The 64,004-nt window shown below is 31.9% G+C and overlaps 6 protein-coding genes and 1 non-coding gene across 9 annotated transcripts in view; 5 read left to right on the plus strand and 2 right to left on the minus strand.

Moving 5' to 3' along the window:
* Positions 1–5,424: 5,424 nt before the first annotated feature.
* TRNAR-CCU lies at positions 5,425–5,497 on the plus strand. Its single transcript has one exon. It is a non-coding gene; the product is annotated as a tRNA-Arg (tRNA).
* A 1,139-nt stretch (positions 5,498–6,636) lies between these two features.
* Positions 6,637–16,665, plus strand: LOC114417149 (GTP-binding protein TypA/BipA homolog). The gene is made up of 19 exons (XM_028382254.1): positions 6,637–7,092; positions 7,200–7,274; positions 7,885–8,035; positions 8,536–8,604; positions 8,707–8,879; positions 9,289–9,426; positions 10,340–10,465; positions 10,931–11,029; positions 11,255–11,375; positions 11,485–11,548; positions 12,374–12,428; positions 12,510–12,634; positions 13,246–13,319; positions 13,840–13,889; positions 14,054–14,140; positions 14,821–14,871; positions 14,945–15,028; positions 15,896–15,946; positions 16,228–16,665. Exons 1-19 carry the CDS (start codon positions 6,751–6,753, stop codon positions 16,309–16,311), a joined length of 2,019 nt encoding a protein of 672 aa, XP_028238055.1. The 5' UTR covers positions 6,637–6,750; the 3' UTR covers positions 16,312–16,665.
* Positions 16,666–18,036: 1,371 nt separating this feature from the next.
* LOC114417150 (ras-related protein RABA1f-like) lies at positions 18,037–21,455 on the plus strand. Its single transcript, XM_028382255.1, has 2 exons — positions 18,037–18,556; positions 20,709–21,455. Exons 1-2 carry the CDS (start codon positions 18,336–18,338, stop codon positions 21,139–21,141), a joined length of 654 nt encoding a protein of 217 aa, XP_028238056.1. The 5' UTR covers positions 18,037–18,335; the 3' UTR covers positions 21,142–21,455.
* Positions 21,456–25,448: 3,993 nt separating this feature from the next.
* Positions 25,449–32,352, plus strand: LOC114417151 (acyl-coenzyme A oxidase 3, peroxisomal-like). Its single transcript, XM_028382256.1, has 13 exons — positions 25,449–26,035; positions 27,715–27,832; positions 27,938–28,045; positions 28,160–28,332; positions 28,423–28,522; positions 28,635–28,709; positions 28,828–28,958; positions 29,408–29,543; positions 29,622–29,741; positions 30,597–30,743; positions 30,825–30,929; positions 31,011–31,112; positions 31,784–32,352. Exons 1-13 carry the CDS (start codon positions 25,569–25,571, stop codon positions 32,027–32,029), a joined length of 2,028 nt encoding a protein of 675 aa, XP_028238057.1. The 5' UTR covers positions 25,449–25,568; the 3' UTR covers positions 32,030–32,352.
* Positions 32,353–33,117: 765 nt separating this feature from the next.
* LOC114417152 (TMV resistance protein N-like) lies at positions 33,118–38,889 on the minus strand. Of its 2 annotated transcripts, XR_003667717.1 has the most exons (6): positions 38,200–38,889; positions 36,577–37,666; positions 36,063–36,344; positions 35,136–35,939; positions 34,433–35,040; positions 33,118–33,789 (listed from the first exon to the last, which is right to left on the minus strand). XR_003667717.1 is itself a non-coding variant. In XM_028382257.1 (5 exons), the coding sequence occupies exons 1-5, from the start codon at positions 38,703–38,705 to the stop codon at positions 34,684–34,686; spliced, it is 3,039 nt and encodes a 1,012-aa protein (XP_028238058.1). In that variant the 5' UTR covers positions 38,706–38,889; the 3' UTR covers positions 34,280–34,683. The 2 variants fall into 2 exon arrangements, 1 of the variants encoding a protein (XP_028238058.1); XM_028382257.1 differs by lacking the exon at positions 33,118–33,789 and having other exon boundaries at positions 34,280–35,040.
* Positions 38,890–58,274: 19,385 nt separating this feature from the next.
* On the plus strand, positions 58,275–60,572 carry LOC114417153 (UDP-glycosyltransferase 79B30). Its single transcript, XM_028382258.1, has 2 exons — positions 58,275–58,979; positions 59,510–60,572. The coding sequence occupies exons 1-2, from the start codon at positions 58,477–58,479 to the stop codon at positions 60,384–60,386; spliced, it is 1,380 nt and encodes a 459-aa protein (XP_028238059.1). The 5' UTR covers positions 58,275–58,476; the 3' UTR covers positions 60,387–60,572.
* Positions 60,573–63,809: 3,237 nt separating this feature from the next.
* Positions 63,810–64,004, minus strand: part of LOC114417155 (transcription factor VOZ1-like) — a 4,729-nt gene continuing 4,534 nt past the window's right edge. For both annotated transcript variants that reach the window (XM_028382260.1, XM_028382259.1), the window contains exon 5: positions 63,810–64,004. This exon is cut by the window's right edge and continues 688 nt beyond it. The gene's annotated coding sequence lies outside the window, so the exon portion shown is untranslated.

Genomic DNA, 64,004 nt, shown 5'->3' on the forward strand with positions numbered 1-64,004 from the left:
TTTATTTGGTACCCTAAAAGGATATAAATTACATTCTTTAATGTCTTTCCCCAAAGCGACTTTGGTAGGAAAGAATTAAACTTCTTACCATATTTGTACAAGTCTAGTTTCATCATTATGGAACTTCGTTCATGCTAGGTTTGCCTAACACTACATGTTGTAAAACAATTTCACAATTATTGAAGAAAAACAAATGAGAGACTCCAACATTGTACCTTATGTCATATATATCATAATATTCCACACGGTTACATTTCACAACCTTAATTTTTTTTTCTTAGTTGAAGTTCAACTTCACCTTTGAAAGACTAAATGACTAGAGACCAAAACTTCTCATAATTTAAATAAAGAGGAATCATCTATGAACATAATAAAATAAATTTGTTCATTCCATGAATCCATAAGGCATAGAACACAAATATATGCATGTATTAGTTCTAAGAAATCCTTATTTCTTTCAGCACCTGAATTCCATTTTGTTTGTTTATTTTTCCTTTATATACTCAATATAGACTATAAGGTTCAAACAATATAAAAGATCCAAAATTTCCAATAACAGAAGTATCCAAATTCTCTATTAAGAGATATGACTTAAGCGCTTATGTTATAAAGTAATGAAATTCTCATTTAATTTTAAGTTTTGTACCACCCAAATTTTTTTGTAATATGAACACTCAAATATCATAAAAGAACTTATAACTTGTAACATTTGAATCACACGAGAGACTAACTTTATTATTTCTAATTTAACGAAAATAACTAAATTTATCCAAATTAGAAATAAAATTTGGTTTAATAAATAGTTCAATACATGTCTCAACCAAATTCAAATAAAATTGAGTCTTTTCAAGCAACATAAAAGTTCTCATAGCTTCAACTATAACTTTATATCATCGCTCACATAGAATAATCTTTCATTATCACTTGGCGGATAACTTTATAGGTAGCATCGTATAAACATGTTTTTGTGAGTAGTAGAACCAAAATCTACCTACTAACGTCATTCGGTACAAAACTAAATTAACTTTAAAATAAACAAAAAAAATGAGAAATTTACCATTTTTACACACTAAATAGTGTAAATGAGATCTTTTTTTTATATGCCTCATCCTACAAAAGTAAAAAGGAAATTCCTTATTTTGTTCTCTTGTTTTTTCTCTAGAAAAAAAAATTATGTAATATCTTCAACTCTCAATTGACTTCCCTCAAACTCTAAATTTTATATGTACAACTTTGAGATTTAAATAATATGAGTAATTTAAATCATAGTAGCAACAACAATAACAATTAAAGAAGAGAACAATAAACATACAATGCACAAATAATATTTATAATAAATTTCAAGACCCAAACAAGATACCTAACGCACCATTAATCCTCAATCTTTGGATTGAAAAAAACTAACTGCAAGTGATACTCTCAATGCATTGATCAAACATTGATGATAAGTCATGTCAAACAAAAGTTGTCTTTGGACACTCCATTGCTCACATAGAAAACTTATATGATGATTACTCCGGTCAAATAATGACTGTCTTTGAACATTTCATTATTCACATGGAAAATCATAGTATTTATAATTGCCACATGTTTACCATCGCAAGCATGTAATTATTCTGCCAAATTGTGTCTTCCTTCGAGCCGAGCATAATTCGCATGAATAATTCCATGCAACATCTATGTAAATTCAATCAAATCAATTTACACAATAGGTGTTACTTTGGTAACATGTTGTTTCAATCAATTTAACCAAAAAATACAAGACAATTTAATATAATAATGGGAGGTCTTAAAATTACACAACTTTCACATATAATTTAGTTATATAAAAATATATATAACAGAACATGCAAATATTTTGCAGAACAGACCCATCACAAGATACCTTGCACAACATTAATTCCTAGAAAAATTAATTTGTAATTGATACTCTTAACGTAATGATCAAATATTAACAATAAATTCTATCAAATAATAGTCTTTTTTTGGACGGACTAATATTCACATGAAAATACATTTATAATTGTCACACATTTATCATCACAGGTACAAAATATTATTTGGCCAAATTGCATTTTTCTTTGGGTTGAACACAATTCGCATAAATAATTTCATACAAAATTTATGCAATTTTAATTAAATCAATTTTCACAATAGGGATTATTTTTGCAATATATCGTGTCAATCAATTTAATTAAAAAAAATACTAGACATACAAATAAATGAGAAAGATTTGTTACTGCTAAATTTATACTCAATCATAATAGCAAAAAAATATAAAACATTAATTACGACAAGTAAATATGATATCCTTAAATTATATTTAATGTTATCATTGATTTATACTTAAAATACCCCAAGTAAATATTGCATTTGTAAATAAGGTTATCACAAAATTTATGAAAGGAATTAAAAAAATCATGTATAAATTCCTAAAAGAAATATTTAAAAGATTTTATATAAATAAAAAAAAGATTATTCATAAAAAAATATTTCTTTAGTACTATTTATGTTTGTGATGTTTGTGCTATACACCTTGGAAACCGGAGAAACTTCATTCTACCTTTAACTTTAATTTGCTCCCACGTTAGAAAACTAGAGTTATATAAATAAAATATATAATAATGTTTCTCCTTTAATTTATTAGCATTATAAGAAGCGTGAAACACAACTGTTATTCAAAAGGAAATGAAACAAACCAATACATGATTAGATGACGCTAAAAGCTAATCATTAGAAACAATGACCAAGAAAACAACAAAGCAACATATTTTTTTTTGACAAAACAGAAAACATTACATTAGATAAGAGTTTTAAGAATACCTGAATTTATAATGATTGATCAAACAAACGCAACGAAATCCGAATGTTATTTTGCAACCACCTAAGTCCAAGAAAAAAGGAAAGAAGAACACACTTTGTGTTTTCCTATGATTCAAGATGTTGAATTGCAATTTCAATGTTCAAGTTAAATTCCCATCCTGTAACATTCAAATCCTTCTTCCCAGGATTTTGTTTTTCATTTATTTTGTTTAATGAATACTTTATAGCATAAGTACTACAACCTATACTATATTGTTCTCCAATTTGTCTACTTGATGAAAGTAGATTCAACTCAAGATTATGATATGTGGATTATAAATAGTCACGACTTTGAGGATTCTCTATCAAGACTTAGAATATCAAATCACATAAGAAGGTTCAAATCATTCAGTTCTTGTGTTTTCATTGAACCTACCTAAATTGCAATGATAAGTTCTTAATGTCATAAATGTTGACCTAATCTAGTAGCTTGTTATTGGTACTTATGAGTGATTAAGCACAGATGCAAATTAAACAAGTCATGATGGAATTTGAATTCGAATTTAATAATGCCTGTAGAATTGTTGTCTCATTATTGTTTTGATTTACTTTATGTGATGAAAATGTGAATATAAAATGACCGTGTGATGCAAAGATTTGTGCAATTATTTAATATAAAATGATGATGGGTTGGTTAATCATAGTTTGAGCATCCTAAGTTTAGTTCACATTTTGGAGAACCACTATGAAAATATTAAGCATGTGACTTGGGAGTGTTTGTAACATTTATTTTGAATGAAATTGACTTCAGTTAAAATTATTTTTTTAAGTATATGATTTATGTTTTGATATTTTTATTTTAAAAGTAGGTGAATATTTAAACATAATATAAAATAGGCTTAAATATGTTTTTGATTTATGATATATATCCATTTTTTGTATTTCATCCCTAATAATTTTTTTCTTTGAATCGGGTCTCTAATATTTTTAAAGTTTTGTCTGAGGTTTTTGCCATTAGTCGAAATTGTTAACTGCTTATGTGACCGTTAACCGGATATGTTGGCATGTGACATGTGCTGCCACGTGTAATATTTGTGTGAGTGAGATTACATGTTGGTTTTTTTTATAAAAAAAAGGTAAAAACGACGTGTTTGGAACACAGTTGTGGACACCTCAACCCTAAATTCCTTCTCCCCACCCCTTGGCCTCTCCAACCTCTTTAGCACCACAACCGAAGCATCACTCAACTCCCCTTGAAACACATTCTCAAACCCTCCATGCCAAACCTTCTCCGAAAACCTGCATGTTGCCAACTAAAGCGACTTGCAAGAAAACACCTTTAAATTTAACATAGGCACAAACCCATCTTCCTCCTCCTCCTCCAACCCCTTTCTTCCACCACCCCTCTTCCTCACCATCACCACCACCCCCAAAACCACAACAACCCCACTCCAAGCCACCTTTGGAGAAACATCAAAGCTAGAAATATCCTTCATCAACAACCAAACCTAAATTTGAAGCATGGATGAATTTTCAAGGTGCAAACCGTGTCGCACACCATGGCGTAATTTGAGGAGTTTCGCGAGGCAGTGAAGGTACGTGCCACCGCAGGGCTCATTGAGAGCAACGACATCGAGGAGAACACGCGGTGCATCCCGACGGGAACGGGATCATGCAGTTTCATTGCTTGGGTTTCGCCAAGGACGGTGGGCCCTATGACGGTGGTGGTGGTGCATGGTCATTTCTGGAGAAGAAGGGGACGACAATTTGCACTTTCTCCGGTGTTCCACTCCCTAGCCTCCAATGAATACTTCCATGTTATTTCGCATCCCAAAACCCAAACCCCACTTTGATTCCATGTGGAGGATGCTGGTTTCTTCGATGAACTCGGAGGTGTACCAATGGTAGTGAGTGGGGAACACAGTGGGCTTGGATTTTGGGTTTTTTTGTGGAGATATGTTCAAATCGGTGTTTTTGTTTTCTCTATTTTGTGGCTTGATATTTTGTTGTTAAGATTTTGTTGGTTCATATCTATTCTTTCATCCAGCTTGTTTTCATTTAGTCCAACCATTGGGAAAAAAATGAAACACCATCGATGACATAGTGGTGGGATATGAGGAAGATGAAGGGTGACGGAGACAGATAGGAGAAAGAATAAAGGGGGCAAAATAGGAAAAGAAGGAAAAAGTGAGAAAAAGAGAGAGAAAAAAATATTGACTATCATTTTAAAAGATAAAAGATCTAACGATAGAGAAACACGAAAATAATACAACATCATTTCTTACTTTTTTTTTTTAAAAAAAAATCCTACACATAATCATACTCAAACAAAGATTACACGTGACACTACATGTCACATGTCTACCTGTCCAGTTAACGATCACATAAGCATATATTGGATTTCTACTAACAGTAGGGACCTCAGACAAAAAATTTTAAAATAAACATTGTATTCTTTTTTTTTTCTCTCGTTCTTTGTTTTTACTAAAGAAAAACCGTGAATTGCGTGGGTTTCCATGCTTAGGCTTGCCGGTCAATGATAGCAGTAGCAGAGACATTATATTTTGAGACATCACGAACTTATATATTATATAGAATATTTGTGACCCTTGGATAACAATAGCGCTTGTAGCTCAGTGGATAGAGCGTCTGTTTCCTAAGCAGAAGGTCGTAGGTTCGACCCCTACCTGGCGCGATTTGTTTCAACACAAATTTACTCAATTTTGTTTTAACTTATTTTATTAGATAAATCTCACTAAGATAAAGAAATGATTATATTCATCTCTTAATGTTGTCATAGAGAAATAATAAATAAAAAATATCATATCTAAAAATAGGTAAAAAATAGAGTGAATTTTTAGATGTTTAGTTGAAGATAAATAAAAAAATAAATAAAGATGAGACATCTTGAGTAGTTAGGTAAATATTGAGGTCAATAAATATGTATTATAATGAATGATATATATATATATATTGATTGAAAATAAGAAACACACGAATTATGAGTTCATATAATAATATAAGATGTAAGTAAAATGTTAATTGCTAACCCAATCAATCATATAAAATTATTTATAGATAGAATATTGTATTTCATAAATACCAAATAGACTCATTTTGTTGGTTTCTCTTATTTCCATGCCTTCCCTTTTTGTTATCTCTTACTCACCAAACACAGCAGTAAGTAAGTCCGATGTCCAGAAAAACTAAAAGGCTAATAAAGACTCTCATTTTCTCACAAAAATGTTTTTTTTTATTAAATCAATTTTCTATTTTTTTATTTAGTTGATGCTGTAATTCTTCTTTTACATTGAGCCCGTTTGTTTAAAGTTAAAATAACAAACTTTTATAAAGTAAAAGATGTTTTTTATAAGATTTTTTTAGACAAATACATCATAAACATATATTATTATTTTTTCTAGCAGACATAAACTAAACCACTTATGTTTACTAAAAATAATTTTTAAAAAAATAAGATTAAACAAACAGGTCATTATAGATATTTTACAAAAAATTTAACTTCTAGAATTTGTAAATTATTTAAAATAGAAAATACTAATATTCTAAAGGCTTTAAATAACAAAATCAATGACAAAATTAAATTTATTTTATTTTAAAAACAAAGAAACACTATTAACTAAAAAACTGATAAATTAATTAAAATCAGACACACTATTTATTTAATTAAAATGATTAAAAAATAATCAAATGATCCATTTTATTCTACCGAATAACAAAAACCATCCATTTTTTTTATATAGAAACTGATATATATATATATATATATATATATATATATATATATATATATATATATAAATTAAAAATATTCATAAGCTTGTTGGTACTTTCTAAAACCCTCCAAGTTCATGTGTTGAAGTGGGAAGAAAGCTAAACCCTTTCCATGGTATTGCTGCGCCATCTGCATAGCTAGCTCAGAACCAAACCATGGTGGGTCCCATTATTCGTTCTCTCTGGTCCTCCACCAGAAAATCCTTCTCTTCTTCTTCTTCTTCTTCTTCTTTTTCTCCCTCTCCTCCGTTATCCCACTCGCGCTTCTTCTCACGCGCCTTCGCCGCCGCTCCCGCCACTGCCCCTGCCGCAGCAACCACCGCCTCCTCCCTCGACCCCAGCCGCCTCCGCAACCTGGCCGTGATCGCTCATGTCGACCACGGCAAGACCACCCTCATGGACCGCCTCCTCCGCCAGTGCGGCGCCGACCTCCCCCACGAGCGCGCCATGGACTCCATCTCGCTCGAGCGCGAGCGCGGCATCACCATCTCTTCCAAGGTCCCTGCCCTAATTTCAATTCTTTTCACCCTCTCCGCTTCGTTTTCAATCGAATCGGATCTTCTTTGAGAATCCGGAAGGCACTAATGAATGCTTCAATTTTTCAGGTCACGTCTGTTTCGTGGAAGGAGAATGAGCTGAACATGGTTGATACTCCCGGGCACGCCGATTTTGGTGGTGAGGTGAGGTTTTCATCGAAATTGTTCCAATTAGTCTGGAACTATTTTTTTTTATCAACAAATGGAAATAAATTGTTAATTTGTTAGTTTTTGTTAGCAGCAGGATTGAACGAGCGACCTTTCCCTCTTTCCTTTCTTTCTTAATCACCCAACCAACCTTATATCTCCAACCGACCTAATAAGAGAAGAAAATAAAGAAATGAGCTTTTCCAAAAGTTAAGCTAAAATTAGCTTATGCATATGTTAAAAATCATCTTATAGAGAAATTATATGAAAAAACTTTTACAGATTAGCTTATATAAACATATGCTAATTTTAGCTTATGAAGAAGCTCATTTCATTTTTTTTTCTTATTATCTTTTCCTGGAAGTGCTTCTTGAAAAAGTACGTTTGGAGAAGTTTATTTAAACAGGCCCGATAACATGTTTGATTGCAAAATTGGAAAGTTTTTCTTTTACTTGGAAAAAATGTTAAAAATTGCCTTTCGTTTTTTATTTGTTTTGTTAGTGTGGATTTTGAAGTAATTAAGTGATTATTAATTCATGGAAACTGTATACTAGTTGTAGTGTTTTCTGGCTGCTTTTATCATTTTTATGTTTGGGTTGATGAGTAGGTTGAGCGAGTTGTTGGTATGGTTGAGGGAGCGATTTTGGTTGTTGATGCTGGTGAAGGTCCACTTGCACAAACGAAATTTGTTCTTGCAAAGGCCTTGAAGTACGGGTTGCGGCCTATTCTTCTTTTAAACAAAGTAGACCGACCTGCAGGTAGTCATCGCATGATTCTCTGCCGTTACATGCAATAGAGTTGCCTTAATTGTACTTTTGGTCTCTTTACTACTATTATCATTTCTCGAATTTAGTCCCTCCATTTTCTTTTCGAATTTGATTTCCCAGCATTTTAATTTTGCAATTTTGATTCATCCATTAATTTGACATTCAATATTTAATGGAAATGAAGGTGTGGCAGTAGAGTGCTGACGTGGATGTGCTTATGTGAATGCGCATTAGGGTGATTGTTACTAGTTAGCATTTTAGTTAAATATTGGATGTCAAGTTAATGGATGAACAAACATCACACAATTAAATAATGGAAGATCAAATTCAGGAAAAAGAATGGGGGACTGAATTAGAGAAATGATGATAATAGGAAGACCAATGAAGCCAATAAAATTTATGTTGATGATTATGTATTTCTTATTTGCGTCTATTGATTGGGAACTTTTGTAGTTGTGAGTAATCCCTGTAATTTTTATTTCTTTATACAGTTAGTGAGGAGACATGTGATGAAGTTGAGAGCCTGGTGTTTGATTTATTTGCCAACCTTGGTGCTACAGGTACAGAAATTGAAATATCTGATAATTATATTTATGCTTGATGGTTTTGTAATGTAAACTCCATTATCTGAAATTTTATTATTATTTTATTTGTGTGAATAGAGGAGCAACTAGACTTTCCTGTTCTTTATGCTTCTGCTAAAGAGGGATGGGCGTCTACTACATTTACCAAGGATCCTCCTGCTGATGCCAGAAATATGTCACAGTTGCTTGATGCCGTTGTAAGACATGTTCCACCACCAAATGCAAACATTGATGCACCTTTCCAAATGCTGGTTGGTATTTAAAATTTCGATGAGTTTATTATTACGTGTCTCTTGTCTGGGAAGTTTCCTTTTGGGAAAGTTCTGTCATTGATGCAGTGTTTCTTTTCTTTTGTTCCCAATGCACTTTTCTCTTTGATGAAATGCAAATTTTATTGAGGATTCAGATGACTCAATTCTATTTACTATTGTGAACATTATAAATGGTCCCTGTTCATTACTTGGAAAATCTACTTCTGTATCCAAATAATACTAGCCACAATTAATTGTAGGAGCCCATGAGTTAAAAGCATAATAGCTCTAGGAAGCTCTAGTTTCATTTTCTCTCTTTTATGCTCTTTGAATTATTGGTTTTTCCTTGTACTTCTTTTGCATGTATACTTGGGATTAGTGAAATACCATGCTTAATAGTACTTTTCAGGTTTCAATGATGGAAAAAGATTTCTATCTTGGGCGAATTTTGACTGGACGCATATTCTCTGGGGTTGTTCGTGTTGGTGACAAGGTTCATGGATTACGTAATAAAGATTCTGGTGCTGAAAAAATTGAAGATGGAAAGGTTTGTGCTTTGTAGGTCTATGAGCTTTATTGCAGATGGATACACTGGTACTATGGTTGGTAAATGATAACAACTAAGACTGTTTGATTTGGCGTTCCGTCACGTTGAGCGCCAATCCAATGTGAGAGGAGGATTGGGCTCTACGTGCATTGGAAAGTGAGATTTTGCTAAACCAAACACACACTAAATGGTTTTGGTAATGTTCTTGGTATATATTTTAAAAGTTTATGTCTATGTTATCCATGATTAGAATATTTAACATAATGAACTTATGAATACAACAATATTTTAAGCATTAGTGAATAATTTTTTCATTTATTTTTACTAGGGCTTGTTTTATTGCCACTTGGTCATACTTAGTTCCTTATTACTGGTTTAGAGTAAAGTGTATATTAAGCAAGTAGCCTTTTTATGTATAATATTTCCATCCAAATATTATTAACATTGAATTGTACCAGAATAGCAGGAAAATCAACAGTAAATCCATCATTGATATCAGTGGTGGCGGATCTTGCCAATATATGTTGAGGGGGCCAAATATGTTAAATACATATACTTATTATTTATAGTATCATACATAAAAAAATTCATATACTCGTTAAAGGAAGAAAAAAAATTGGGGGGCCATGGATGCCCTCCACTCCAACCAAGCTCTGCCACTTATTTGATATCAACATTTACTGTTACAGTGTCTGTGAAAAGGCTAATATTTTCATGTCTAGATATCAATCATGTCCTTTATCAACTGTTTATGAAAGAGGATCTGTAAGTTTTAAACATGTAGAGCAGATGTATATGAACTGAAATGTTGAAGTGCTTAGTTTAGTTTGTTAATTAGCAATTGCCTTATGAGATTAAGATATTGTGACCTTCTACTTGCAGCTCCAATTTCATATGATTTTTCATTTTATAGGTGGTGAAACTGATGAAAAAGAAGGGTACAAACATGGTTCTAACTGATTGTGCTGGAGCTGGTGATATAATTTCAATTGCTGGCCTGTCAAGTCCAGCAATAGGCCATACAGTGGCAACTGTGGAGGTATTTAATTTGTCTTTACATTTATGTGGCTTAGATCCTTATTTTTATGGCCATTTAACTTATTGAAAATGGCCATTCGGTCATTTGATTTGGCCTTTACGTCCTTTTAAAATATTTTTAAGCCAATAAATAGATAAATATAAATTGGTTAGTATGTTTATAAAATTTATTTATACTTAATATTTATGAAAATTACTCTTAGATAACCTGACCTAATTGTACAAATTTAAAGTTTTAATTATGAATTTACTTTGATATGTAACTGGGCATTTACTGTGTTCAGATTGCCCTTTTTCTTAGAATATTTTTCCTGATAAATTATCCATTTGTTCACTGGTTGAGATGAATGATAAACTTTTGATATTTTATTAAATTTATATTCAATTTAATTTAAACTTAATGTCTTGTATTTTGAGAACATTTCTAGCATGTAATTGATGACTGGGGTATGTTTTTATGTCCCAGATTATGTCTGCTTTGCCCACAGTTGAATTGGACCCTCCTACAATTTCCATGACTTTTGGTGTAAACGACTCCCCACTGGCTGGCCGTGATGGCACTCATGTAAGTGGTGTTTGTTATATTTTACTTACTTTCTTTTCCCTCCTTCAGTTGCTTGTGTAAAAAACATTGGGTTGGGTATGCTTCTCAAATCCCACCTCAGAAGTCAGAACAACCCTTTTGTTGTTTTTGAAGGTTCATTCTCTAGTTTTTGCATAAACAGTTTTTTATGGTTTTACTTATTGGTTATTTTATAGAGTAGATAGGCTAATGCTAAACCTTTCGTAGTTGACTGGGGGGAGAATTGGTGACCGATTGATGGCTGAAGCTGAAACCAACCTTGCCATAAATGTGCTTCCAGGCTTATCAGAATCATTTGAAGTTCAGGGAAGAGGAGAGCTACAGCTGGGTTTGTTCTTGTTTCTTTGAAATTGCATGATCCTCACTGTTATTATATGCATATAAAAACTCCATGATTTTCCGTGCTTACACAGCTGATTATGGCATCATATTAACAGGTATTTTAATTGAGAATATGAGACGTGAAGGATTTGAGTTATCTGTCTCTCCACCTAAAGTAATGTGAGTTTTCAAGGACTGAATAAGGCTTTGAATATTTTGCCTCATTATCATTTTTTACACTATGTAGCTTTGCTTGCCTAGCATTATTGGTTATTTTATGGATGTGGCATGCTATTTAAATATTGAGTAAATGTTTTAGTGGAAGCTTGAATTTTCAAACTCCAAAGAAAACTTAAGCTATTTGGTGGAGGCTGTTATGTATCTCCAATATGCTTCCTCAAGCAAGAGCTCTTTGGGCTTGAATCATGATCAATACACATGTCCATTTACCGTATACTAAACTTAGTTTATTTGTAAAAAATAGAGACTACAAGAATTTAATATTTAAGTGCTTGGTCATAGAAGTCTAATATCACACTAGACTTCTTTGAAACCATAGAAGTCCTACAAAACACTAACCTAATACTCCTATTTACAAAACACTAAACTATGATAGGTCTTGTACAATTCTGCTACATAACAATGATAACATAACATATTAATAAGACTCCTGAAACTATATGATTCTAATAATAAATACTGAAGTTCATGAATAACATTCAATAAGCGTAGTGTCTCTGACCATAGGTTTTGAAGGCTTGTCTTTTGTTTTTGCATTCTGTACATTAATTCTGCATGAAACTTTCTTCTCGTCTAATTGTTCTTGTAAGGTCTACCCATTCTAGATGTTTGATCTGGCAAATTCTTTTATAATGTTTGGTGGTTCAGTGGTTCTGATTTTGAAATGATATATTATGCATTCTTTGAGTTTGAGCTCACTTACCTTTTTTCATTTTCTGTTTTATTTGTATACTGGTTTAATGAACATTTCTATGGATTTACTAGGTATAAAACTGAAAGCGGTCAGAAGCTTGAGCCTGTAGAAGAAGTTACAATTGAGGTAATAATTCCACTTGTCCTTCATAGTATGCTTGCTTGTCCAAGAGTTTGGACTTCTAACATCATAATGAATCTATTCCAGGTAAATGATGAGCATGTTGGCTTGATAATGGAGGCCTTGTCTCATAGACGAGCAGAGGTTACAGACATGGGTCCTGTTTCAGGAACTGTTGGTCGAACTAGATTGTGTTTGACTTGTCCATCAAGGTTAGCTTGATTATCTTTCTCTCTATATTGAATTTATCTTTGTTTTCCCTCCCAGCACTTAATTGGTACTAATTTTGATATTGTATTATCATAGGCAAAATATACATCTATTTAATGGGAATACTGTAGATGCATGGTTTTGAAGAAATCACATTCGTAGGTTTTTTGTTTCTTATTATCCTTTGCCCGTTTTGGAGGGTGATGTTAACCTCTTTCCATCCTAGTGGTAGTGGCTTTTTAAAATAACCTTGCTCCTAGACGATCAGGAAAGAGAAACAAGAGAATAATCTCTAAGTAAGTGCCTTTCAATTTATCAACATCAGTTTAACACTCAATTGCAATTTTTCTGTAGTTTTTATATCTCTCAAAAATAGCTTTTGGTAGCGTGATTGAATCCAGAAGGCATAACTCACTAATACATCATCCAAATTTCTGGTTGCTTCCATACTGTAGTTGGATCCCACAGAGCTAGAATTCTTTTCATGGATATTCATTAATATATCTTATATCATCATCCATGGAGATATAACTTTGGCATTATGGTTCTAGTGAAATCTGATCTTATGAAGGATGCAAGGAATTTAGTAACTTCATTAATGCTGTTTGTTCAGGGGCCTGGTCGGGTACAGGAGTGTGTTCAGCAGTGACACACGTGGAACTGGATTCATGCATCGTGCTTTCCATGGTATGCATTATCTGCTTAAAAATAATCTTTTTCTTCCAACTGGCATGTAATGATGCCAATTTTCAATTCGTTTGCTATATGTTCTGCAAATCATGTTGTTTAATTGCACTCATGAAGTTTTGCTTATTTTATGTTAGCTGAGATTTATGCTTGCTTATTTTTACCAACCTTCCACACTTTGTTTGAGCCTTTCCCTCTTGCTATTCTGCTTAGTTTAGTGTCAGATGTCTTTTTTAATTATTTTTTCTATAATTGCATTTTATTGTAATGTTGCAGCATATGAAAAATTTTGAGGCCATGCCAATTTTCAATTCGTTTGCTATATGTTCTGCAAATCATGTTGTTTAATTGCCCTCATGAAGTTTTGCTTATTTTATGTTAGCAGAGATTTATGCTTGCTTATTTTTACCAACCTTCCACACTTTGTTTGAGCCTTTCCCTCTTGATATTCTGCTTAGTTTAGTGTCAGATGTCTTTTTTAATTATTTTTTTATAATTGCATTTTATTGTAATGTTGCAGCATATGAAAAATTTCGAGGCCCGCTTGGCAATGTCAGGAAAGGAGTACTGGTATGTTTGACGGCTGTTGTCCTTACTTAAAAGTGCTTAAAAATAATTAAGTTACCCTAAGCTACTTCTCACATGATATACTTCTGTGCTTCAAATAATTAAGCTTGTTTTGAGTGCGGTTTTATTTCTTGTGGTTACCCAATGCTGTTTGCTTAATTGAACAGGTTTCAATGGGTTTTGGTACAATCACAGCTCATGCATTGATGAGCTTAGAAGCTCGAGGGACTCTTTTTGTAACTCCTGGAATGGAGGTTAGAACTTTGCATCTATTGTTTTTCATGTATTATATGTAATAAACTAATAATGACTTCCTTTTGGGTCTTGACTACTAATCTGAAGTTCTTATCTTTGTAAAGCAAATATTATATGCTGCTAATGTCTCCATTGCAATTTTCATTTTTTTAATGATCCTCATTCCCCTAAAAAAAGTCTCTGTTACCTCTTTGTTGCCTACTATGGGTTGATGATGAGTTCATTCTACACATTTATTCAAGATGAATTTTTGCCAGCAAGCATTGTGTCCACATGTTTTTCTTTCCCATACTTAGTTACAATTTATCTGAATGAGGAATTATATGATATTATGATATTTATTCACTACATTGCATTAATTGCTCGAGTCCATTTAGTTTGAAATGTTTTCTGTATTGCCTTTTTATCTAGAGAGTTTGGAACTCCTAAAGATAAATTTAGAAGAGGATTTTACCGCAAAAGAATTGTTTGCTATCAATCTAGCTATGATTTTTCTTCCCAAAAGCACGTTGGTATTTTATTCTCAAATTGTGGCTAAACATTTTGACCTTGGATTGAGGCTTAAATTTATTCCCAAAAAACACGTGGTATTTTTTTGCTAACAATGTGAATCTAGTTTTTTTTTTTTGCATATATAAGCTTATGCTGTCTATATACTTAACTGTTTTTTGGTTTCCAGGCGTATGATGGAATGATTGTTGGAGAACATTCACGCGATACAGATCTTGATGTAAGAAGTATTCTTAGTTTGAATGTAAGTGTTATATCAAAGGTGGTGACTCGCTGACAGATTGATATTTCAGGTCAATCCTGTAAGGGCTAAAGAACTTACAAATATCCGTGCTGCTACCAAAGATGATAATGTGAAGCTGACTCCCCCTCGCCTTGTACGTGTATTTCTGGCAAAATTATGCTTACATCTTGCTCGTTTTGGAATATGAGAATTCTTATAACTACATAACCAAGTAGAGTTCATGATTTTTATGCATTCATGCATATGATATTCAACAATGAGTTGTCATCATTTGATTAGACCTAGTTAGGAGTTCACATGCCCTAATATTTTTAAGATTAAATTACTCAATTGGTCCTAAAATATTTTGGAATTTTCAAGTAGGTCTCTAAACTAAAATAGTAGGTCCCTGAGATTAGTTTATGACGGCTTAACACCATTTGAAAATGACAATTTTTGGTGGTTTTAAAAATCCTACGGAATCAATGAAAAAATTACATGATCAAGGATCCAATTAAAAAAAAAGTTTAGGGACCTACTTGAAAATTCTGAAATTGTTCATGGACCAGCTGAGTAATATAACCCATTTTTAAATATCAGGTTTATTTCTGTATGACTATATTACAACTGCTTTCTCACTTCAAAATTCAATTAAATATTTTACTGACTGAACAACGAAAATATTTTCTTAATTTTCTTTATCACACCGTGTGGTTTTCAAATACGAAAACTAATGAAGCTTGGAATGATTTTGAAGTCTGATGTCAAATGGTGAAATAGCAAACCATCAATTTTCAATACACTCCGGCCTTTCGTTTCTTGGATTCCACCGTGAATTTATGGCAAAATCTCTCAAGGAAACCTAGCAAGTTGTATTTTTTAGACCTGGCATTACTGAGGCTGTATGAAATATTTAGTATGCAATTGAAAAATAGTTAGTGAGAAACCAGCAATTTTGTGATAGTTCTTGGGCTTAACATGTAACATGTTTTACTTACAATTGATGGTGGTTTGGTTGCAGATGACACTTGAAGAAGCTATAGGGTATGTAGCTTCCGATGAACTTATTGAGGTAAGTTTCCGCATGCAATTTATTATCGCTGTACAAATTTTTCCCTGATATCTTTTGATGAAAAGAGGTAGGGGTGCTTCATCCCATTCCCAAAACCCAATAATATTTATCTATATTTTCTTTTTTTGATTTTTTCAAGTTTTAACATATATATGCTGCATTGATAGTGCTTATAAGTTATAACTGACTTATATGGGTGATATTCGTTTGACCACAATAATATTTCTTGATTGTTCTCACTGTCATATATTTCTCTTACGTTTTCTTTTGTTCTCATGAAGGTTACACCAAAATCCATCCGTTTGAGGAAGAAATACCTTGATGTTAACAAGCGTAAAGCCATGAGTAAAAAGCCAAAGGAATGAAGAGGACAAAGCCAAAAGTAAAAGGCCAGAGGAATGAGGAGTTATCCTCGATTAAATTTTGTAAAATTAATTTAATCAGTGTATGGTATAGTCATTACAAGCAATTTTTTTCTTACCAGGTTCTGCCATAATTCAAGTAGCAGGAAGAAATATTCTTTGGTAGTGATACTGATAAGGCAACTCAATTTTGTATTTTCTAAGGGGCGATTAATAATTAATTAGCAATGGAACACGTTGCTCATTGTGATGTAATATCAAAAAACCGTTTGTTGAAAAGATTAAACTATAACTGCTCTGAAAGGGCATTGTATTTTCTCACGAGTTAATGGTTTACTTTGACATTTCCTTTTACCAGTCTTTGCGTTGTCTCCTCAAAAATAAAAAATTACTTGTCCTTGTTGTGGTCGGCTTTGACGCCATGGATTTTGATATCTGTCAAAATCACTTTTTTCCAAGTCTACAATGTCTCCTTAAAACAAAAGTGAATTTCTTTATTGGTTTGTGACTTTTTCTCGAGTTTTGCATGAGGGTCATATGCATCAATGCTTTGTGTGTTATGTGTTCATTGATCACATAAATGAACTTCCAATATTAATTATAGCAGTCAGGTTAGAAATTCAAAACCACGTTACTGCAAGCGTGAGTCCTTAAAGAAAGTTGTGAAATATTTATTGAAAACAAAGTAAATTATATGTGATATTTATTAAATATTCGTACAAGTTTATGATTTTAATAAACTTTAGTTGACAATGTGTTCACGAGTTGTTTCTTTATTTTTGAAACATTTTTTTAAGTAGTATAAATTACTTTATTTCAAATTTAGTTATAATAAAATCAATATTGCAAAACGGAAGTGACGTTGAGAAACCTAGACTCACAAGTTGTTTCGAGGTTCACATCATTGACTAGGATATTTTTGCAGTCTAGAGTAAACCATGAACAGTTGATTCGATTATGATGATATGATCAATTAGCATTGAACAATAGAATTTAAATTCCAAGCTAACTAGCCAACGACATGAGAAAGGTATAATGGTACGTACTATTTCATTTATATCACAAGGATACGATGGTTTTCTAGCTCCACGAAATATTCGCCTATTTTGGCTTGTAATAATGATATTTGGTAAGCAAAACTTAAATGTTTCAATGTTTCACAATTACACTTCTAACCTTTCTTAATTTTTTTTTTTTATCAATTACAGCATATGGTTGTAGAATTTTAATCTGGCTATATATAAAATAATAAAACTGAGCCATAAACACAAAACAAACTTGTTTTTAACAACTAATGTTTTGTTTGATTGAAGAAAGATTGTGAGTTTCTCCTAGTACAGTCTTTAATTCTTATTATAAAAAGAAATCATTGTTATGAAAGGAACATGGATAAGAAAAATCTCATTAATTAATAAGTCAATTTTTTTAAAAATATTTTCGCCTAAAATGAAGAAGAATAACTTTTTGTGAACAATTTTTGGATGAGTGTAACAAAGATAATACTTAGGGAAATGGATTAAGTTATTGACTACTTATTTAAGTCGATGTTTATTTAAATCAAAATTATTTAAATATTATATCAAAATAAGAATTAAAATTTACCATCAAAATAATTTAAATAGTTATATTAAATTATCAACCAGTTAAATCTACCCCCAAACAAAAAAAGAAGTTAATTTTGAAGGGTTTTCCCTTCATTTTCTCAATCCAAAAACACACAAGACGTATGGAGGAGGGTTAAAACGGTAAAAAGAAGCAAACCCATTTCATTTGCTTGTTGTGATTGTTTTCCTTTTTCATCTGAATCTGTGATATATCATTCGAGCTTTGAATGCTTCTCCCTCCATAACAACAACAACAACGCTCTCTTAATCTTTCTTTTTTCATTTCCAATGCTGCAACAACTTGCAAGGTTCATATGCAGCACTACGACAGACCCAATTGAATTCCCACAAAAGAATTAAAGAAAAAACGGTCAAGTTAGAATCTTTTGAACCTTTCGATCGCGTGGGAAGGAAGAGAGGAAGATGGGTGCGTACAGAGCGGACGATGATTACGACTACTTGTTCAAGGTGGTGTTGATCGGAGACTCGGGCGTTGGAAAATCGAACCTCTTGTCTCGATTCACGAAGAACGAATTCAGCTTGGAATCCAAATCCACCATTGGCGTCGAATTCGCCACCCGCAGCATCCACGTCGATGACAAGATCGTCAAGGCGCAAATTTGGGACACTGCTGGCCAAGAAAGGTTCTTTCTTTTTCTCTCTTCTTTCATTGTTTTTTTTATTTTTATAAAGTAGTTAGTTTTTATTAGTGGGAGATTTGAATCCGCCACGTCTTCTTTCCATTACCTTCTTCTTTTCATCTCAGACTCATCTTATTTTTCATCTCACACCAACTGGGTTGGGTGTAAGAGAAGGGAAAAAATATCTTTTACAACGTCATGAAACAAAAAAGTTGGAATCTTTGTTGGAAAATGTGTCCATATTTAGTATTTATCTAACCATGACTCAATCAGAAATTATCTACGTGGGACAAAACAAAAAAATCTCATTTCATCTCAGATTTCTATTTTGGTATCTGTTTTTTTTCGGATTTAAACGGGGGAAAGTAAATTATACTGATAAAGATAATTCTTCTTGACCTTAAACGCAGAAAAAGTGAAAGAAAAATAAAGAGAAATTGAGTTTTAGTAACAGTTTTTATTTTTTCTTCTTCAATTTAAATTTCATTTTTTTTCTTTTGGTTATTTTTTTTCCACCCTGGGAAAGAAAGGTGTATGTATGGTTGGTTGTTTGTTGATTTGGGAATGCATATTGTGGACCAATGTTTTGTGGGGTTTGATTATAGATTAATGTGTTTTTTTTTCTTTTTCTTTTTTTGGTGTGGGATTTTGATATGCTAATGATGAATGATAGAGGCAGTTTGATATCAATTGTTTTTTGTCGGTTGTGGGGTTCTTGCTTTTGATCTGGGTGACTAGGATATGGAACAATAGACAATGTTCTTTGTTTTTTTTTTTTTTTGGCTCTTTTATTAGAATGCAAACATGGGATTGTGCATTCGGGTTTTTTTTTTTTTGTAGGATGGAGAATGTGATTCACATTTTTCTCGGATGGGGTTGATAATTGTACGGTTAATGTTGCTATTTATGGCATTATGGATGCATGTTGCGCAATTGATAAAATTGATGAATCTCTAAAGTAATAAAATGGATCGAAGACTTTTGTTTTCCCTTTGTTGTGGCTTCGAAGTTTAGAGTATAAACGCTTTTGTGAAATAATTGATGAGTGTGACCAATGTCTATTGCTTCCAGATCCATTGATTTTTGCAAAATCTTCATTTCTTTCTTGGATCTGACTACTCTAAAGTGAGTAATTCACTATAGAAGGTAAAGTAAGTGATATTGGTTATTTAATAAGAAAATTAAAGGTTCATGTTACGTGTGCATGCATAACAAAACATGTTTGTGTTAGCATATTAACCGTTGATTTTCTCATTTTTTTTTTATCGAATTGACTTTACCTTTGCTTACTTCAGAAGAGTCAATTCTTTATTTTTAACGGTGTGTCCTTTTATAAATATGCTGGGAAAATGACAGGTCTACATGACTTCTCAAGTTTGGCTTGCTTTATATATTGTTCATGTCAGGCACTTATTTGAAATGGAATGATGCTGATATTTGAGTGGGTGACTAGTTAAATCTAAAATATGATTATTGTTTCACATTTATGATAAATGTTTAATGAGGTGGAATGGTAGCTGTGTGAAGTGTTACTGACAAGGATGGTTATTTCTATTTAGGAGTGTGATTTAATGTGATGCTTTGGTTAGGTTTCTTTTGCCAATGAGAGTAGTATACTATACACATGCACAAAATAGTACAACACAATAATAGTGGAAAAGAGCTAGTTTGGGCTGTATCAAATATAGCAACAATCACCAAACCTTCAAAAGTGATATCAATGTGGTCCCTACAAAAACATTGACATTAATTTAGGCCCTTAATCATAGAAATTAATATCAATTTAGTTCCTCAATCATACAAAGTCAACATCAATTTAGTTCATTAACTATAGAAACTGACACCAATCTAATCCTGCAATCTCAGTTTGTACACAGGTGGGTGATTTTGATATCACTTTATTGAGAAGGGATTAAATGTCAAAGTTCTTTCAAAAACTGAAGTAATGACTATTGTATCTTTGAGTTTGAAGGACTAAAACATGGATTCACTCTACAATGATCTTATTCTTAACTTAGCTTTACTTTGAAGTCTAGACTTGCAATGATTTTTGGTCTGTGACATGGTCATTACTTGCTAATTATAACTAGATACATTATATGTTTCCCATAATGCTGTGTATATATCAGTCTGATGCTTGTTATTTGCTACACAGATATCGCGCAATCACAAGTGCATATTACAGAGGAGCTGTTGGTGCACTGCTTGTGTATGATGTTACCAGACATGTGACTTTTGAAAACGTGGAGAGATGGTTAAAGGAGCTTCGCGATCACACAGATGCCAACATTGTAATCATGCTTGTGGGGAACAAGGCGGATCTTCGTCACTTGCGTGCAGTGGCCACCAACGATGCCAAGGCGTTTGCCGAGAGAGAAAACACGTTCTTCATGGAAACATCTGCTCTGGAGTCCTTGAATGTCGATAACGCCTTCACCGAAGTGCTCACTCAGATATATCGCGTTGTTAGCAGGAAGACTCTTGAGATCGGAGATGACCCTGCAGCCTTGCCTAAGGGGCAGACCATCAATGTTGGAAGTAGGGATGATGTCTCAGCTGTTAAAAAGTCTGGATGCTGCTCTGCATAGTTTCACATGCCCTTTTGCAGCAGAACAGAATATCTATATGTGCATGATCCCACCAATTCTCAACATTTTGGGGTCCTAGTGAAATATTTTAATACCTAGCCTTCTCTTTTTATGTAATTTTCCCCACATATATCTTGGCAAGTTAATTGTTTTCTCTTTTTTTCCTTTTCTTTTCTTTTCATGTAAGCATTGTTTGGTCATAGGAATGATGTCTTGTCGTCCTTAGATATACAAAATTTACTGTTTGTATTGAGTGAAAGTGATATTTGGTTCTCAGATTGATCAGAAGTTACTATCTCATCATTCTTCATTAAGTTTTGCATTCCACTGAAACAAGAAAAATTCTTTGATAGGTAGGAAGTATTATTCAATCGTGGAAGTGTTTTTTTGGCATATGACTATATGAGGAGCCATTAACTTGATAAAATAAATAATGTTTAGCTTGTTGGTAGAAGCTACTCATTGCAATTGCAATACTTGCACAAATACAGTGCTCAGTACACAGGAAAAGGATTGCAAGAAATTACACAGCTTGAAGCACTCCTATTTTTCAGCTAATTTATTAATATCTAATTAGCCTCAGCTAAAGGGAAGAAACAAAAACTATTGCATCAAAATACAATGGGAATTCTAGAACCACACAATCTGAAGATGGAATGACCATGCTAGGTGATCAGCAGAATTTGTTTGATTACAGAATGGGTCACCACAACAGTCCCATCACTTTGTAGAAGATGTTGAATAGACATTTCTTTGTGTATCTCCTTTTTGGTTCTTCACACCCCTTTTTTTAGTTTTTTTTTTATATTCCAAAAATACCTCTTTCCTCTCAGTTCTCACATTCAATCCCTTCCCTCTCACCCCCCTCCCCCCCCTGCCCTTCAATCCCACTCCTGCTAGAAACCTTTCCAAGGAGCCATTTCCCAGTATGCCCTTCTCTTTTCTCTCACTTTTGTACTTGGCCGGCCTCTCTATACCATCATCGGCTTCCCTCATGTCGTCTTTGTTGAGCAGCTTTTTTTTTTTTTTTTTTTTCGCTTTTCGCATATCTTATGAAAACAGGTTTCTATAAAATGGTTTACATTATAGTAACTAGTTTCTATAATGTATCACAAGTTTTCAAAAGTACATTCCAAAACTCAATATTCAGAAAAAAAAGTTTTTTTTTGTCAAAAATATAAAAAAGATAATGTTGGTGCAAAGAACAAAAGGGAGAGGTGCAATTAGAATCAATATTCTGAACTAGAGATAAGCCCAAATGGCAAGGTCTGTAACTTTTTCTCATCGTTTGCCAGCAACCAAGAAATCCAGTTCCACAATAAGTTTAATGAATCTGAAGTCTCCTAGCAAAATGATGGACCACGAAACAATATCAACAACAGATTTAATTTAAGTGTTAAATGGCTTACATTTTTATATAACAAATTTTCATTTTTCTAAAAGTATTTATTTTTTGTCTCACTAACCAATGTTCGAATGATATTAGTTAGTTCCCATTCAATTTATGCTTGACCATACCTAAATGCTAAATTCTGGCTATATAGTTCTCATTATTAAAGAAAAACCATAGGTTCATTAATCATGTCATTACTTACAATGAAACTCTACTGTCAAGGACTAAATGAAAAAAAAAATACATAAATAAATACAAAAATAAAGAAAAAAAAACTCATTTTATGAGGACTAAAAATTGATTTAAGAGATATTAATCTCCACAAACGAATATGCTAAAGGCGTTTCCGTTCATCTATATGCACAATTCCAGTGAAGGTGGGTGAAGTTGGGTCGACGAAGACGCTGAGGTTTGGTCATTTCTATTTTCTGCAGATTTTTTCAGACTATGCTTTCCGGAAATACAATTGAGCCAAATGGATTCAAAATGGGTATTCCAAAAGTCTATTATACAATTATGGAACGCATGTTCTTGAATGGTAATCGGATTATGTAAATATATTCTGGAACACCTATTTTGAAAGAATTTTTTTTTCAAAATTACTGTTTTGGAATACTTATTTCAAAACACGTTTCAAAATTTATTATGTGTATTATGAAATATTCATTGTGTTGTACTTGTAAATCTGAAATGAAGGAAATAATATGGAACCCTAACTTTCTTTTTTATTCACGAATTCTATGTCTCTGCCATGATTTTCTGCAGTTAAAAATTAATCTTAATCAATACATTTTGGTTCTTTAATAGCTAAATTAACTACGCACATAAATTTTTGTATATAAAACACAATTACTTATATAAAATAAGCACATACGTATATAAAAATTAGTATGAGCTTTTATTTTACAGGAAGAAAATAGTATAAGCCTTACGAAATATAAATGGAACCAAAATTCATTGATAGATGTAAATAAAAAGGGGGACGCGATCTTAAGGTTATATTTAAATGTTTTTAATGATATATTATAATGATTTAAGAGAGAATTTTTAATTTAGTAGTAATAATTTTTTAATTAATATTTTTATAAATTTATTGATTTTATATATAAATAAAATATAAATAACGAGGATGAATATGAATATATAGGTAAAAAGTAAAGTACAAATAATGATAGCAAATATGAAAAGTAAAGCAATTATTTTTTCTAAAACCTTAAATATAATTTTAGTCATTCTTGTTTAGTTTTTCGTCATTGCAAAATTGTTTTATACTTTTAGTCATTATGTTTGTTTTATTTTTTATTTTTATAATGCTTTAAATAATATTTTTTATTATTTAAAATGTTATCTAAAATGTTTTAAGAGTTAAAAAAATAAATATAATTTATAATAATTAAAAATAAAAAATAATTTTATAAAAATAAAAAACATTAAATTACAATTACTAGGAAAATATTTATACTTGTTTTAAGACACATATATGCATACTTATACTAATATTCTATAGTACCTTATCCGAATCCTACGGCACTTTTTGACTTTCCATCATTTCTAGGCAATGCACGTTATCCCAAAAAGACATCATCTAACCGATAACGCTACCTAACAGTTCATGTGCATACTAAATACAGCACGTATAATGATGTGTTGCATTTAATGATTTGTTGGATAATGAAAGATTTTGAGGAGAAAGAAGTAGAATAAAAAGAAGTAAAAGAGAATAGAAAATGAATAGATTTTTGTATTTTTAAATTCAGAAAAGTAGAAGAAAAATAAAAATGAATGCATATGTTGTAATGACATTTTTATCTCTAATAATATATTTATATAATCCAAAATATCTTAGACTATATGAAATATATAATCCAAAAATAAAAATAGATACGTCATTTTAATTCTTTAATAGACTCTATGATTTTTCCCACCTTTTCCATACAATCTTCACTTCATGATTCCTTTTTTGTGTGGGCGGATTCCACAAAACATTTTTCTCTTCTCTCATTTTCCACTTTTTTCATACAATAAATAAATTCATTCACTCTCACACTTTTCTCTATTCAAAATCTATCGAAACAAAAATACTGTAAAATTGGACTATACAGGGAAGGACGAAAGATAATGAGGAAAAAAATGTCACTAACACATTTTTAATATATTTCTTAACATATGTTTTAGTTAAAATTTAATGAAAACTAATAAGATTAAAAGAGAGACTCTTAAGAAATATTTGACATTTAAAAATTGTTTTTTGAAAAATTGTAATTAATAGAAAATATGCATTCAAAGTAATGTGTTCTTAGCATTTTTTTTTAAATATTGGGTATGACAATCTAATCAAATTTACTATATATTTTTTTGGGATGGAAAACTTTAAACATATTCTCGTCCTTCTGTAGTGGAGCTTGGATGACTACACCTTTGTGATTCCTCCTTTGTAAAAGTTCTAAGTGATGTGTTGGAGTAAGATGTTCACAACAATGCTAGTGACATAATAGACGATAAAAAATCTCATTGATGTGATCCTTGACAAGGGGTTGAGATTGAAAGAAAATTATTCTAGTGTGTGTAATCCTATAATAATCTCATGTATATCTCAAAAAAATATAAAACTAAGGGACAATAATTCTTTCCCACAAGTTAGACGTTCTTAAAATTTAATAATTATATACTTATTTTTAAGTAGTTATCATAAAAGTCAATAAACATATTTATAATAAATTATGTGAAATCATTAAAAAAAATTCTTTTAAATATTTAACACAGTTATATGTTCAACCCAATATAATTAAATCGGATTGGATAATAGTTTAACCTCTATATCTAGGTCTAGCTTAGAACTATTGTTAATTATTAATATGAAACAATCCAACATCTCTATTTTATTTTCTCTTTTTAGATAGACGAATGGCACTACACGATACGATGTAGGTATCTTGGTCTTCCATAAAAATTATTATTTAAAGTTTCCTGATCAGCAAGATACCAAAAACACTGTCATTCCATTTTTCACCGTTTCCCGCACTCCACCACAACGATGGACAACGACCGCGTCTCCCGCCGCACCGAGGTCCTCACCAACCACCTCCTCCTCCGCACACCCCCACCCTCCGCCCTTCTCCACCCCCACCCCTGCCTTAGCTACTCCCCCCCGGAGCTCTCCAACACCATCTCCTTCGACACGCGTGAGATGCGAAAACTAATGGATTGCCACAATCTGGAGGAGCGCGACTGGATCTTCTCTCTCATCCTCCAGAGCCCCCTCTTCAACCCCCGCCACCGCGCCGGAAGGGTGTTCGTCTCCCCCGACTACAACCAGCCCATGGAACACCAGCGCCAGGCCACCATGAAGCGCATCGGTTATCTCCTCCAAAAAGGGGTCTTCCGAGGATGGCTCACGGGAAATGGCCCCGAACAAGAGCTCAGGAAGCTCGCGCTGCATGAGGTCATTGGGATGTATGATCATTCTCTCGCGGTTAAGCTTGGCGTTCACTTCTTCTTGTGGTACGTCCAATTTTTATTTTTGTTTTTCTTTTGGAATAAGAGCTTCATTTATAGACGAATTCTAATGAGCTAGCGATATTCTGTGAGACACTTTTTTTTTTTTTCCTTCAAACCTTCTCTCTATAATTCACTATATTGGAAATCATCGATTTTTGTGAGTTTTACGTCAAAATCAGGCATAATCATTGAATGAAACTCACCAAAATGAGTAATTTTTAATAAATTTCGATAAATCTTAGGAAGAGTGTTGTCGGGAAAAAGTGTCCTCCCTATCATTCGTGGAAATGATATGTATTGTTAGTGTAAATACTAAATAGTTAAATAGTTTTATACCCTTAACCAATTAGATATTATGGTTTAAATGACTATCACTTACCCATCTCTCCTTATGAGAATAGAAGTGTGGGAAAATATGATAAAAATTGAAGTTATACAACAACAACAACGCCTTATCCCACTAGGTGGGGTCGGCTACATGGATCAACTTCCGCCATAATGTTCTATCAAGTACCATACTTCTATCCAAATCATTAAGTTCGAGATCCTTCTTGATAACCTCTCTTATAGTCTTTTTGGGTCTTCCTCTACCTCGAATTGTTTGCCTTCTCTCCATCTGTTCTACTCTCCTCATTATAGAGTCTACCGGTCTTCTCTCTACATGCCCAAACCACCTAAGTCTATTTTCCACCATCTTCTCTACAATAGGCGCTACTCCAACCCTCTCTCTAATAGCTCTGTTTCTAATTTTATCCTGTCGAGTCTTACCACACATCCACCGCAACATCCTCATCTCCGCTACACCTACTTTATTCTCATGTTGGCTCTTGACATAAAAATTGAAGTTATACCATTTCTAAAAATCAATAATAGTCGGGAATAGTTTTTCAAAACTTGTAACAAATCTGGATATGTAATATTTTCATGTTACATTCCCGAGGATAAACTTTTAATCCGTGAAACAAACAAGCTCCAAATGTTTAAGCTATAATATGCCTATGGGCTACTTGAGCAAGAGTCTTTTGGGATTGAAGCAGGAATGATTCACTGTTGACCTATGACATACTAACTTCTATTTAATTTGATGGAAGCAGCGATGATTGAACTTTTATAACTTGGTTTAGTTATACATACAGGTTGTATGTTTTGAATCAACTGTGAAGGGTTATGTATGTTTTCATATCTAACAAAGCTCACTCTTCAAGTTTCTTTACTTTCCCGTTGGAGGGTTTTATTCAATCAGAGAGTTCCAAGGTTCAATCTAATTATGTGCTTGACGAAGAAAATTTAATGGACTTCTTGGATTACTGAGACCAAGCCTTGTTTTTGTATGTGTTGTGTGTATTTTGGCCAGGAGAGGGTCCTGAAGGGTGAATCCAACTCCAAGTGTTCAACTTGTGCTTGTAAATTCTTGGAATGAAGAACTTTTTTTTTTTAACACATAGGACTTTTTAAGGAACAATTTATTTGCTAGACAAACTTCCAGGACCCATAATTTAATGTGATTCTGTGCCCTCTAAAGCAAGCAAGATGTTGGGAGAGTTCATTTCTCCTATTTCCTTTTTCTTTTTTCTTTTTTTGGCATGGCATTTGTATAAATCAAGAAAAGAATGATGGATTTGTTCATGATGCTACCTTGGATTAACTCACTGTTTTTTTCTCTGATGAATAATGGATTTCAGGGGTGGAGCCGTAAAGTTTCTGGGAACCAAGCGCCATCATGACAAGTGGTTGAATTCTACTGAAAACTATGATATCAAGGGTTGTTTTGCTATGTCTGAGTTAGGCCATGGAAGTAATGTATGTGAAGGTTGCTCAATAAGTTGGGGTCATTAGTTCCACATGTAAATTATTATGCTTTTGCCTTGTCACTTTTAATAATCCCTTCCAGACTAATTTTCATAGGTTCGAGGAATTGAAACAGTCACTACTTATGATTCAAACACCGGAGAATTTGTCATCAATACCCCATGTGAATCGGGTCAGAAGTATTGGATTGGTGGTGCGGCAAATGTAATGATTTTTTTGTATACTTGATAATTGTTTAAAATCCTAGACATGATAACATTTTTCAACTGCTCCAACTTTGTATATATTAACCTTATATTAACTTGTTCTTTTATTCAGCATGCAACCCACACTATAGTCTTTTCACAGCTCTATATAAATGGAAGCAATCAAGGGGTGCATGCATTTATTGCCCAAATCAGGGATTCAGATGGAAACATATGTCCAAACATCCGAATAGCTGATTGTGGTCACAAAATTGGTTTAAATGGAGTTGATAATGGCCGTATCTGGTAATATATACATTTTTCAAACAAGTTGCACCTGAAAAATGAATTTTATATAAAAGAGTAAACGCAGAAATTATTCACATGTGTCTTCAGGTTTGATAATGTGAGGATACCCAGAGAGAATTTGTTGAATTCTGTGGCTGATGTTTCACCAAGTGGTGAATATTTGAGTGCAATAAAGAATGCAGATCAGGTGATTTGCTTTTTCAGAGAGATGATATTCTCTTTGGCCTCCTTGTGCTCTTCTTTATTTCCACTGGAAAGCTTGTTCACATATCTTTTGTTGTATGTCATTCTTGCTCCAGAGGTTTGCTGCGTTCTTAGCCCCTTTGACTTCTGGTCGTGTTACTATTGCTGTTAGTGCTGTTTACATATCCAAGGTAGTGAGACCATCTATATTTGTGATTTCACATTTGTCAGTGTGTTTTTTTCTGTGTATTTTACAAATTTGTATCAGATTTGACATCTTACCTTATCATGTCATTTATTTGCTCTTAGATTAGCTTGGCCATTGCTATAAGATATGCATTGACAAGGCAAGCATTCTCCATTACACCAAACGGGCCTGAAGTCTTCCTGCTTGATTACCCTAGTCATCAACGGCGTCTGTTACCTTTACTTGCAAAGGTGTAAGTCCTCTAATTACAGGCATTTTGGTATATATTTGCTGAGACCTCCAAAATCAAAATGTTTCAATTCTTTTGGGAAAATGAAGCTTAGGTATGCCACTTTAGTACATATTCCTCAATTTTAGATGCCTTTGTGCTTTTCTCACCAAAATGTCAAGAATCTTTGAAAAAATGCTGAATATTAGAGGATTAATTATTTTTCATAAACATTCAGAGGTTATTGTCCCATAAGTATTTCAGAATAGACAGCATTTGATTTAGATGCAACATGCATCATCCGCTCATGAGAAGTGAGACACATACACATACATTTGGCTCATATACGTTGTCAGTTTCGAGTACTATTTAGTGATTTAATAAAAAGTGACTATTCTACTTTAACCCCTTAGTGGAAATAAATGGACCAAAACAGTAGCTTTTTATGTTCATTTCTTTACTTTTTTCTACAGATATGCAATGAGTTTTGCCGCAAATGAGCTCAAAATTATGTATGTCAACAGAACGCCCAAGTCAAACAAAGCAATTCATATTGTTTCTAGTGCTTACAAGGCTACTTTAACTTGGAATAATATGCGAACTCTCCAGGTAAGTATTACTATTATACTGGGTTTGATAGAGAATGTGTCATTGGCCTCACTAGGGTTCTATTATTGCATGAAATAGGAATGCCGTGAAGCCTGTGGAGGACAAGGAGTTAAATCTGAAAATCGTGTTGGCAATTTCATGGGTGAATTTGATGTGCATTCGACATTTGAGGGGGACAACAATGTTCTGATGCAGCAGGTAAAATGAATATTCTGTTAAATATGAAATTTGAATAATAATTAAGCACAACATTTTTAAATTCAAACCTTGGAGACATGATGAGCTGATTGCAGAGCATTAATTGGATCCTAACAAGTTGTGTTAGTTTATTTACATTTGACTTTTAAGAGGTAGTGTTAATAAGAAATAGTTATATGGAATCCAACTTAGGATACTAGTTGGGGCTTTGAGCTTCAATGGTTTGGGTTGATTGATTTCTAAAAACACTATTTGAGACTTTTTGTTCAAGTGTTAGAATTTGAATCTATATCACTTTTATTGTTTGTTAATTGAGATTTCAGCAAAAAGGTATTTGTAAGTGTATGCTTTGTCACTCTTCAACTTCAAAGTAAATTCATATGAATGATTATGTTAGAGAGGTACAATGGTAAGGTTTTTGCCTTTTGACCTTCAGGTCACCGGTTCAAATACTATAAATAAGCCCTCATTGCAGGTGTAAGACTGTACATCTATCCTCCCCCAAGGCCCCAACCCTGCTTAGTGAGAGCCTCATGCATTGAGTCGCCCTTTTATTGTGTTAGAGACAAAATCTGTTCTGATGTCTTGATAGAGATATTTGATGAAATGCAATTTATTAATTTAAAAGAATCTGTTTAATATGTTTTTAATTGTATAATTGACCTTGGTCCTCTAGAACCGACCATTTTCTGATTTAGGAGAACCTTTGTAAATAGACTTTCTAGCTGATGATTTTTTTACTTGCTCACTTGAAGAATTAAAGTAGCCTGAAATAATTCATGCCAAATTTAGGCATCAGTTCTCTCAATTTTATTCAATAAAATGGGTGTTAACGGGTTCTTCATTTAACTCCAGATTAGCAAGGCACTCTTTGCAGAATATATAGCATGTCAGAAGAAAAACAAACCATTCAGTGGTTTGGGATTAGAACACATGAACAAACCTCTGCCTGTTATCCCATCTCAGCTAACAAGTTCCACTGTTAGGAGCAGTGAATTTCAGGTAATCATTTGATTATACCTGTGGACATTTGGAGATACCATGTGGAAGCTTCTATCTGTTTCTTACCTCTCACTTACACAGATTGATCTGTTCCACCTAAGAGAGCGAGACCTATTGAGACGTTTTGCTGAAGAGGTCTCAGAATATCAATCTCGTGGAGAAAGCAAAGAGTCTGCCTTCATTCTAGTGAGGATTCTGCCTGATATTTTTTTTCTTCTTCCATCTTATTATCACTGTCTTACAGTTTGAAACTCTTTTGTCTTCCAGAGTTATCAGCTCGCAGGAGACTTGGGCAGAGCTTTCTCAGAACGAGCAATATTAAAAACGTTCATGGAGGCCGAGTCAACTTTACCTGCTGGTACATTGAAGGTAAATCAAATTATTTCTTGCTGAATATTCCTGACATATAAGTAACACTATCGTATACTCCCTCCATCCCAAAATAATTATGGTCCTAGGATGTTTTATACATACCAAGAAAAAAAACAATAAATAAATAAAAAAAAGTAATAATTTTACAAAATTTACTTTATAATCATCATTAAAAAAACTAAAATGACAATGATTTTGGGACAAATTTTTTTTATTCCTTACACGACAATTATAATGGAAGGAATATTGATTAAAATTTATTACAAATTACAAAAACATAAATCGAGCTTTTTAAATAACAAGTGAGACTCTCCCAATTGTGATTTTCAATAAATTCCAATCTTTAATAAAGAGTGAGTTTAAGAATGTGTGTTAGAGATTGTGTCAAAGAGCATGTTATCAATTTTCTCCTGCTATATATACTGTCTTGTATTCAAAATTTTCAATTTACATAAAAAGAATTAATAACACTCAATTAAATTAATAACACTCAATTATGTGTTATGTAAATATTTTAGTTAGTGGGGGACTATAATGGTTTCAGACTACCTAATAATTTCTCGTGTTAAAGAGTGTTGATACTTGTTAGCACTTTTCTCCTGCTATATTGTGTCTTTTCTTTCTAGTTCAATTATTTATTGATTTCTTTGCTTTTGTCAACTTTGTAGAATGTCTTGGGTCTATTGAGATCGTTGTATGCTGTGATATGTGTGGATGAAGATGCTGCTTTTCTTCGATATGGATACTTGTCAACAGAGAATGCTTCTGCAGTGAGGAAAGAAGTGCCAAAACTCTGTGCTGAAATTCGACCTCATGCACTTGCCTTGGTCAGTTCCTTTGGTATTCCTGATGCATTTTTGAGTCCTATCGCATATAACTGGGTTGATTCAAATTCATGGTCTTCTCAACTTTAGTAAGCTTATGCAAATTTATGCATATGATTGAGGTATGGGTTGGGCTAGTGTAGTAAGCAAAAGTGAATAATGTTTTGTTACACCATGTAGAATATTGCTGAACAGTGCAAATAAGTTTGTACTAATCTAATCACGAAATAACGTGGTTACATATTATTGGTTGAATAATAAGTTAAAGAACAAAATAAAGTTGAGCTGACGGGAAATCAAGGCAAGATCATTCGGATTGAGTTTCATCAATAAATTGCTGTACCATTTAGTAATTTCATTATATATAAATAGCGGTTGGATATTTAAATCTGATCAATAAATCTTTTACTGCATATTTTGCTGAATCATAATTGGCTATGCCTTTAATATTTCTTACCTTTAAACGCTTAAATTCGTTTATTCTTGTGATACGCTGATATAAAGTTAGTCTATGTCATTGTTGAGGTGGTCTTTGTGAACTAACACTTGACAGACATGAGACTTTTCATTTGTTTATAGACACTAAGAATGTGTATGTTTTTAATCTATGGACATTTCAAAAAATATGTAACACACTACTATGATCAAATAAGGATTCAAAATTCTAGGACTGAGCGTATGCATGTAGAAGTTATTTCGAAAAATAAAATCATACATTTTTTTCAATTGATATGGATGCTAAAAGTATCGCATATAGTTTAGAATCTAGAGCTCTTTTCATGTAACTATTTATTACCTTTCGATAACAATTTCTCATTAGGTAATTTTTCAAACATCAATTATAAGCACACAACACTACTCATACATCATAAGAGCATCACCCGCTATATCTTCCATATACATAAAATATTATTGGGGACCTACTGATACATTGTTATTTGAAGCCATATATAAAACTGTCACTAAAGTTTTGTGGTTCTACTCCAATTTAATTAATATTACACTTCAAATATTCTGATTTTGAATATTAAAAAGCTTTTTTTAAAATACACATCTATGCTTAAACATTATATATGTATGGTACGGTACCTAATATAAACAAATATTATAAATACACATAATTTTTTTAAAAAAATACTTGGTTAAGTAAAAAGATGTGTGCACATGCGCATATGATCTATAGTGCACTATATATAAAAAAATATTATTAATAAATATAACAGTTATTACATATGTACACTATGTAAAAAAAATAAAAAAGTTGTTCAATGAAAAAAAAAACCATAAAATACTGAAATTAAGTGTTAGTAAGTCAATCTTGATCCTATTTGTGTAGCAAGACAGATGCTCTTTGAGATACATGATGCAGACTCTAGTTTTGCTCGCAAACATATTTTTGAGGATGTTCCATGCTCGTTTTGTGGTTTTGACGTTGCCAAAAGCATGGTTATCACAATCCATAGAGGCATGCAGAATGAGTTGGTCCTGTCGTGTCCAATAATGAGTCTTGATGATCGGATGCGTGGCACGTGGTCGTGCCTTCAACGAATCCGACGAGATCATACCCAACGAGGAGAGTCGTTGAGTTAACTCTCCAAGCTAGTTAGTGCCTTTTAGTTTGATGGAAGACTGAGTGTTGAGGACAACCAGAGATTGTGAGTCATTGAATGGGATGGTGTTGGTAGGGGAAGTGGATGAGGAAGTCATGGTGGTTGATTTTAGAACGGTGTTGTTAAGCAAAAGTTGTTGATACCATATACAGGCAGCAATGGATCAAATAGGGCTTTCAATATTATCAAATTGTGGATCCAGCAATCATATATATACAGTGAGCATATGCTAAGGACTACCTGTACATAGATGTATCTGTCACGTAACAAACTACAACAATGATAACAATCTACAGCTACTGAAATACATTTGAAACATTTGAATACAAATTCAAGTTGCTATTGTGAAACGAATCATTATCCAATAAAAATGAAGTCATGAAAAGAAAGAACAAACCTTACGGGAAATGGCTCCAACATTCTAAATAAATTTGGAATTTAAAAATATTTTTGAGCTGAAGCCATAAATAGTTGTTATATACTACATATGAATTGAATTGGGCTTCAATCAAGAGCATTTTGAACAAGGCAGCATATGAATTGAGGAAGGACAAAAAAACAAATATATCATATTTTCATGTATTTGCATGGGAACACTATATTCTTAAAAATAAGAAAAACCTAGGAAGGTTTGATTCTAAATCAGACAAAGCTATTTTCAGTAGTTATTCTCTATCCATTAAGGCATATAGGTTTACAAATTCCTAAATGGCATAGATTGAAACAAGAATTGAAGTTTGGATTCATCAATATAGACGACTCCACCTGTTGTTTCATAATATTGAAATCCAAAAGAACACATGTAGTAAGAAGTACCATTCCGAGTATCAACTTAAGACAACAATTTATCATCAAATCAGAACATACACATACGATTTCTCACCTTAAGAACAAGATGGAGGCCATCCTGGCTAGTTTCCATCTTCCAAAGAAAGGATTGAAACGCCCTTCACAAAATCATCATCAACGTGAGTTTCGTTGTATCCTCTTCGCATTATTGTTAGGTTTAGGGTGTCCAAATCCTCCTTAAATACCCACTGATATCCGCAACCGTGCACCTCCAAATTTAAACCTTGAGAGTGCCAGACGGTGGATTGCATTTTGATGCCGTGAAGATCAAGCATTTTTTCTATTTTAAAATAGGAAAAAAAACTCCTCCCTACTCAAATAGAGTAGCCACAAGTGATGCAATCCGACCGTTACTAGATCCTTATTAATAAGTATAGGAATATCAAGAGAGGAAGAGTAGGACTCTGTTTTAAAACCAATTCTTATAGAGGATCTCAAATTCGGATGCAAATCAGTTGCATCATCAAATGCCACAAATACCACGCAGCAAGCAATGCCAATCCAATGATTGCCATGCATAATGGGAGATGGGTCTAGGCTTATTGAAGTACCAACACTTTGATTGTTGAACCATTTTGGTATTTGATTTCCCGGAACAACAATGTCAATCCAACCAATACGGGTATCTGATTCTTGGCTAACCTGGTACAAGAAACATAGACAGGTCTTAGTTTCTAGTTCCTACACATGGAAAGAGACAATGACAAGGATGTAGGGAAGAATAGAGTGATATTTACCTGAAGAATTTGTATCATCCATGCAAAAGTCATGCCCCAACAACGTGCAATGTCAACTATTTTAGGACAGTTAAAAATAAATAATCCCCTAGGGTAATGAGCAAAGTTGTAGGTTTCTCTTATTACGGGCAAGGAAGTAGGTGATGGCATCTCAGGAAAATATCTCAATTGCTTACAATGCTCCAAGTTTAAATGTACAAGTTTTGAAAGCTGGTTGATGCTATAAGGGAGGCTAACAAAGTTGTTTCCCCCTAAATTCAAGGTTTCTAAAGAATGCATGGATCCAATAGCATCAGGGATTTGGCTTAGATTGCAGAAACTTAGATCAAGGTCACGCATACAAAAGAAGGTAGGCAAGGAAGGCAACAAACAACCAGCTGAATTTCTATACCCTCTAGAATAGTAGGAGGAACGGAAAGTTAAATTAATAAGTCTCTTGAAGATGGAGGAGGATGTTGATTGAAATTGCATGGCAGTTTGCCTGATATCAGGCATCTTAGAATGCTCCTCATGTATTGGTTTCTCTAACAGCTGATTACTAAATACTTTTGGACAGCCAGAGATATTTAGATATCCAAGAGAACTTAGACTCAATATGTTGCTGGGTAGACTTACTAGACTAATGCAGTTTTTCAAATTCAAGAAAGCAAGTTTTCTTAGAAGTCCAACTGATGGATGGATCCGTGCAAGATTTGTGCATCCTTCAAGAATTATCCACTCAAGATTAAGGACCCCTCCAAAGTCTGGAGCCTCAATAAGATTCTTGGAGTAACTGAGATCCAAAGCTCTTAAATTTGGCAGATGCTGCAAAATACCAATACAAGAGATAGCTACTTATCACATGTTTTTTAATATATCCTCAAAAAGATAGTATTCTTTTTAAATTCATATTTTAAAAACTAAAATTAAGAAGATAGTTTACAATACCTTTATGCCTTTCCATAATTGTTTGATGTTGCTATGTTGCAAGATCAATTCAACCAGCAGGTTCGGCTGAAAACTTGATGGCAAATAGGAGAAAGGATAGTTATACCACTCAAGAAATTGTAGTTTATTGGAGAGACAATTAACTGAATTAAGTATTCCCATAAACTTCACATCACGGAATATGAGCAACCTAAGGTTGCTCATTTTGGACAATGCTTCAGCACCAGCCATCAATATTTCCATCTCTCTGTCTAAAACAATGGCTTCATTGTTTGTTGTTTCCTAAAGCATTGCAAAATGATTAATCACTTGATGTATAATAAAACTTGTAAAAGGGGAATATAAGATGATTAGTTTATTTTCTATTTTCGATTAATATATTATCATTAACAATTACAAAATTGTTACTTTATTTTCATTTTATTCTTTCCTATTAACAATTAACGATTGCAAAACATTAACAAAAAGTTGAAAAAGAAATCCTAAAATCTTGTATTTTCAAACAACTACTTACCGTTGCCTTCGACATATTGTAGAAATCTTCGTGGAGCCAAACCCTGCTCCACTTTCCTGGCTCTTTGGGTGCATTGCCTTTAACAATTGTTCTGCCTAAAACTTTCAACAAATTATGCATTTCAATGAATCCACTTGAATTATCTATGAGTGATTTATCAACGAGGGCTCTTATTCCAATTTCAGAATGAAACCCACAACAATCTAAAACTTTCTTCACATATAATTCTTCGTTTCCACAGAAGAAACAAGCAATATCTAAAAATATTTCCTTTTCCAAATCCTGAAGTTCATCATAACTAATTCGAAGCACATCCAGAATATCTTTGTTAGGATTCTCTTTAAGTCTATCCAAGTAACTTCTCCAATATGAGACACTTCGACCAGACAAAACCGAACCTAGTACTTTAATTGCTAGTGGTAGGTCATTGGCATATTTTAAGACTTCATATTTCAACTCTTCATAATCTCCCGTGATATCAACAGAATCGAAAGCTTTTTTACAGAACAATTTAAGAGAATTAGCACCATTCAAGAGTTGAACTTTGTAGACTACAGTCACTCCACACTTTTTCAAGACATGCTTGTCTCTAGAAATTATGATGATTCTACTCCCTGCACCTAACCATTCACGATTCAAAACTAATTTCTCTAGTTGTTCAACTTCATTAACATTATCAAGAACTATAATGCTCTTTACATAGCGTAGCCTACTTTGCATCAAATTAGCTGCGTGGTAAAGATTGCATATCTGAAGGTCTTCATTTAGAGTTTGATGAAGCAGCTGCTTTAGAACACCAATTTGGCCACAATGTCTATAAGTTTTGCTTACATTATCAATGAAACAGTGAGCATCAAATTGATGAGAGATTCTATCATATAAAACAGTAGCAAGAGTTGTCTTTCCTATTCCACCCATCCCACAAATTCCTACAATGCGAACATCATCAGTTAGGTCCAAAAGTAAAAGTTTTTCTAATTCTTCAACAGGAGATTCCATCCCAACTAGATCATTTGGAAGACTTGAAAAATTGTGACCCAATTTACTTATTATCTCTTGAACAATTTTTTCAATCTCAGCATATTGTGACCTGAAAGTTTAAAGAATACCAAAAGCGCCAAATTATCACCTAATAAGAAAACCAGACTAAAATTACAACTACAGAACACGGTAACAACATTATTCTTCATTTTGATAAAAACTTTTCCTTAAGCAGGTAAACTCAGACCAAGTTTATCTATTAACACTAGGGATAGATCCAGAAATGTATTAAAGGAGGGGTGGCATATTTAAATTCTAATAAATAATGAGTTTTCCAAAAAAATATTTATCTATTAATTTTATGTGTATAAACTAAAAATAGAGATAGATCCACTGCTAAAAGAAAATTAAGCAAACATCAACAACTTTCTATTCATTTTTTTTCCTATTAATATTATTTTTTTCTCAATATATAAAGAGGATCTTGAGCGAAGACGGGTCAAAACCCCAACTTCCCCCTGGATCCGTCTCTGGGTTAACACATAAAGGGATTATAAAATATATTCATCAACTCATGTCTAGTTTGAGAAGTGAATGTGAATTCATGATTTTTCATTAGTACTACTAGAGAAGATTACTTACTTATTCCTCATATCCCAACCAGCGAGATTGGCTACTTGTGTGAGAGCTTCTCTCCATCTTTTCACTTCCTCCATCTTCTCTCTATCTTCGTGTTTGGCGAAGGCTTTCTCATAATCCCCCGTCTGATTTCGCACTTCAGATGGATCAACATCGTAAAAAATAGGCAGAACATGTTTTCCGGAGACTCTAACACAATCAAGGATCTTAGCAAGTTCTTTCAAGCACCATGATGAAAAAGCATAGTTCTTTGAGAAGACAATGACAAAAATCTGAGACCCCTCAATTGCTTGCATGAGGTTGGATAGTATACGTTCCCCTTTCTTCAGCCTTGTGTCATCCCTAAATGTACGAATTTTTTTCCTATGGAATGCACCAAAAAGATGATCAGTAAAATTGTTGCGTGTGTCCTTACCTCTGAAGCTCACAAACACGTCATATGAAGAGTAGTTGCAATGTTGGACGATGATGCTGCTGCTGCTGCTGCTGCTGTTGTTGTTGGAAGCCATAGAAACTGCAACAGCAAAGGCTAACTTGTTGAGGAATGATGTTCTCCCTCCCCATCTATCTATTTATACAAGCACAAGCAAGGTCCTGACTAACTTGTTGAGGAATGAGTTCTCCCTCTCCATCTTCTCTATTCTCTCTATCTATTAAACCCTCCAATTCTTCCTGTTCAATAAAAAAATATTAAATCCTTCAATTCTTCTTGCTCTCTTGACTAGCTTCTTTTTTAATTATTTTATTTATATTTATTTTGCTCATTTGTGAGAATCCCAATATTCACCAACACGTTATCACATTATTTTTTAATTGCTCATTTGTACGTGGACAACAACTTCAAGGAATTCATTAAATTATTTTCTTTTACAGCCAAAATTCAGTAAATTATTAAAAGCAAATGTTATCTGATTGTTAAGGAAATTTGTTAAAAAATTAAATGTCACTTTTTTTATTTAAAATATTATTATTATTTTTATTAATATTACTATATTATATGAAATTAAATGTCACTTTTTTATTTAAAATATTATTATTATTTTTATTAATATTACTATATTATATGATCATTTTTAATATATATATATATATATCTAATATATCTTTTAATAAAAATGTATTATTATTTATTATAAAAAGTATAAGCACATTGTATAGTATGATATATCCAAAACTAAAAATGAGTGGACACAAACGAAAACTATTAAAAGAAATAAATACATAAAATAATGGAATATGGACAAAAAGAAAAAGAAGAATTGGGTGGCAGCGCGTGAGTTAGCCGATCGAGTTACCACTTCCATTATTTTTTTTTTTGTTTCATTCTTCATTTAATTATCAATCACCACTGCAAAATTCCTCTTACCACTTCTAATTAAGAGTGTCCTAAAATTGGAATTAACGAGCGAGTGCGTGTTATATATTGTATTGAGTATTTAAATTATTAGTTTAAGAAATAATATTTATATTCTTATTAATATAATATTTTTTATTTTATTTTTCATAGTTAATACTGCTTCCTCAATTAAGTATAAATAATCATATAAACAAAATTTAACTATTTTAATTTGTTTAATGACATTATCATAAAAATATTCATAAATTAATTGAGATTTTATTTCTGATATTTTTTCCTTAATATTAAGTATCAATAAATAGTACTTCAATAATTTTATTTTATTGTAAAAAAATAATTTTTAAATATAATTAATAAATCAAATGACATTAATTAATTTTCTTAATTTGTATATAAATTAATTAATTTTATTTTATATTTAGTTGCATAGCGAACATCAGAACATGTGCTTTGTGCTGTTATGGTATTTGCCTTTAGCCCTTTACACACTATACAACGATAACGCGTGAGAAAGTCGTGCTCACAATTTCCTCACAAACTAGTGGCTAGATGACAAACGTGAAGTAATGTATTTTTTTATAGTAATAATATATAAATTATTCTTTATTTTAAACATTTCATTAGTATCTTTTATTTATTTTTATTTTTCTTTTCTTATCATATTATAAACTTTATTATACTTATTATTTTTTTACTCTCTTTCTAGATTAGATAATACATTAAATGTCTAAAGTTGATTGGGTGGTAAAGGAAAAAAATTACTATGAGTTCGATTTCATTTGCTAAAAAAAATTAACAATTAATAATTATCATTTATCGATAAAAAAAACACATTTGAATGTCTATAAAACATTTTCTCATTTTTTCTTGATAAAAGATAAATAGTAGGAAAATGTTAAACACGAATAAGGACAAATTCGAGTGATATTTTATTGGAAACCATTTTTTTCCTCATTTCCTGGTTATCCAATCATAATTTCACAGATAAGGTGAAATAACTATCACTGGAGTATGTTGTTTTTCGTACAGCGTTTTTCCTACTAAACAACTACTCTCTCTTATAATATATAATTATATATTTGGTTACTTAATTATAATTACAAATTTAATTAGATCTTTTAATTATTAGAAAGTTTAATAAGATTTTTTAGTTGTTTAAAAAGATTGGATTGGATCCCTTACTTATTAAAAAATTCAATCAGATTCTTTAACTGTATTAAAAAAAATTTAATCGAGTCTCTCAACTATCAAAAAGTTTAATAAAATCTTTTAATTATTTAAAACACTACAATTGAATCTAAGAAATTACTTTGAAAATTTCTATATTTTATCATACAAAAGGACTTGGTGATAGTATTTTAAATAATTAAAGGATTCTATATGACATTAAAATAAAACTAAAAAATCTAATTGAACTTTTAAATAATTAAGAGATTGAATTCTAGTGTTTTAAATAATTAAAATACTTGATTGAATGGTTTAATAATTAATATATCCAGTTGAAATTTTAATTATAATTAAGATATGAATTATATAATTAAGTTTAATTTGTTGAAAGCTATAAAATCACGAGAGATATTTACCAAAGAATAAGTAGGATTCGTAATTTTTTATTTTAAATTTTTAACTAATAATAAAGAGTATATTCATTTTCACATTAATTTTGGATACAAAACGGAATAAATCCATTTATGCTCGATATACTTGTGTCCGACACTAAAATAATTAAAGTTTAAAGTGATTTAGCGTAAAATTAAAAGAATTTAGTCTAAAATTAATATAAATTTTGTCTTTCTTTTTTTAAAATTTTTTATTTTAGTTCTTTTATTTTTTTTAATTGAAACATTTTGTTTTTCACTTTTAAAATTTTATAGTTTTAGTCTCTTTATTTTTTAATAGAGATATTTTGTCCCTATTTTAAAAAAATATGTAATTTTAGTTCCTTTGGTCAATTTCAAATTACTTAATTATGCACTTTTTAATTATTTATTTAATAAATTAAACTTGTTAGTAATCAAATAATTTTTAAAAAGAACATTTGTCATGTAGATAGTAAATATATACACATTAATCAACATTTATAGAATACATAAATTAATGTTTGAAATTGATAGTAATAACTAAAATTGCCTATTTTAAGGATGGGAGACAAAATGTCACATTTGAAAAATGGGAGACTAAAATTATAAATTTTTTAAAAGTGAGGAATGGAATATCACAATTAAAAAATAAATGAACTAAAATCATGAATTTAAGAAAATAAGAGTGAAAAAAAATAGATTTTAACCAACAATCTATTTATAACTTGTTTAGATCTATCTTATAATATTTAAGCGGCAAATTCTAGGGAGCGAAAGTGAAACTACTTTCGTACCCAACGAAAGTTGCTGAAAAAAAAAAGAAGCAATTGCCGCTGTCCGTGTTTAAAATAAGAAAATCAAACGGTGGAGATCGGTTAAGCTATAATGGAATTGTTTACACCAGAACACCACCCACACCATCACCACTGCAACACTTCCTCCTCGGATCCCTCCATTCAACGCCCTCGCCGCCTACGACCTCCGCTCCCGCCGCTGCCTCTTCCTCTCCTCTCTCCCCTTCGAATAGATCGATGCTGCCAATGACGTCGCCGTCAACCACCGTGGCAACGCCTTCGTCACAAACTCTGGCGGAAACTTTATCTAGAAGGTCACCGCCGACGGAAAACGACAACACCACCCACCGAAACTGCACCGCCAAGAAACCCAAGCTCCCGCACGACATGCACACCATTTCCGAGACCGAGATTCATGAGGAATTGTCCCACCATTACCGTGGCATCGCCAGAATCAACAACGGCAGCTTCGGCAGCTGCCCGCGCTACGTCCTCGTCGCGTAGTCCACCTAGCAGTTCCACTTCCTCCAGCAACCCGATGACTTCTACTTCAACGTGCTCTGCCCCAGTATCCTTGCCTCATGCACTGTCATCCAAGACCTCATCAATGCTGGCCATGTGGGCGACGTCTCCCTCGTTGACTTCTCCTTTTTTTCTTTTCCGCTGTTGTTTCTCCTCCTTTATTCTTTTGCATCCATCCCGTTTTTGTTTCTCCTCCTTTATTCTTTTGCGTCCGTCCATATTTTGTTTCACATCAATATTCTATTTTTTCCCTTTTTTGTGCTTTGATTTTTAGGACAGTCTAACGACGGTGCTGAAGGTTACGAGGCTTTGCCCATGGAAGAGTTGGGATAGGCTACTGAAGAATAAAAGTTCCATTTTTATCTATTTTTTCTCCTTTTTTTGCCTAATTTTTTGTGGTCTGACTTTTTGTGGTTTGATTTTTGGGACAGACTAACGGTGGTGTTGAAGGTTACGGCGTTTTGCCCATGCAAGGGTTGCAACAATAGGACTTGAGGTTACTGTTCTTTTTCGTTTTTTTAAAAGAAAATTATTTCCTGTCATTTTTGCTACAAGATTTGTTGCTGATTTCTTTTTGTTTCTCTTCTAATTCTTTTTCGTTTTTTAAAATGCAGGTTCGTAGACACAAAAGCTTAAATTTTTTGTGGTGTTCTGCCTTTATTTTGTTTTCTGACTTCTCCCAATACAAAAGTTTAAATATTTTTGTGTTCTTTTGGCATGTTGTATGCAGAGAAGGTGGAAAAACACATTAAAGTTGCAATTTTTATCTCAAAAACTTCATGGGTTCAGGTTCGTAAACACAAAGGCTTAAATTTTTTTGGGTGTTCTACCTTTATTTTGTTTTCTACATGAGTACAAGTTCTGTGTTGAACAAAAAAACGTGTCATCTTTTTCGTAATTTCCTTTTTAAAAAAATTTATCTTCTCCCATTTTTGCTACAAGAGTTGTTGCTCATTTCTTTTTGTTTCTCTTCTAATTCTTTTTCGTTTTTTTAAAATGCAGGTTCGTAGACACAAAAGCTTAAATTTTTTGTGGTGTTCTGCCTTTATTTTGTTTTCTGACTTCTCCCAATACAAAAGTTTAAATTTTTTTGTGTTCTTTTGGCATGTTGTATGCAGAGAAGGTGGAAAAACACATTAAAGTTGCGATTTTTATCTCAAAAACTTCATGGGTTCAGGTTCGTAAACACAAAGGCTTTAATTTTTGGGGGTGTTCTGCCTTTATTTTGTTTTCTACATGAGTATAGGTTTTGTGTTGAAGAAAAAATGTGTCATTTTTTTTCGTAATTTCCTTTTTTTAAAAAATTATCTTCTCCCATTTTTGTTATAAGAGTTGTTGTTGATTTCTTTTTGTTTCTCTTCTAATTCTTTTTCGGTTTTTTTAAATGCAGGTTCGTAGGCACAAAAGCTTAAATTTTTTGTGGTGTTCTACCTTTATTTTGTTTTCTGACTTCTCCCAATACAAAAATTTAAATTTTTTTGTGTTCTTTTGGCATGTTATATGCAGAAAAGGTGAAAAAACACATTAAAGTTGTGATTTTTATCTCAAAAACGTCATGGATTCAGGTTCGTAAACACAAAGGCTTTAATTTTTTGGGGTGTTCTGCCTTTATTTTGTTTTCTACATGAGTACAAGTTCTTTGTTGAAGAACAAATGTGTCATTTTTTTCGTAATTTCCTTTTTTCAAAAAATTATCTTCTCCCATTTTTGCTACAAGAGTTGTTGCTGATTTCTTGTTGTTTCTCTTCTAATTCTTTTTTGTTTTTTTTTTAAATTATCTTCTGTAATTTTTGCTACAAAGAGTTGTTGCTGATTTTTTACATCTTCTCCATCTTCCATTTTCGTTCCTCTCCATTCCTCTTCATATTCATATTCCGTTTTATTTCTATTTTTGTTTTGGTTCCATTTTTGTTTATCTCACTGTTTGTTCATTGTTTTTAATGAATTGCTATTGTATGCAGAGAAGGTGGAAGAAGGCACTGAAGCTGCCATTTTTTACTCCAAAAAGCTTCCATTTTTATCTGATTTTTATGTCAAAAGGTTTGTCTCCTTTGTTTCTCTGTCTACATGTTCGTTTTCTTTGTTTCTTTGTTTCTCCATCTTCCTTTTTCGTTCCTCTTCATTCATCTTCCTTCATATTTTGTTTTCTTTGTTTCTCCAACTTCCATTTTCGTTCGTCTTCATTCCTCTTCATATTCCGTTTAACTCCTATTTTTGTTTTAGTTCCATTTTTGTTTATCTCACTGCATGTTAATTGTTTTTTATGAATCGTTATTGTATATAGAGAAGGTGGAAGTAGACACTAAAGCTGCCATTTTTAACTCCAAAAACCTTCGATTTTTATCTCAAACAGGATTCTTTTCTTTGTTTCTTTATCTACAAGTTCGTTTTCTTTATTTGTTTTCTTTATATTTCGTTTGACTTTTGTTTTCGTTTTGGTTCCATTTTTGTTTATCTCATTGCATGTTGATTGTTTTTCATGAATCAGTATTGTATGCAGACAAGGTTGAAGAAGACACTATACCTATCATTTTTTACTCCAAATATTACACTAAGTAACATAATATTATCATTATCTTCATATCCTAACGGAATAGTCTCATTAATTTGAAGATCATGACCATTTTCATACTCCAAAAAAATATTTAAAATTGATTGACAAAAATTAATTGGCAAGTACCTATTAATGGAAAGGTTTTTTTCAATTTTCCTAACGTTTTTGTTTCATTTTTAAATTGGCAGTATAATATTTAAAGCTGATTGTTAAGTAACATAATATTAGGATTATCTTTATATCCGAACGGAATAGTCTCATTAATTTGAAAATCATGACAATTTTCATACTTCAACAGAATATTTAAAATTATTTCCAAAAATTAATTGGCGAGTTCCTATTAATGGAAAGGGTTTTTTCAAATATTACACTATCAATTTTACCAAATTGACAACCTAATATTTGAAACTGATTGTTAAGTAACATAATATTAGGATTATCTTTATATCCTAACGGAATAGTCTCATTAATTTGAAGATCATGACCATTTTCATACTCCAATGGAATGTTTAAAATTAATTGACAAAAATTAATTGGCAAGTACCTATTAATGGAAAGGATTTTTTTCAGATATTACACTATCAATTTTACCAAATGGACAATATAATATTTAAAGATGATTGATAAGAGAATCTTGACGGAAGCAAAAGAGATGGAGGAGAGAGAAGAAAGTTCTGGAATTAAGGGGAATTAAATGGTGCGGTGAAATCCGACAATTAGAAAGCGACACGTGTGGCTTGGTGGTACTGGAAAAAACTTCAACATGTGAGGAAGGTGTGAGCACTGAGCAAAAAAAAATTAATAAATAAATAAAATTAAAAAATGACATTGTAGGACACGTGGGTTGAAGTGAGAAAAGAAGGATTGGAGAGTTTATTATTTTTTATTGGACAAAATTAATTGGCAAGTACCTATCAATGGAAAGGTTTTTTCCAAATATTACACTAAGTAACATAATATTATCATCGTCTTCATATCCTAACGGAATAGTCTCGTTAATTTGAAGATCATGACCATTTTCATACTCCAACAAAATATTTAAAATTGATTGGCAAAAATTAATTGGCAAATACCTATTAATGGAAAGAGTTTTTTCAATTTTCCTAACGTTTTTGTTTCATCTTTAAATTGACAGTATAATATTTAAAGCTGATTGCAAGCTCCTTTTACTTCCAAAATCACGAATTTGCTATAAATTAAAATAGAGAAAGAACAAAATGTGATAAACAAAATACTCTTCACTATATGTGCCTTTCCTTCATAAATCGGGTTTATAATAGTGGAATCAATTTTCGTAACTTCGTTGTTATCAAAACCAAAAGATCATATCATACTTTTAATGAAAAAAAATTTCATACGAAAGTGAAATGAATAAAATTACTAATACTAAATAACTTAGTGTAACTAATATAAAAAATGTGTTTTCAATTTACGTTTTTCAGCAAATTGTAAACAATAAAATGCATTACCTGGAAATCATAATGATTAAATTACAACTTTAAATTGTCAAAACAAAGTAACAAAAATTTCTCCATCAATCAAAATGGGGTCATCATCACTCTATTTTTATACGCAACTTCTTTTCAGATATTACACTATCAATTCTACCAAATGGACAATATAATATTTTAAAGCTGATTGATAAGAAAATCTTGACGGAGGCAAAAGAGATGGAGGAGAGAGAAGAAAGTTCTGGAATTAAGGGGAATAAAATGATGCAGTGAAATCCGACAATTAGAAAGTCACACGTGTGGCTTGGTGGTACTGGAAAAAACATCAGCATGTGAAGAAGGTGTAAGCACTGAGCAAAATAAAAATAATAATAAATAAAATTACACGTGGATTGAAGTGAGAAAAGAAAGATTGGAGAGTTTATTATTTTTTATTGGACAAAATTAATTGGCAAGTACCTATTAATGGAAAGGTTTTTTCCAAATATTACACTATCAATTTTACCATATCATTCAAATCAACTTTAATTTTCTATTTATTTTTGTCGTAATCGTTGTCAATTTATTAACATTAACATTTAATTATTAAAGGTTCCATTTTTATCTATTTTTTCCCATTTCTTTTTGTCTAATTTTGATTTGTTTTTGTTGTCTATGTTTTCTTTGTTTCTTTATTTTTTACCGTGCAAAAGCTTAAATGTTTTTAGTTTGCCTCTATTGCATGCACATCTGGTAGAATAACACACTATAGGTGCAATTTTTATCTGAAAACTCCACGAGTGCATGTTTGATTTTTTGGTTTATGATTAAAAATTTTCATATTCGTCAAAAAGTTTTAGCTTTTGTCTTTTTTTGGGTTTTATGATTTTTCCTGCTTCAATCCACGTGTTATGCCCATGTTTGCTTTTATTTCTTTTCCTCTTCCCATTATTTTACCCCTCCCTCCACGTCTCCTGCCCGGGTTTTTCCATCTCTTCTTTTCCCATTGCCATTCCATCTTCATTCTCACTCCGTTCATCCTTTCCCATTCCCATTCTCTTCTGATCCCTTTCTCTCACTCCTCATTTTTTCTAAAGAGAGAAAAGGTTGTGACAGAGCTTCTAGATGGTTTGGGAAATAAATGAATTATTAATTAATTACAAAAATGAAATGTTGCTAGAGCTTCTACACCTTGCCTTGCATTTTCGGTTTATATCTGTATCATTGGTTAATTTTTAAAAAATGGTTTTTTACAGCCCAAAATCTTGGACCTGTCTTCTACGCTTTTTAAACATCTAAGGTTGCGATTTTTAAAACCAAATCTATGATTTTTATGTCTGCTTCCACCATTACATTACATTATTATTTATTTGAATTAGTTATTAAAAACCATCTAATTTGGTAAAAAATCTTTGCTTCATACCAAAAAATTAGTCTTCTCAGATTATTTATTTATTTTATTATATATATAATATAGTATATAATATATAATATATAACATAATTACTTTGTTAACACCTGTCATATTAAATACATGCTAATTATTTTTTGCTCATATATTTGTTTCACTGCATTTTTTTTATAAATATCAATATTGGTTGTGGACATTCAGTAAACAAAAAAAAATGTCACAATGATTCAGATGACTCTCCACCTCCAATCTTGTCATACTCCATTGAATGCTCCACAATTCTCAAACCTCTTCGTATTCTGCCCCTTACACATTTTCACCAACCACTGTGTCACTTCAACATTTATTCTTCACAGGCCACTTCTTTAGCAGATATTCAATGTTCATTCCTTGAACAAAAAATACTAAAACAGCTCAGAGAATGCCTTCAGAGTTATCGACTGACTCAACCAAGACAAGTACCAGTTCTGATTCATCAACAGCTACAAGCAAGATGCATGTGAAACCAATTACTCGCTTACTTTCTCAAAATATTTTGAACATTGTTCATTCTCTGTTTTCCTGGATTTTTTCCATTTCTGCTCCGTCCACTCTTTCCCTCCTGCGTTTTTTTCATTTCTTACTCTCTTCTATTCTCGTTCTCACTCCATTCACTCTTTCACTCCATTCACATGGGTTTTTGTTTTGCTTCCTGCTAGCTTAGCTTTTTGTTTTGTATTTTACTTCCTTTTCATTCTCGGCCCCTTGCATGTAATTGTTTATTTTTTTTTATTATTATTTAAATTTTTTATTTGGTTTTTATGTATATTGCTTTCGACTGAAAGACTGTTCAGCCTGAAAAAATGTGTGACCTTTGTCATACCTACCTTTTCTTTGTCTCCTGCTATTCTGATCAAGCTATGCAACCAAGCCTTCTTTCTTCCTTTATGTTTTGAATGCATGCACAAATATATTTTGACTCATTACTATTGTCAACTGTTATAAAGATTGTTTTGTTTATTTTTTACCAGCAGACAACGAATACACAATTTCCTTTGTTATTTGATTGTTAATCTACATTCTAGTCGAAAGATATTTTATGTCAGCATCCTGTTAAGTTTGGCATGAATATCACCCTAAAAGTTTGATCCAAAAGATTAAAGGCACATTTACAGCAGTAAGAATGCTGCAAAATGAAACCTTTATGTCACAAACAATGTACATACAACTTTTTTTCATTTTAATATGTTGTTGTCATTCTCCACATATTTTAGACGTTCCTATTTCAGTGCCATACTTGATTTTCATTTTTGCATTTCCTCTCACTGCAGATTGAATATCCAACTCACACTAATCCATTAATCCTACAGTTCACTGCAGTATTCCACAATGATATGGTAATGTTACATACTAATTGTTTTTATTCTGCATGTTGTTTCGTATTTGCTTTCTTGCTATAATTATTTGCAGGACATTATAGAAGTGCCCACTTTTTACCACCAACAATGGGCACCAGAATACCCTGAGTTTGTCAACTTTAGATATGATGGAACAATATACCAAATCAGGCTAAGGCAGCATCGGGCAAAAGTCTACTTTGCGGAAGGGCTGAAAGAATTCAGAAAAGATTTATCAATTTATGAATCTGTGATCATTAAATTCTTGGCATGCAACAGCAAATCCATGTTTGATCTTTATTTTGTTCCCTCACTGGAATGCCAGACTTGCGGAAGGCCAGAAGTTATGTCAAGACAATATATTTGGACACTTGAAATCACACAATCAATTCTTGGTGCACCAGGACCACTGGTAACAATGAAAACCTCTTTAATGTTGCTTATTAATTCATGCTTATATATCATTCTATTTTTTTCCCATGCAGAGACTCCCCAATTGTGCCATGACATATGTAAATGCCTGCGGTCAACACATGACCATTCTTAGGAGATTTGGAACTCCATTACAGTGGAATGTGGTGGTTGATGGTGGAATTGGGCGCATATATGTTGTCCAACCATGGTATCAATTCCTTGCAGATAATGATTTATCTCACGGTGATGAAGTCTCCTTCTATTACAAGACCATTGATAAAATATGGGAAATTGTCATCTGCCGGAGAAAGAATTGGGAGTATTAGAGTTAGTTTATGTACTTTGATTTTTCTATCTTTTTGTCTTTTATGAACATTTTGTCAATTACATGGTCTCTTTCTTATTTACTTATTTGACTTTGAACATCAGATATATTACAAATATTTAATCTTTTTTATTTTGCACATTAGCTTAAATTTTATTTCTCTTTTACACATCAGTATTGGTTCATAAAAACATTTTTATTTTGTTTTCTGCCAGAGTTAAACATCCTACGCATGGAGTATATTCTGATGCAGTTGAGATGTATTCCACATAAATTTTGGCTTTCAAATTTTGTTGTCATATGACATTGTTAAGGAATGTATCAGTGAGTTTTGAGTTTTCATGGTTTGAATTTGAATGAAATGAGTCTGTTTTATTTAATCTGCTATATTAGTAATTTATAACTGTTGTACTACGAATTTATTGTTTAGTAAACTGAACATTGTTGATGGAGGGATATTGTTGTCTACTCTGCTCATCTTACACATTCCTTGTTATGCCCATCTCATATTTATTTGCTGCTTATTCCAGTGCTTATGTTTTACAGATCATGTAATATCCATGTTTTGTTTTCAGATTTACTTGATCAGAAAAAAAAAACTTATCCCACCATGCTGTGACCTTTTGATATTTTTACTTATAATTATTGAACATTTTAGTTTTTTAAAGTTACGGGAAAAAGTTTTTTGTTTTTTCCTAACCTTTGTGTTTTGCATTTTCGTTTCCCACAAAATTATCCTTCTTCACTAAATAAGAAACCCAATAGTAACATAAGCAATGGATTCTCTCATTCCCGTCCTCCATTTGGAAAACAACAGCACAAAGTAAAAAAAAGAAATAAAATATACAAAAAATTAAAGATTAAACAAAAATTGTGGATTTTTAAAGATATAAAAACCAAATATTTATATTTTGCAATAAAGAGATCATAGTTGTAAATTTTAAAAAATAGAATAATCAAATGTTTTAATTATAAAATAAAGAGATCAAATTGTAGATTAAATAAAATTAAAAAAACAAAATTGCATTTAAGTTTAGCAATTTTTAACTATTAAAATGCTATATGTTTAAATTAATTTAAGCTGCATATTTTTTTACATTCAAATTGCTAGAATAATTTTTTAACTTTAAATTACAAAGAGCATTAACATAACTAAAATTGTTCTAAAACATTATTTTTTATACATGATTATAAGTTTTTTTTTTGCTGAGTTAGATTAAAATCTATTTAGGATAAGAAAAGGTTATTTTTAAATAATATTATTTATAGAGATTACAAAATTATTTAACATAATAACAAATTATTTTTGTAGATTGAAACATTTTTTAAAACAAAGACTAAAACATTATTTTTTTATAACTGTAAATTATCTTTTATAATGAAAATATTACTTTCATATGCCCACTAAACATTTTTTTAAACAAACACTACAAAATTATTTTACAAAAAAACTTATTTTTTTTAAGTGTCAATTATCTTTTATAATGAAAACATTACTTTCATATGTCCATTAATTATGAAAATTTAATCCCTCTTCACAATAAAATACATCTAAAATAAATTTTTTCCTACAAAACCACAATATTTTTTTAATTTATTTCCTATGTTTCTTTTATATAATTTAAATTAATTTTAAAATGTTTTCAACACAATCAACTCTTGATAGTACCCTGACAAATAGTATTTATGTCACTTACAGTAAAATTATACAAATAACATCTTGACAAATATTATTTATGTCACTTACAGTCAAATGATACAAACAATACCCTAACAAATATTTATTTCACTTACATTAAAATACCGACCCGTGCATCGCACGAGCACTCCCCTAATTGGTATACATAAAAGACTCAATTAAGTAATTGATGTTTTTATCATTAATACTGGTCTCTTTTCTAATAAATTTTTATTTTTTTTTCATCATTCAATCAAAAGTATTTTTAATTTAAAAATAATTAATATAAGAAATTTTATATGTTAAATCTTATAAAAAAATTAACACGATGTTAAACTTTGGATTTTATTTAATAAGAGTGGAAGTATATTATTATTGGGTACTGTGCAATTGTATAATGCGGGGACAGACATTTAATATCGAAAGTGACTTCGTCAATTGTGATATTTTTTAGATTCTCGAGAGCGTTGACGCAGTTTGTTTTTGTGTTTTTTTTCATTACTCTTTATATCTTCAAAATAAAAGTTATTTTAATGTAGTAATTATTTTTTTTCAAAAATACTCCGAAACAGATGTCACTTTAATCTTCTAATGAAATGTTTATAATAAATTTAGTTTTATAAAATTATTCCTTCCTTTCACAATTTTAAAAATCACTAGTCCATTTGATCAAAATATTAAGTCATTAATTAACTCGTATGATGATGTTTATATTTAAAAAATATAAAAAATTTATGTTTGTCTTAAAAAAAGTCAAAAAGAAAATATAATTTGGTATTATAAATGATTATATATAATTTATGTAGTTTATGTATTATAAATGTTACATTGATAACATTATATCAACTAATAGTATTTAGCTTAATAATAGATTTTGCTTGTCTATGTTATATCTCCTAGGTTCAAATCATGTTGGTGTCTTTTTTTTTTTTTGTTAATGTAGAATTTGATTAAATGCATGTATAATATAGATCTTACATTTGTTAACAAGATTTCATAATGTAGTATGTGTTGCAATGGGAAAAAACGCACAGTTCTTGCCTTCTTTTCCCAAGTCGTTCGTTGGTTTTGTTACAGGTGGTGATTCAAACCAGTTCAGTGGGTTTATCTGGAAACCAACCGGGTCAAACGGGTTACGCCAGTTCTCACCGATCAATTACATAGATGAACCAAACCGATAACCCTATTGGATCATTGCTTTCTTTCATCATTTTTTTTTTAAATTCTTGATATGTGTTAAACAATTTAATATAACACTTATTTTAGAATAGAAGGACAAAATATTTATAACAACTCATACACTTTTCAATCAATTAAGTTAGATCAATACCATTAAATTAGTTTTGGGATTATAATTACAATGACATTGTCAAAATTTTGAATCAAAAATACTCTTTCAGTTTCAAAATAACTACGGTTTTAACCCTTGAAAAAAAATTGATTGATGTTATCATTTTTTTAATAATGTAATGAATCATTTATTCTAGTTAGGGGATTTTTTGTCGGTAAGAAAAGAAGAAGAAATGCATGTGTAATTGAAGTAAAACTAAGGAGATGACAGTGTAATTTTTTGTTAAAATTTAGAGAGAAAACAAAAATGTTTTAGTAAAATTATCACCTAATAAATGTTACTGCATCTATCCATATTTATAAGGGATACAAATCACCCACCTGTCTCCTTTTGGTGCATAATTTCTTTTAAAAGACAAAGTATATAATATATTGATAACAATGTTATTGGACTCGGCTTGGACCGACGGGGTCAGTCCCTAAACCCTGTTACTCAATTGGTTATGTATTTAAACCGGTGAAAATTGATCCAACTCGGCAGATTTTTAGTAAAAGCGTGACTCGAAAATGATTTGAGAATCAATTTTTATACTTCCTATGCTCCCTATACCTCTGTGTAGGCTCACTTTTCTTTTTTCACATTTTCCTATACCTCTAATTCTTTTCCTTTGTTATTGTACTGCTATACCACTGTAAAGAATAGATCAGATTTTACGTAAATAAGAGCATCTACGGTCCAAGTTTTTTATATGAGTTTTTTAATTATTTTTTTATCCCGTAATATTTTTTGTGATTGTTGCAATGTCATGTCACTTATAAGAAATTTATATAAAATTTTATTTTAATGCAATAAATTGTAAGAAATTGCAAGGAATATAAACATTTAAATTATTTTATTATAATTTAATTATTATTCCAACAAAATAATTAATTCATTTTTTTAATTTTTATGTATACAAATAATAAATATGAATAAATGAAAAAAATATTAAATATAAATTAAAAATAAAAAAATTACATAACATTCAAAGGAAATATGTAACAATAAAAAATACTTTTTTTTACATAATAATAGATAATTAAATATAATGACACTGAAATAAAAAACATAATGATGAAAAATAAAAAATATTACATTAAATTAATTGTTATTTTCATTTCTGAAACATTCCCAAACATACTCAACTAAATATGCTTGAAGTTAATTGGCGATGTTTTTGTTTATCATGAAGTTGTGTTTTCCTCTGGAGGTATGTTGATCTGATATTAGGGTGAACACCTAAAGATATTTTGAATGTTGAAGTGTTATTGTCTACACTATCATAATCAATATTATTTTGATACGTGTTAAGTCGTCCTCAACAATTATGTTATGCAATATGATGCATGCATAAATGATATTCTTCATTTAACCAGCATTCCAAAAACGTGTCGGACCACGTATAATTGCGAATTGAGATTGGAGCACTCCAAACGCTCATTCTACATCCTTTCTTGTCGATTCTTGTCGTTGTGCAAATAATTTTCGTTTTTCCCCTTGTGGCATTGAGATGATCTTTACAAACGTGGAAAAGTCTGGATAAATGTCATTCGCTAAATAGTATCCCATATTATATTGGGTTCTATTCACTATGAATTGCACTGCGGGCGTACGTCCTGACAAAACTTCATCAAACACATTAGATCCATTTAACATAGTAATATCATTATTTGAACTGGTGGTTCCAAAAAATGCATGTCAAATCCATAAGTCTTGTGATGTCATGGCTTCAAGAATGATTGTTGGGTTGCGATGATCATCTCGACAAAATTGACCTTTCCAAGCAATTGAACAATTTTTTCATTCTTAGTGCATACAGTCAATGGAACCTAACATACCTGAAAATTCGTGTGCCACTCCCATTTGTAGTAGGCATTCGGTGTCTTCATTATTTGGTCTCCTCAAGTACTAATTTCCAAATATGGTGCAGATGCTTGATACAAATCTCTCCAAGCATTCCACTGCAGTTGTTTCACCAATTCGAACGTATTCATCCACACTATCAGCATATGATCCATAAGTCAATATACGAATAGTAGTTGTCTACTTCTGCAATGGAGATAAGCCTTTTCAACGTAGTGCATCGACCCTCATTTGAAAGTATTCATCATGGTTGTTGAGTGCGTTTACAATTCGAAGAAACACATGTCTTCGCATACGAAACCTTCTCCAAAATTGAATCTCTGTGTACACAGGAATTTCTGAAAAATAGTCATTGAACAATTGATCATGACCTTCTTCACGATTACGATGTACCACTCTTCTTCTTTGGCTACACCTAGTGGTGTTGCCATGTAGTTATTGTTGGCTCTCAAGTATCAACCTAATGATTTCTTCATCGGTGTTGTCTTCCAATTCCTCATCTATCATTTGATCTAAAACTTCATCTAACTCGATGGTTGGATCCATTATATGGTAATCAAAGTGTTTGAAATAAGAGAAAAATATTGTGTATTTTGTATAAGAATATGTCAGAATAATGAAACATTGAACATTTATATAGCTTCATTAATAACGTCTAGTTTTTCAACGGCTAGTTTTCAATAGCTAATTTTTCAACGGCTAGTTTTCAACGGTTACTTTCATAACAACTAGTTTTGCAACAACCAATTTTATAACAACTACTTTCATAACAGCTAGTTTTATACATAAAATTTTGAATTTAAGACACAACAAATACCTACACTGCTAAAATTAAATATTAAACACAACATTAGCATAAGAACTAAAAATTTAATATCCTAGTTTTTTCCTAATATGGTCACAATACTTTTCGTGGTCTTTGAGTTGCTGTTCGGACATGTTGGATGTATCTTTCATGAGGATTTCATACTCCATACGTCATTCCTATTCTTGTAGATGCCTTTCCTGTGCCTCCTTTAACTGAATAAGTTTTGATATGTTCATATTTTTGTCCTTCATTACACTTTCTATGCCAGATAAATTGAGAGTGTTAGGAGATTCCTTTCCTTTGCTTTTCCTTTTTGCTGCTTTTTGTTCAATTGGGCAAGACATTGGCAATGACATATCATATTCTTCGACTTCAACGCGTGTCTCTGGGTTAGAAGACGACGAGTAATTTCCAAAAGCAGAAACCTTTGTTCTTTTTGAACACTTTGACATAAATTTTGCATCGAGTTTTGGTTGATCTTTCAACAACAACCAAGCATGCTCAACCTCAAATTTTTTACCTGTATCTTGTGAGTAAATCATATGAGCATTAGCCAAAACATCTTTCTCTGAACTTTCACTTCTCCTATGTTTATTTACTTGTTTGTAGCACCCATTAAACTTTTGAACTGGAGGATGGATCCTGTTCCACCGAGATTTTAATAGAATCCAGCTTCTTTCACAAAATTGCCTGCTTTGACGCACATCGTCATTGTTGTACCCATTTTTTATCCTTGTCCAATATTGCTTTGATGTTTGGTTGACTCCTATAATTGAATCCTTTGACACATTCAACCACGATCAGACGAGAATCACATCTTCCATCACCAAGAATGCGGTACGACTTTTTTTTCCACATGAATTTTGATCTCCTTCGTCTAGTTGAATACTGTCTACACCAATGGGTGATTCAATTTCATTGCTAGAGAGCGCAATATTAGATAAAGAAGGCATATAACACGTGTTTGAGTTGGTGGGAGTTGATGGTTGACTATAAATTTGTGGGTTTTGAGAACTACCGTTGGTAGGTGGCTCTACATTGGATGAAGGATGCATATACCACATGTGTGGGGGTGGTGGATACATAATATATTGTGGTGGATTTTGAGAATTTTCACATAGCATATTGTGGTGGATTTTAAAAATTTTCACTGGTATGGGGTGGTCGATACATAACATATTGCGGTGGATTTTGAGAATTTTCATAGTAGGGAGTGATTGATTTTGCAAATAACTATAGTAACATTGATAATTATACTGATTGGGATCCATTTCAGAGAGAATAAAAAAAATTGACACTTGATAGCAACAACAACAAAAAAAATTAGCAGTACAAGAACTATGCAAAACATGTTGTACCGTGCACAAATTTATAATGAATAGTGTAGTACAGTGAAAAAATACTACACAACGGTCATTTCTGCATGTTCAACGGTATTATTTTCAGATGAACGGTACATAACAACGGTAACATTTCCATCAACGTTCAAAATCCTTCCTCATTAATTACCTAAGTTGTTCAATAGTCCATATTCATCCTCATTAATCAAATGGATGGTCCAGATCGTGTCACCTTATTAATTACCTAAAGCTACCTACTACGTGCATTTCTATCTTCTCGAGAGAACATTTTCTCTCTTCACCACCTCCAGAAGCTTCCCCCTCTGCTCCTATATATCTTCTTCCTCTCCGCCATGGCCCATTCGTCTCGTGTGACCTTTGTCGGCATCAACACCTCCGGCCACCACCGCAACACCTTCGTGTCACCACACCTTTGTCTGGCCTTACCTTCACTTCGCGTCACCACCTCTGGCCATGGTAGTGTCTCGCATCACCTTTGCTGGGGTCAACAATGAAGGACATAGTCGCGTCTCCGGTCATGGTTTCATCTTTGGCATGGTGCGTTTGTCGTCACAATTGTTGCGTTTGATTTTTTCCTTTTTCTCCTTTACTGTTTTGCTTGAATCTAGATTTAAATCACTTTTTTTTTTTAAATTTGATGATTTTTGGGATTTATTGTGGTTGTTCAACGAGTCTATAGTGTTCTTTCCTTGGATAGTTATTTTTCCTCGTATTGAACCTCTGTTTTGTGTGAGAAAATCAATTTTTTAATGATTAGATATTTGTTATGTATGTGAAAATCATTTTTAAAATAGGTTCTCTTTCCGTAAGAACATCAAAGTTTATGATTATGTTTTCCCTTTAATTTTTGTGGCCGTTATGGTTTTAACTTTAATGTAGCTTCAATTATATTCCCAAATGGGTTTTAACTTATTAAAATAGATACATGATTACTACACCAGAGACACACACATTACACTACTGAAATGTTAAAATATTATTAAAAATGGGATCATATATATATATATATATATATATATATATTATAATTGTTTCGAATTAATATGAAATTCTTATCCTGCGCTCATATTATATTTTGCTCCTGCGATACGTTGTTAACTTTTATTCGTAAAATTTAAAAATATGGTTACGTGTCACCTAAAAATTAGGTGGGACTACATGAAATAATTTCTCCTACAGAAAGTAATAAATTATATAACTTTATTTATTGTGATGATCGACGTGTTTATAATTTTTGTATGAGAATCACGAGATCACGATGTGCACACTCCTATGTTTACGCTCCACAATTCTACACCACGTAGCCCTCATCAAATCGTTTTCCACCACAAGAACCAAAGGATCTCCGTTACTCTCGTTTCTTCTCCAACAACTGAAAGCAAAAACCTTACTCTTCTCACTTATCTCCTTGGCAAAAACAATTTTGGTTCAGTTAATTAGTTTCTCTCTTTGCACTTTCTCTTGTTTCCACAAAGCCATGAAATCACGTCCTTTGCACATAGCAATGTATCCATGGCTGGCCATGGGTCACCAAACCGCATTCCTCCACCTATGCAACAAGTTAGCCATTAGGGGCCACAAAATCTCCTTCATCACCCCACCAAAAGCACAAGCCAAGTTAGAACCATTCAACTTGCACCCAAATTCAATCACCTTTGTCACCATCAATGTTCCACACGTTGAAGGCCTTCCTCCAGATGCACAAACAACAGCAGATGTCACTTACCCTTTGCAGCCACAGATCATGACAGCCATGGATCTCACCAAAGATGACATAGAAACCCTTCTCACTGGCCTCAAACCTGACCTTGTCTTCTATGACTTCACACATTGGATGCCAGCCCTAGCAAAGCGTTTAGGCATCAAGGCTGTGCACTATTGTACTGCTAGCTCTGTCATGGTTGGTTACACTCTCTCACCGGTTAGATTTCACCAAGGAACAGACCTAATGGAAAGTGATCTCATGGAACCCCCAGAAGGGTATCTTACCAAATACCGATACTTTAATTTACTTTGCGTATCCATATATCCATATCCGATATGTATGCGATACCAATACTCTTGAATATTTCACAGATATGTGAAGTATCTGGCCTTTAAATATATATATATATATATATATATTTTTATGAAGATTCAATGTAGCTACATGAAACATAGCAACATTATCTTTTGATGAACCAAAAATGAAAATTTTCGTCTCTATATATGATTGATTTCAAGAAAGAAGTGAGATCCTTGTAAATAATAGGAAATAATTTATGATGATAGTAATTTAGTATTTCAAGAAGAATGATTTTAATTTAGATTTGTAGAATTGTAATCGTATATTTATTATGTTGGATAAAATATGTCAACAGTCTTTACACTTTCAGTGAAACTTGATGATTCAAACTTTAATTTTTGATCAATTTGATTGAAGTTAAATTACGAAGACTAGTACCAAATTTTATCGCATCCTATATATACTTTTAGACTGATCATATATATCGCGTCTATGCATCTCATAGGTACCCTGACTCATCAATCAAGCTCCAAACTCACGAGGCTCGTGCCTTTGCTGCAAAAAGAAAGGATACATTTGGGAGCAATGTTCTCTTCTACGATCGCCAATTCATTGCATTGAATGAAGCCGATTTGTTGGCATACAGAACATGCAGAGAAATAGAAGGGCCATATATGGATTACATTGGAAAGCAGTTCAACAAGCCAGTGGTAGCAACCGGGCCAGTTATTCTAGACCCACCAACTTTAGATTTGGAGGAGAAATTTTCAACATGGCTTGGAGGGTTTGAGCCTGGCTCTGTAGTTTATTGTTGCTTTGGAAGTGAGTGCACTTTGAGGCCAAACCAGTTCCTAGAGCTTGTGCTTGGTCTTGAACTCACAGGCATGCCATTCTTGGCAGCAGTGAAGGCCCCATTAGGGTTTGAGACAGTGGAATCAGCAATGCCTGAAGGGTTTCAAGAGAGGGTCAAAGGGAGAGGATTTGTGTATGGTGGATGGGTTCAGCAGCAGTTGATTCTTGCACACCCTTCTGTAGGGTGTTTCATCACACATTGTGGATCAGGGTCCTTGTCTGAGGCATTGGTGAACAAGTGTCAGTTGGTGCTGTTGCCTAATGTTGGTGACCAGATCCTCAATGCAAGGATGATGGGGACCAACTTGGAGGTTGGTGTGGAAGTGGAGAAGGGTGATGAGGATGGAATGTACACCAAGGAGAGTGTGTGTAAAGCTGTGAGCATTGTGATGGATTGTGAGAATGAAACCAGCAAAAGGGTTAGGGCTAATCATGCTAGGATCAGAGAGTTGCTGCTTAACAAAGATTTGGAGTCATCTTATGTTGACAGTTTCTGCATGAGGCTTCAAGAGATTGTAGAGGGAATTTGACTTGTGACAATTAATATTTGATAGATGATGATAGTTTTACATGAATGGCAATGGTTTTGAGGTGATGATTGATTTGTTCAAGGCTGGAGTGGAGCCTAGTAGGTCAATTCAACTAGTTCTTATGTGTGAAAATTTCCTTTAATTTTTTCTTTTATTTTTTTATAAGCTAAAAAGTTTCAATGGCTAGAGATTTCTTATATTATAAGGGAAATGTTAATTAATGTCTTTAGACATTAATTAAAGAATTAAAAAAATATTTCTTTTGAGATGCATGTTATGTATGTTTTATTTTTATGTTCTTATATAATATCTACAATAAATATATATTTTTTATTTTTTAATCAATATTTAAAAATACTGGTTCGCAAAATTCTATTAAAAAGTTGTCTATATCGATAATACATATTTTAGTCTAGGAACATCCGATGTCAAAGTCATTGAATTGGTAAGTCGCTTCAATTTTGAAGTAGATAAGTTGTGCTAGTTTTTACACCTAATAGCATTAACAATGTGAACTTTGATCTTTTGTGTTATTAATCATTCTGTTAATTACTTTCAAATTCCAAGCTAACATGAATTGGAATTGACAAGTCCAAACAAAAATAGAAACAAAAAAGAATGTGGTATGATGCAACAATAATTCATATAATATTTTTTTTATCTCTCTCCACTCAATTATTTATTACATGTTAATATTTTTTTATTTTCTTTTCTCTTTCTTTGTAGTGCAATTTGTTTTATAAGTATATTTCTCAAAAGAAATAAATACTCCAAAGGGCAAAAATATGAAAATATTAATGGACATCTATTGCTCTCTTCTCCAATAGAGAGCCATATATATAATTAATCAATTATTAATGTAATGTCAAGAGAGATAAAAAAGAAATAAAGAATATCAATCATGTATTTGAACTGTTTAAGTATCATAAATTAACTCTCTAAAAAGAGTGTTGATATTTGAGCACCTATAAATTACAAATATTTCATGGACAGATCAATCTCTTTTTCTTTCCTCACGTTTTTCTTATCACATTATACCAAATGTATCAATCACTTATCTTTTTCTTTTTCTATCTTTCTCAAGTATAGACACCCAAAAAAACATTTTTCCTTAAAAAAGTGAGTTGGTAAATAAAATGTCTAAATCGACAAGTAGATTTCCATCAATTTATTATTTTAATAGACAGAGGAGCATTTTAAATGGTTGAGATTTGTAAAGTAAAAAAATTAGACGTAGAAGATCTTGATCCAAAGACGACATAGTACCTTTTTCCTAATGCTAGAGTTAGAGGGGAGTGGGACTAATAAATTTATGAACTAGATTGATATATCTCACATGAATATATGTAGCTTGGAAGCTAAAGATATAAACAGTTATAATAAGTTGAAAGACATTATGCTGATTGAGAAATGGTTTAAATAAATGATACTCAACCAATTTATATTCTTTTTAATTATTTTTTAAAATGAGATAAATGAAAATAATTAAAGCATAGATGAAAAGAAAATTGTTTAATTACATTTTTAGTTATTATATTTTAGAATTAACTAAATTTTTAATCCTTGAATTTTTACAAATTTTAACTTTTAGTCCCTAAACAAAATTTTAACTAATTAAGATCTCAAAATTTTGATGTTGTGACAACTCATGAGATTGTCACATGTTATTTTTTTTTAACGATTTAATGAAACTTATTTCAGAAGATTAAAAATAAAAAAGGAATCATTCAAAAAATAAGATATTAAGCAATTTATGAGGGCTAAAACCGCTACTAATTGTCATCCTTGTTTCCAGATTTCCCCCTCCTTCTTTCCCCTTCTTTTGCTTCTCTCTAAAAGGAATCATTCAAAAAATACAAAAATCAGATCAATTTCCAAGGCAAAGAGTACCAGGCGTCTGCATTTTTCAATGGCATGACAGATCGGCATTCATTGCGAGAAAGAGATCGGCATGACATATCTGAATATGAACCTTGGCTTTCAACATGCGTGACAGATCGAAATTCATAATGAGAAAGAGATAACGAGAGAATGAGATGAAATGCAACAAATGATGCAAGTGTTTTGTTTGTTTTCGTGTTGCACAAATGGATTTTTTTTTTAATAGTTTTTAGTTGTCAGAAAATGAATCCCATTCAATAATTTAAAATATAAAACGTGACACTTTTAAGAGTCATTACGTTATCATTTAACGACATAACCGACAAGGATTAAAACATTAATAAAATAAAAATTTAGGAACCTTCAAAAATTTGTTGAAAGACTAAAAGTTAAATTTTGAAAAAATTCATTAACTAAAAATTTAATTATGCCTATATTTTAATTAATTGATTCACATTTTTTAATTATTAAACTTAAGACCTTCATTTACTAAAAGTCTATTTTCACTCGAATCCATCATCGTAATGTTGGTCCTTTTTGAATTGAAACAACTAGACTGATTGAATTGAAATAAATACTGTACTTTTCTATTGGAAAAAAAATGTAGTATGCTTCAGCTTTCTTGTCATTCAAGAAGACACTTTAGTTTGGTTTTCTGATGACGCACGCCTAGTCCTATCATCAACATTCTTGGTAAAAACTACTAGTAACATCCAATATTGTAGTTTACTTTTTGATAAGAAATGTCAATTACTTCTAAGAAATCAGCTCCACAATCGTTTCTATTTACCACAATATAGAAAGACTAAAATAGGCATACACATTGAACATCCTGAGACTTTCAAGATTATCTTTAGTCTTTACTTCCATCTATAAGTACTTAAATAATTTTGAATCCTTCTACAAAATCTTTTTAATAATTTTTCTAATTGCTAATAAAAAATAAATAAATAAATTTTATATTTTAATCTTCTTATTTGCATTTAATACTATTTTCAAAGTATGAACAAGATCTAACTCAAAAAAAAAAGGATTTACCAAGACAACATTTCTCCTAATAATAAGAATCTTTTGAAAAGAATTTAACATCTCATCCGATAGCTCATTAACACGTCAGTGCCACACAAACCTCAGTGTTGATAAGGTTGAACAAGTCATGGAGAATAAGCACTAGTCAACATGAACCAAAAGAAATAGTGAATGATTGGTTATGTATGAACAACAATATTATAATATAAGATTACAGCATGCCCTCCTAATAATGAGATTTGTAAACATGTACCGGTCTTTTTAGATAGTTGATTTGCTAATCACAATAACAAAGCCAAAATAAAGGTTCAAAGGTCAATAATAAAGGAGAAAGAGATAAAATAGAGAAAGAAATAGGGGCAAAACAAACAGATAAAATATGAAGATTGTTCTCTTAATGACCACGTTTTGTCCTTCAAAATAGTAATTCCACAGGAGTTGCAGGTTAAATGCACAAGTGACAAGCCTTTGACCAAACCATGGTTTGGAAAATTTTAAACTTAAAACCAAACATGCATGAAAAATAAGAGAAGTGATGTCTCATTCAACAGAAGGGAAAGTGCATGCATAGTATATCTATACAGAAACTCTATTTTGCATTCAATTTGCAGCACTTGTAGAAGTAATACAAGATAAATAAAATTGTTCCCACCATTTAAAGAACATGTACAACCAAATAAACACTACTAAATTTTAAGAATATGTCAG

This window comes from Glycine soja, chromosome 6 (assembly GCF_004193775.1).
Source record: "Glycine soja cultivar W05 chromosome 6, ASM419377v2, whole genome shotgun sequence".
NCBI classification, from domain to species: Eukaryota; Viridiplantae; Streptophyta; class Magnoliopsida; order Fabales; family Fabaceae; genus Glycine; species Glycine soja.

Excerpts from the sequence above, each read along its gene's own strand:
- LOC114417149 (XM_028382254.1), top strand. The coding sequence starts at position 6,751 with ATGGTGGGTCCCATTATTCGTTCTCTCTGGTCCTCCACCAGAAAATCC. Across the intron at positions 7,093-7,199 it reads GCATCACCATCTCTTCCAAG|GTCACGTCTGTTTCGTGGAA; the intron begins GTCCCTGCCCTA and ends TCAATTTTTCAG. Across the intron at positions 12,429-12,509 it reads TAGAAGAAGTTACAATTGAG|GTAAATGATGAGCATGTTGG; the intron begins GTAATAATTCCA and ends AATCTATTCCAG.
- LOC114417150 (XM_028382255.1), top strand. The coding sequence starts at position 18,336 with ATGGGTGCGTACAGAGCGGACGATGATTACGACTACTTGTTCAAGGTG. Across the intron at positions 18,557-20,708 it reads GACACTGCTGGCCAAGAAAG|ATATCGCGCAATCACAAGTG; the intron begins GTTCTTTCTTTT and ends TTTGCTACACAG.
- LOC114417151 (XM_028382256.1), top strand. The coding sequence starts at position 25,569 with ATGGACAACGACCGCGTCTCCCGCCGCACCGAGGTCCTCACCAACCAC. Across the intron at positions 28,523-28,634 it reads CAATAAAGAATGCAGATCAG|AGGTTTGCTGCGTTCTTAGC; the intron begins GTGATTTGCTTT and ends TTCTTGCTCCAG. Across the intron at positions 28,710-28,827 it reads GTGCTGTTTACATATCCAAG|ATTAGCTTGGCCATTGCTAT; the intron begins GTAGTGAGACCA and ends ATTTGCTCTTAG.
- LOC114417152 (XM_028382257.1), bottom strand. The coding sequence starts at position 38,705 with ATGGCTTCCAACAACAACAGCAGCAGCAGCAGCAGCAGCATCATCGTC. Across the intron at positions 37,667-38,199 it reads GGTTGGGATATGAGGAATAA|GTCACAATATGCTGAGATTG; the intron begins GTAAGTAATCTT and ends TTAAACTTTCAG. Across the intron at positions 35,940-36,062 it reads AATTATGGAAAGGCATAAAG|CATCTGCCAAATTTAAGAGC; the intron begins GTATTGTAAACT and ends GGTATTTTGCAG.
- LOC114417153 (XM_028382258.1), top strand. The coding sequence starts at position 58,477 with ATGAAATCACGTCCTTTGCACATAGCAATGTATCCATGGCTGGCCATG. Across the intron at positions 58,980-59,509 it reads CTCATGGAACCCCCAGAAGG|GTACCCTGACTCATCAATCA; the intron begins GTATCTTACCAA and ends TGCATCTCATAG.